The following is a 72,089-nucleotide window of genomic DNA, read 5'->3' as shown; positions in this document are numbered from 1 at the left end:
TTGTGTAATCAACATTGTATAAAGTCTTTCTGCTGAAAGCATGAATAATGTCAAAAGCCTCTCTTGCTCTATGGTTATTTTTGTAGTTTTCTCTATGTTTAAAGCCAGATGGGTCACCCTGAAGTTTTAATTTACAACTTGTCTTCTGTCGAATGCAGACTGAAGGGTTTTCACAATAACTGAACATTGAATTCATGTTGAAAATGTATTGAGTTACTATCGAGTTTAAGTAATCAGCACTAACAGCAACACTACTCACCATTGTCACAAAGGTTGCAAGCCAACTGCCACTAGAATTCACAATACAGAGCATAATGGTTTCAGCTATGAAAGAAATAGGTTAGATGCACGTGTGCAAGAAGTGAGTTAAAGTTCTGGTCATCTACTCGGTGGCAGAGCAACTACCACACCTTGCTGGAATGAATGCAAACGAAGTTGTGTTGCTGTTGATTGTAAAGTGCTTTCAACAAATCACTGCTAAGAAGGGATTAAATGAAATGTTTTTGGGAGTGGAAACAATTCAATCTCGATTCAATTTTAAAAGAATGTAATAAAGGTAGTGGTAAAAGTGGTGATTGCACAAACCTACAACCAGGCCAGAAACCGCCACTGCTATTTTTGTTAATGTTCTGACAATATGTTAATAACTGCGGATTTTTTTTTATAGGTATAGTGCTCATAAAAAGAAAATGTGCTGATACACCACAGTTGACAGAGACAATAATGCAGACAATAAAAGTCCACATAAATACTCTCTTCGACTTGTCTTTGCCATTCAATTATAAGGAAACTTTTGTTCATCATTCATATTCAAGTGTATAATTTATAATCAGGGGAAAGAAACTCATGATTTAGGTACTTTCTCATGTCTGTAGAGAAGCTGAATTGTCCACTTCAAACTGATCTGATGCAATCTAACATCGTCCCATAAATACATAATAAAAATTGTGAAGAATTATATCTCATTTATCCTAATATATAACAAATTATTTTATTTAGTAATAATGCTGGTGTATGTTATGGAATAATAATATATAAAATAATTTACAACATTTTACCCACACTTCAACTTATTCCTGAAGTCATATTGTGTAAAGAAAGTTCATGTGAACATGGGTTCAGTTGCTAATAAATACTATTACAACAATTTGAATCTTAAAAGAAGAAATACAGTAAAACTTCTCTTTGAGGATACCTGTTTAAGGCGGGCAGATCTAGTAAGACAAAATTATAAAGTCACTGGCCAAACAGACACAGAATATTATAATGAATTACCTCTCTAAAATGTACAGGCCATTCATTCTCTCTTGAAAGCAACTTGTGCATGAGAAGAAAACCATGGACTGGGAAACTTCCCTCCCTCGCTATGCTTCCACTTGCAGCTAGCTAGCAAACTAACCCTCACAATAATATTCTTACTATAAGCTGTGGGATATTTTCTTCGGGACACGAATTTGAAATCCAATTGGCTAGAAGATTTAAAGAACAAGGTGAGGTCTAAGATGGTTATGGGAGGAAATTGGAGTAATGAATTTAAATGTAATTTGTAAAATCGTAAAAGAGAGGTGTAATGGGACAGGAATTATATCAAAATCTCAACGAATTAAGAACATTAAGTAACTATAAGGACATTAAAACGTCATGGGAACAAGAAGAATATGTCAGAATAAATAATAGGAAAGTAAGGATGGGCTTAGCTTGGTGCAGACTAGGAATATGGAAATTGAAAAACAGGAGGGTTACCATAGAGAAGGATATGTGCCCCCTTTGTGGCATGAGAAAAGATGTGTTCCATATATTATTAGAATGTCAAGAAACAGACAATACAAGGAATAGGTGGATAAGTAATAAATTTTTGAATATGAATAGTTATGTAGCATATAAGAAAATATGTAATATAACTAATATAAGAGAGATAAATAAATTGGGCAAATTTTTAATGATAGTGAAGATGAAATGGAAAGAGAAAGTTAAAAGTAATGGTGTATTAAATTGATCTTTTTTTAGTTGTGAGACTTGGCATTGGTGATTAAAATTGTAAAGTAAGGCAGATCTAGGGTAATATAGAATTGTAACAGGTCTGTCTTACAGATATATGAATAAATATATCATATCATAAGCTGTGGGATATGCACACATTTGGTTTCACGAGGTAACAAATGGCCTACACATTCTGCAAGACAGACTTGGACAGATTTGTTTTTATTTCCCCTGGATATAATATACCTCTCATATATATGGATACTTAATTCAGATAGAGTACGCATAAAGACGAAAATTGAATAGTGTGAAGATAAAATTAGCAAGTATATTCTGTTTGTGTTTTAACTCTTCGAAAAATTTTAGGAAGAGAAAATACTCACTCTTTCACTCTCATATTGCAAGGCTATTTGGGGCTTTGAAGTTCAAGAGGATTTTGTATTGATCCAGTAGGGATGTAGCTGTTGTCCAGGTCATAGCTTCAACTTATATGTGAAAGCCTTGGTCTGTAATTGTTTTCCCCTGTCCCCTTGTACTACTAACATTCTTTAACCCTGACTGGGCATGAAAGAGGGAAGCTTTAGCATCTTCTTTTCACATACAACCTGTCCACCACCAGTAGAGTTCGACTAAATCGATAGTGCGGTAGAGTACAGTAGTGAATGTGTGTAAGCCTTCTGTAAACATTCCCCTCTACAAAACAAACTCCTCCCTATTATGTCAAATTGAGGGAAAGAAGACAGAGGACGGGCACTGGAAAGTTTTCTTTTCTCAATCGTACTATCAGGGACTGGAATGCTTTACCTGCAGACTTACTGAAGGCTTTAACAACAACCAAAAATGTATTTAAAAATAGGCTTAAGGACTATACTAATAGACGGTAATTATACACAGTATTTAAAGGGTGTAAATGATATTTTGTTATTGAAGTGTTGTATCAGTGAAGAATTATGTTGTGTCAGTGAAGTGTGTTGTGTAAGTGAAACGTGTTCCTGTCAGTGAAGCTTTATAGTTTATAGTGGCAGTGCAAAGTATTTGAACAGTGAAATGTTTTTGAAGTGTTAGTGAAATCAGGATAGAATCAGTGAAATGTGTCGTAGTTCCAGTGCAGTGAGTGAGTTGACAGCGAAATGAGTGTAATGTTGAAAGGTACTTGTGCAGATATGAACATATCATACTCGTGGGTTTTAGTTCGAACTTAGGTTTAAGATACAAATTAGATTTATTTTAAATGTTATTTTAAGTGATCGTGCTTCATTTAATTTAGGATATTCCCTGTTATTATTATTATTATTATTATTATTATTCTAAATTATTGTTTGTATTAATTATTAGTATTATTATTAATTGTATTTTTAATTAATAAGTTTATTATTGTCATTTTTGAGTGTAATTAGTTACCACTGCCACCGGGTATATACCCAGTGCAGTGTGAATAAATACATACATACAAATAAAGAATAATTCCCATCAAATCTCCACTTATGAGAAGCTTCACTGTATCAATTTTAGCATTAAAAATATAAAATACAATAGTCTCTTCCAAGATTTTTATTCCATTAATACTAATATGGAACCATTCAGTAGAAATTTGGAGCTTTACTGTTCTGTAAAAGTTGCACAATATTTTAGTGTAATTTGGTCTGAGGAAATAATTTGTATCATTTTTCTTCCACTGAGCATAAAAAAATAATAGTAAAGACACCGGGTAATTTGGGTATAAGTTACAATTTATTGAATAAAACTTGACCTAATCTTCAAACACATGCCAATTTAATATACAGGGTGATTCACGAGGAAAGCTAAAAAATTTAGGATACGATATCTTAGGCCATTTTGAGCAAAAAGGTTCATAAGAACATAGGTCTGTTTTCGAACGATGGTGAAGCTAGATGCATTTGTTTGGTAAAAGTCTCGCCCCAATGTGAATCAGACATTACCATATACTGCTGACGTGAGATGTGCGACAAGGTCACTGATCGCAATGAATGACGTAACATTGGAATCTGCATTGTGAGCGATATAGATAAGAGTTCATTCACCTCACAAACAGAGTGGTGGGGCATTACAGATGTCCAATCACCTGCCCTTGTCTGGTGTAATGACAAGAACCTGCACATAACATAAATACATTATCACTTATCAGTACACAGCAGTTCAGTCAGCTACCTACATTACAGTAGTTATACAGGTACAGTTATCGGAAGTGTTTTTTAAGATGCCTTATAAATTTTCGACTGCAGAATATGCCAATATTGTGTATGTGATGGAAGTTCCTTGCGTGCCATCGCTGAATATGAACTATGCTTTCCGAACAGAAGGGTACCAAATCAAAAAGTATTTACTGTCTTTGGGGTTGGATGAAAGTCTTGGTATACCAAAGGAAGGTGGAAATGAGAGAGGCGCTAATCGACCGTATTTTGGATGCTGCACACTGCATAAAGAACAGTCACGAGCAACTCTCCCGAGCGACGAGCGTGATTCACGCCCAATCGCAACAATGCATTGAAGCAGAATGAGGTACCTTTGAAAATGTGCGCAAACATCGACCCCGACATCTAGAATATTAGGTATGTATGCATATGTGAATATAAACATTAAATTTGTCCGTTATCTCTCTCCAAATGCGAGTTAGTACAATGGAATCCCAGAAGTTTTTGTGATATTATTCGAAAACTGACCCATATTCATATGAATTTTTTGATTCAGAATGACTTCAGAATTCACATCCTAAATTTTTTACCTTTCCTCGTGAATCACCCTGTATATTGTTTATTTCACAATTGCTTATCATGAAGTGTTAAACATTTGTGTTGATCACACTGATACTGCCTGGGTAAAAAAAAAAACTGCTTCTTGTTTATCAGTTTAGGAAATGACATATCACATTCAAAGCAATATTGTTATGAAACCAGCTGAGATACAGTACCGGTACCTAACCAAATTCATGTATGTGTACCATACATTACATATGTTTAAAACATGTTTTTAATATATTTAGCAATATACTATTAATAGACTGTTAGTAAGTTATAATGTACAAACATGGGGTAATTCTAGATAATTGGTAACTAACCTAATTTTCGTTCAAGATCACAAATTATAGATTGGTGAAAGACAAATATCCGAATTTTTTTCTGTTCCTGATTTTAATGGGAGACATTTTAAATTTAGAAACCAAGTCTCAACAAGAACTTTTGGCTGAAATTTGTTTATCTTGTTAGGTCTAATTAGGATTTTTAAGTGTCTACCTAAGCTCTACAATGTTGTAGGTTACACACACTAACCTATGGTTGGGATAATTTGATTTTATATGGACTTTAAAGCATTGGGGTAAATTTAGTATAGTTAAACTTAGGGTTATTATTATGATAAGAAGAGGCCAACATACTTGAAAATGCAACAATCATTCTAGAAGGTCACATTGCTAACATATAAAAAATTGACTGGAAAATTTTATCATGGGAACAGGTTATGGATCTCTGAACTTAAAAAGGCTGTTTTTTATACCCAAATTACCCCAACCCACCCTATGTTCTGAATGGTATGTTTCTAAAAAAAATGGTATGTTTTATTTAACGACGCTCACAACTGCAGAGGTTATATCAGCGTCGCCGGATGTGCTGGAATTTTGTCTCGCAGGAGTTCTTTTACATGCCAGTAAATCTACTGACATGAGCCTGTCGCATTTAAGCACACTTAAATGCCATCGACCTGGCCCGGGATCGAACCCGCAACCTTGGGCATAGAAGGCCAGCGCTATACCAACTCCCCAACCAGGTCGACGGTATGTTTCTATCTAGTAATGTATGTTATCTCAGTCTAAAATGATGTGCACAGCAGATCTGCAAAAATTTCATGCAGCTGACCACAAAAGTGTGAAACAGACCCAAAAGCTGATCAAAGAGCACCTCCATGCATAGTTAGTCTATGATTCATAGGACAATGATGTATGCAATGTGAGTTTTTGATTGAGTTATATAAGGACATTAATATCCGTATTCCAATGGTAACAAACTTTGGTCAATCTACAGAGGTCTGTCTCAAAGTGATTTGATCTTCAAAACAAAGAAAAATTATTTTTATTCACCATTGCACGTACACCAACACTGAGCACAGTTTCATTCCTTTGAATGCATACAGGGTGACCAGACATCCTCGTTTTTTACCACGACAGTCCCAGCATTTGGTACTTTCAGTGTCCCAAAAAGTTTTCTTGGGATGCAAAAATAGCCTGGTTTCTTTGCACAGATTGAAACATGTCCCAGTTCCCTTGCAATGGTGAAAAAGTTTTGACAGCAGTTTTATTTTCCAGCGAAATGCAATGTGATTCACTGGAATATGTTGGCAGCCCTGTTTAGGTTCCACAATACATAGCAACTACCAGAGCATGGTCGACTTGATTTGAAACTAGAGTTCGGTTTGAGAAGCGATATGGTGCGGTTGGAATATTCCAGTAACCGGATAGTTTGGTCTCTAGCGAATTAGTGGTGTTTGTATAAGTGCTTTCATCTTTTGCATACTTTCATTTGAGTGCTTAAGTACTGTAAGTGTTCATACCCAATAGATTTTCGAAGGCTTTGGGGATATGCCCGCGGAGATACCCCTCCGTCGGGAGATAGGGGACAAGGAAAATGGAGATAGATGTTTTCGACCAGGAAGTGAATCATGATCATGTTAAGATTCCACGGGAGTTCATACCAATGCCTAAGAATTCAAACAGTAGGGCAGCGGAAGGAGATAAAGTAGATTGTATGACGATTAATGTACCAGCTGAAATTATATCAAGTCAGGTATTTCTGACAACATCGGAATTAAGAGAAAATCAGCTTTCTGGAAATAGTACTAGGTCAGACGAGTCAGTGCAACAACCAGAAGTGATGACCATGACCCAGGAAACGAGTGAAATGGCTGTATCGACAACCATAAACCCTCAGAAAGAATTATATTCATACAGAGATTCCAGCCCCTATTTGGTGATACTTAGGGCAAAAGAGGGACAAATCAGTCAAATACATCCACTCAAATTAGGCAAATTACTGTTCGACGATAATATACCAAACATTCATGTAGTTAAACCTGCGGGGAAAGCAAAATTTGAAATACATTTCAAGACATACTTGGACGAAAATAAATTTTTGCTGTCAGATTTCGACAGCAAATATAGATGTAACACTTTCATACCGTCATACCACATACACGTGAAGGGTATAATTAAGAATGTTGCAGTAGAGGTTACCGAAGAAGAAATTAAGCAGTACAGTCAGTGCTCAGAGAACTATCATATTAAATCAGTAACAAGATTTAATAAAAAATGTCAAAATGAAAAAGGGGAAATAGAATGGCGTCCATCCACCACGGTAATGATCACATTTAGGTCGCAACGACTACCAAAAGAAATTAAACTATTTTACATGGTATACCCAGTCATTAAATATAATAGCTCCGTGCTTCAATGTCGCTAATGCTGGAAATATGGACATACAAAAAAGTTCTGTCGTAATGAAGTGAAGTGTCTAAAATGCTCAGGAAGTCACACAATTCAGGAATGTAAAGAGGAATCCGCGACATGTGGAAATTGTTCATTAGCCCATAAGGCTAACAGTGCTGAATGTCCCAATTACAAATTAGAATTAGCGATATTAAAGAAAATAGATGAACTCAAGATATCAAGATATGATGCGTTTGCAATACATAAAGGTAAAAAAACATTTGCAGATATCCTGGCGCAGCAAAATCTGGCAACAGCATCAGCAGGAGAGGCATTCCCACAATTAATACCAGAACGAGATACCAACATGGAGCAGTTCCAGGCTGTCCACCACTCTAGTCAGCAAATTACGGCAACACAGAGTTCGGGAGGCAGTCAACTGAAGAGAAGATACGAAGTTCAACAGTCGACGCCAACAAAGGTAAAAATTAAAAAAGATCAACCAAATTTATCCAATGAATTTCGCAAGCAATATGCGGCAACTTTGATCCCAAATCAACAAAACCCTACTGTGGTTCCGGCAAGGTACGGGGAAACCACTGTCACGCAGAAAGCCCAGCAGACCAACAACCAGAATAATAGACCGTTAGAAATTTCGGTTTTTAAGATGATGAAAGATAGCATCCTAAAAAAGACACTGGCGTCATTGGAAGCAATTATGAATGCTTGTGCGGAAACTGAAAAATCTCAAATTAGACAAGTTATCCAAAACCTAACTGCACCATTCAACCCCTAATGTATAGATTCCTGCAATGGAATTGTCGTAGCCTTTCTAACAAAATTGACGAAACAAAAAAATTCATACAGGACTACAAGTTTGATTTCGTCTTTTTATGTGAGACCTGGCTCACACAGAATAAAAAAAACTAAATTTCCCCCCTTTAAGCAGATCTGGATGGATCGCCCGGAAAAAGGAGGTGGAATAATAGTGCTTATATCCCCTAAAATAACTGTGGATAGCTATAGGACAATCACAAATTATAATTACAAATTCCAAGCCACTGAAATTACCTTAAGGCTAATTCACACGGGGATAGTTTACAGGAGTCAAATGCTTGGAGCAAGTCGACTTTCCTTCAACTTTTCCCGTGTGATATGGTCGAGACAGTCAAGTTGTGACTTGGCAGTCAAGCAAAGTTTGAGTTGGCGACTCGTCAACTTTTGTGTCCACTTTCCCGTCACGTGACCAACTTGACTCCACCACTTTCCGCGTGTGAATGCGAACTTGTAGCAACTTGGCAAGTAGAAAGTTTGTAGTTTTAGGCCTATTGTCGAAGTAAATTAATAATTATTAATAATGAGCGCCCCTAAGTGGAATTCAAACGATATAATAAAGTTTTTGGAAGTGTATGAGAAGTATGAACTTGTATGGAATATACGTGACGAAGAATACCTCAATAAAAACAAGCGGGAATTATTATTCCAGAAACTAGCCAGTGAACTTATGGAACAAGGTTTCGAAAACATAGACGTAGAAGTGGTTCGAAAAAAGTTAAAAACCCTTAAAACAGGACTCATTCTGAGATCTTTCCTGTATTCTGCAGGATCTTCTTCAGCTAATTCTTTCAACAAGGTATTAGATGCACCGTGCATAATTCTTGTACGAATCCATTTCTTAACCCATGTTCCCTTTTCCTTTTTTTCAAGAATATTTTGTAATTCATACAATAACAAGGCGCCAATTAGTTGCACACATGATTGAATATGTGCTGGTGGCATCTTCAGTTTCACCAAACTAAAAATGCCAGTTCACTATTGATTTTTATTAACTATAACAGAATACAAGAATTCAAACACCACTACGAATACAACATTCAGCGCGCGCTTTTTTTTCAAGCATGGTTTCAAGTTTAATATCTCCGTGTGATCACAAATATAGCATCAAGTTTAGAGGCTTCACGCACTTGACTCCTGTAAACTATCCCCGTGTGACTCGGGTTTTAGAGAAACAGGGACTAAATATAATTTTCGTGTATAACGCTCCACAAAATTATATATCGGAGATGTTCTGGACATCACATTTCCCGCAAGACCCAATCAAACAATACATAATCTGTGGAGACTTCAATCTAGGTTTTCTGCCAAGTCATTTAAACACCAATCCTGGTGGATTTCCTTTCCTGGCTTCATTATATAGAAAAGAGATGTGTATTATAAACACGACGAGTCCAACACGACTTGGGTCATGTAACCAACAAAACTCTGAACTGGACTTAACAATGGTGTCAAGAAAGTTAGTACCTCGAACTAATTGGAGAACACACATGGATACGCTAGGAAGTGATCACTTTCCTATTATTTTCACCATAAACGTACAACAAGAATATGTCAATTGTCCACAGGGATTAACCCAGAAGAGGAACGTGGATTGGAACAGGGCGGCAGCGGATCTACAAGAAGAGTTAGTAGACTGTGCCTCCGTAGAAGACTTACAAAAAGTTATCTATCAATACCTAGAAGAAAATTACCCGACGACAGAGAAGAAGAAACTGGCCATGAAACTTAAGGTACGATCACACGTCGCTACTTTTGCAGCGCTGCAGTACAAAAAACTGCGCAACTCTTGTACTGCGACGTGTGAACAACGGTGCAACCCGAAAAGTAGCGGCTGCCGAACCTGCTGCCCGCTACTTTTCCATGCTGCGCGCAACTTAAAAGTAGCGACGTGTGAACAGGGTTCTCAGGGTTGCAGCCGCAGCATTTTTGATATCGGTTTTGTTGAAACTTTTGCTGCGGTTGCAACCAGTGTTACCACCCAAACGTGTCAATGATACTTTTATTGTTTGGATATATTTTAATATTAAATGTGATGAAAATAAATTATTTGTAACAGTTATTAAATACACAACACAGTCTGAGCATAATTGGTGACGATATAATTCATTTTTTAAATTTTCCGTAGCGTAGTTCCAAACGGAGGATTGCCAACATTGATTACGTGAATATACTGTTGGCTATCATTTAAGTATATAGGCGTTTTTAAAAGCTTTATAGTAAAAATAATGTCAATTTCTGAATACTAGATACGACAGAAAAGCAAATAATAGATAAGGAAGGTTTCACATGAGTTTATTAATAATGCGAACATAACCACAAAATGTATATTGAGAAGTCAACACGGAGATGGGAACTGCAGCATGACTGCGGCTGCAAAAGTAGCGCCTTGCGTGTGAACAGACTCGTAACCTCCAGTTGCAACTTTTGCAGCACTCGGGTTGCGCAGCACGAAAAGTAGCGTGCAGCGCGCTACTTTTGGCTTACGTGTGAACACGACACGCAACTTTTGCAGCTGCAGTATAAAAATAGCGCTGCAGAAGTAGCGACGTGTGACCGTACCTTTAAACCTAAATGGTGGAACGGGAATATACAAAAAGAAATTGCTATAAGAAGGCGGTGCTTAAATACTTTCCGAAGACAGCCATCACTTCTCACCTTTGTTGCAGTTAAACAACAATATGCCAAGGTGAGAAGATTGATAAACAAATATAAACGGTCGGCCTGGAGAGCCTATATGACTCAAATTACGGTGCATACGTCATCAACCGATATTTGGAAAGCCATCAAATGGTTCACGGTTACAAAGTAAGGAACACATCACCTATCTCGCTCACTACAGATTTACAACACGATTTTCTAAAATTAGTAACACCAGATGATATAGCACAGGTTTACAGTAGCGTGCAAATTAATCTGAACACGACATATTTTTACATTTTCTGTCACTGTTGGCCTCACAGCTGCTCATACCGCTTTAATTGACATCTGTAGTACGTGTAATTCCATTGTTGAAGGTCTGTCATTATTTTTTTTATAATATGTGACATTTTGCCTATCGTTTTGTACTTATAAGCATTTCAGTTGTGTTGACTTAATACTGCAATCCTGTGTACATTCTGTCGTCTTCACAAATGGATACAGCTCCACGAAGACGGTCTAAAATTATAACATTAGCAGAGCATTCTTCTATGACACAGAGGCAAATTGCTGCAGAATGTCACATCGGTTTGGCTACTCTTAATTCGATCATAAAACGATACATCACACCCCAGAAAAAAGGAAACTGTGGCCGTAAAAGGAAGACTTCACCTGCAGATGATCGTTTAATTGTCAGGAAAAGTAAATTAAATCCTAGACTAACTGCTGTCGACTTAACCCGCGAGTTAATCGCTACCACTGGGGCGAATATTCACGTCACAACAGTGCGGCGTAGGCTTTTGGAAGCTGGACGAAGGGCTCGTAAGCCTATTAAGAAGCAACTGCTAACCCGTTATGTGCAAAAAAAGCTTAATGTGGGTACATCAACACTGGACAGTGAATGACTGGAAGAATGTACTTTTTTCCGATGAGTCTCATTTCGAGGTCCATGGCCACCGTGTTTCTTACGTACGGAAAGGATCCGAAAAAGTAACAGCAGCTCAGCTCCAACAAGCACCCAAATACCCCCCCGCCCCCCCTGAAGTAATGTTTTGGGGTTGTTTTACACATGAAGGGCCTGGAGCATTAATACCTATCAAGGGAATGATGAATTCTGACAAATACTGTATATTCACTTATTGGAAACCAGAATCGTACCCCAGCTGCAAAAATCATTTCCGGATGGCAGAGGTGTGTTCCAACAAGACCTGACACCATGCCATACATCTCGAAAAACTACAGAATTCTTCAACAAGAATATTCAGGTACTCCCCTGGCCAGGCAACTCACCCGACATCAACCCCATTGAGAACTTGTGGTGAATTTACAAAAGAAGAATGCAAAAAATGGATTGTTCTACAAAGGAGAAGATGATTTCTGCCCTCAATGGTGTATGGTTTCGCGATGAAGAATATTTGTGGGAAATAGTGGAATCCATGCCAAATCGTCTGAGAGCTGTTATTAGGAACAAGGGAGGCCACATAGATTACTGAGGTATGTCTTAGATCCTTTTTTTTTTTTATCCCGTTTGAGTGTTTTTGCATAAGTAATTACGTTGTTCGGATTAATTTGCACGCTACTGTATAGGTATCCCAATAACAGCATTCCATCAGAACTACTCCATCCTATTACCAGCCAAGAAATCTCCAATATACTCAGATCCCATCGAAATCAGTCCGCCCCAGGTCCAGATAGTATCACTTATAGCAGTCTAGTGCCCGTGTGCACCATTCTCGATTAAAATTTGACCATGGTTAAGCCGGCACTTGACCATCTTCAACGTCAATTTGCGGAGTATCAATCTCGATCAAAGTTAAACAAGCGAGTTGATGATGATCAAATTTGATCACGGGTGTGGGACCGATTATCTTGAATTGAACATGGTCAAGTCGAGAAAACCAAAATGGCGGCACGATTTGACGTACTTGATGGAATTGAAGATGAAATGATGTATCTTGAACACGCAAATCACTGCGGAAATAACAGAATTGGTGTTATTGTAGAAAGAGTAAGTTTGTAGATGAATAATAAAAATGTTATTTTTTCTCAAACTAGACTAATGTTTTATATATGTTTCTGCTTTGGAAGATCGGGACTTTACTTGAGGACAAAATATTTAGGCCTAATTGTCCAATTTTAACATAATAAAGTAGTTATTCTATGCCGGTAATATTATAGCAAAACTAAATGACCATGTTGTAGAATGCGAGATTATCACTTATTAGCTATAGATTTGCCGTTTGAAACTATTAAGACCTACATGACGTTTTGGACAATTAGGCTATTTACGCTTGAATTAAGAGAAATTACACGGATACCTTCCTTTCCCTCTTACTCCAAAATTCCAACCTTGTGAACACAAAATAAATGGATAAATTTCAGAACAAGGATACTTTCCTATCCCTTTTACTCCAAAATTCCAACCTTGTGCACACAAAATAAATTGGCACTAAAAACTTTCTTTTCGTATGCATGATGATGCGTATTCGACATACACAGACGAATTTCTTTTTTTTTTCTTTTTTGTAATTTTAAAATAATTGTTAGCGAGGTATCCGTATACTGAAATTTTCCCAAATAAATTATTGGCACTGAAATGTGTCTTTTCGTAAGCAAGATGATGAGCATTCGACAAACACATACATATCTGCTCTTTTTAGTAGCCTATTTCAAGATAATTGTCAGTGAGGTATCCGTATACTGAAATTTTCCCAAATAAATTATTGACACTGAAATGTGTCTTTTCGTAAGCAAGATGATGAGCATTCGACAAACACATACAAATCTGCTCTTTTTAGTAGCTATTTCAAGATAATTGTCAGTGAGGTATCCGTATACTGAAATTTTCCCAATTATCAATAATATGAAATAACCACCGTATAAATTACGTTACAAATTATGTGGAATTATGTAAACACGTATAACTCATGTGAATTGTGAGGTTAAATCCAACCAGGTAGCCTGCTTTTCTCTTAGAGAACTTCCGTCAGTACTTTTATTCTGTAATATGGATGCATAATTGCTGACGAGTTCTAAAGGAATTACCACTGCGAAATGTGAGAAGTTCAGCGCTCTTTTCTTTTTTTCTTCCATGATTATTGAAACGTGTTATTTGAAGTCAGCGAGGATGTTTGAAACAGTCCGACAAACAAAAACGATAATTGACAGAGTGCGTTCATTTGCTGTTTTATACGCGGTAACCTAGCGCTCAGATGATTCTTCTCAAGCGAGCGTACCGTCAGCTGATGGTACTGAGTTGATCGAGGGAAAATGTCGGTGCAACGCATCTGTAACTTGATCACTGTCAAGAATTAACCATGTTTCCGTGATTGCTAATAAACGGGGTAGATGATCGAGAATGGTGCACACGGCTATAGAGGCTTTTCCGGATCCAGTAGTACAACACCTGGCACAACTCTTCTCGAACTTACTCTGTCATCCGCGTATACTGGATAGTTGGAAAGAATTCTATGTAATACCGATCCAAAAACCTAATACGGTAGGGGACCTAGCAACACACTATAGACCGATAGCACTGGGAAATGTAATAAGAAAAGTTTTTGAGAAAATCCTGGCGACCAGACTATCCTTTCACTTGGAATGATACGGGCTATGGCCCCAAAACCAATACGGGTTCCGCAAAGGATATAAAACAATATGGAATGTTATAACTATAACCACGGAAGCAAAAATAGCCAAACTCCAAAAGAAGAGGATGTCGGTCATATTCCTCGATCTGTCAAGAGCATATGACTTGGTACACATTGGATTGTTAATAAATATACTCCAAAAAATGCAACTCCCACCAGTGCTTCTCCATCTTATAAACTATTAATGACAGATAGAAAGATTAGACTGCACCCAGGTTTCTCGATCACAGAAATGAGGACTTCCTCCACTGGTTTACCTCAAGGGTCAGCCTTAAGCCTCATTCTATTCAATATATACCTGTCATCTTTGAATACACTACCGCTACAAGTCACAAAAATGCTACTATATGCAGACGACATAGCATTATACTACACATACACTAAAAATGATTTTCAGGTTACCTCAAGACAACACTAAAGTGAATTAATATGGTTATCAAAGAATTAGAGAGATTAGGTATGGAAGTCAACCCCAGAAAGAGCTAACATTTACATCTTGCTTCGGCTAAGCCTCGGCTGGAAGAATGCCAATATATCAAGATTGGGGAACATACCCTGCAAACGCTACTCAAATGTAAATTTCTTGGGGTGATCCTGGATGCTAGCCAGACGGGGTCCGACCATTATAACTACATCATACAAAAAATCCAGGCACGGAAGAGGATTTTTCAACATATCACGGTCAGGAGATGGGGAAACCACCCCAAAACACTGAAGTTGTTATACAATAATATGATACAAGCGGTATTGGAGTATGGCATTGGGGTACTCCCTCACCCAAATAAGACACTTCAGCAGAAATTATCGTCAACGATATAGGGTATAGCAAAACAAATACTCGGTGTAAGAGGAAAACCTAAGAAAACAAGAGTTTTTCAAGAACTTCAATTGGCAAAATTCTATACACAACAAGTAGGAGCATGTCATCAGATCATGGGAACGTTATTTGCCAATACGGAGTCCTACTTATATAAAAAGCTAAAATGGTTGTTTCTGCTATACGCACGAGGAGGGGAGAGACACGGATAGGTAGTTGCCCGCAATTTATAAAGATTTTTGGGAAATACTTTAATACCTCTGCAGTATGTACATCTCCACGATTCCCGGTCTAATGCACCAATTATCAAGTTGTTACAAACAACATATCAGCAGAGATGGAAATGTTTACTAATCGTCATTTCAGTAGTGCCGATTTCTGCGAGTATATACAACAAATGAAGAGGACTCACCCAAATCTCTGGGAAATCTATACTGATGGATCTAAAATGGAAGAAGGTACTTGTGCGGCCTATTTCAACAAAACCAATGGGGATAAAAAAGTTATTAGCTTACACAAAACTACATCTATATTCACGGCACAAATTCGGGCAGTGGAAGAGGCATTGATCTCCATACATCACACACAAGATGCATGTATAAGGATATTCACAGACTCGAGGAGTGCCTTACAAGCTATCATAGATACCACAGTCAATACATCAAGGTCTATGGCGGTGGTACACTGTAAACAGAGGATCTCAGAACTGCAAACAGCAAACAACGATATACAACTGGTATGGATCCCTAGTCACTCAGGAATACCAGGAAATGAATACATGGACAAGATGGCAAAATCTGCAGCGAACGATTCACCAACTCCCAATGAACTGATAACTCTTCAGGACTTTCAAATCCAACATGTCCAGTCAGTCCAAAGACGGGACGGACACAAACCGAGACCCATATACCAATTGAAAACCTTAACCAGACAAGAGATAACAACAATTATGAACATATAGCACAAGGTAGCAATGACCCCCGCATACCAATATAAGATAAGACTAACGGACTCAGCCAGGTGTATATGTGGACAGTAGGGGGACATAAACCATGTCTTGCTAGGGTGTAATCATATCTCTTCACAAGTACAGAGATTTATATCAGAAGTGTGTTCGATACAGGGGCAAGGTCCCTACTCGATAATAAATTTAATTGCTTCTTCAAATGTTTCCATATTGAAAGCACTTATACGCCACATTCGTAGATGTAAAATGAAGCTCTAAAGATTAGATCATAAAAAAAGTTAAGAAAATGACTTAACAAAGGAAAATAATATAGGTTAATAGGGACGTTGACATCGCAGGAAAGGAGAAAAGGCGATAGGACATCCATAAAGAAGTCAAAACAACAACATTTGAAACTACATTAGAAAAGAAAGTGGCTGTTCTGTCTGACATGGTATTATGCTTGATTATAAAGTAAGAAAAACATAAAGAGTTGGACCCAATATGAGTTCAAATTATTTGAAATGTATCATTCTCCAGAAGAAATTAATGTGTGATGTAGTAGAAAACAGTATAAATATTTTACTGACAAAGTATAACGCAATATTACAAAATTTCGATGAAAATTTATATGATGAATTCACTCAATTAAAAGAAACTATAGGTACTAAACTGAGAGGGGGGAGGGGGGGAATATTGGACTAGTAAGTAGAATTGTCTTTTACAAGAGTGTAAAGAAATCTTCGTTACTTTGGAAATTTTATTAGTTGCTGAGTTTTAGTTCTTTGTGCCAAGAAATAATGCAAATCTGGAACATGTTTCAGTCCTATGAACATGTATTAGACTGGTGAAAAAACCTTGCTTCCCTAAATTTAGTTAAAGCAACAAGTTTTAAAACTCATTTCAATCTTTCTTGTGTTGACTTCTACACTTGTGTACGAACTCAACAGAAAATAATGTTACAAATCCTTAGTTCTGAGAAGTACATGCAAAATACATTATAAAAGAGTTAACATCTTATGTTCTTAAGGTATGGTAAGTTATATTAAAGCCCCAGATTTTTAGGTTTTAAAAAACTAAAATTAGGTTCTTTACCCCATGTTTTAGGATTTAATCTTCTATTTAGGAATTTATACGTTTTTAAGAAATAAATTAAAAAAATAAGCAGCATACTTACATTAAAATATCCGTTATTGCAAATCTAAAAGCAGCCTGATGATTCAAGTGGTGATTTTGAAATGTTTTATGAAACTATTTACCAATACTGAAATATATTAGTCTATTATGTTTGCAATACTGTATCTTTGTTAAATTATTGTACCCACAAACCACTCATTTAATTAGTGCTCTTAATATGACATTGAATGATGAAATATTTTAACAGATTTGCAGGGGTAAAATTTCTCCATATAAATCCTCAAGAAGTGATCTTCTGAGACAGAGAGAAACGCTATTCGTACAATAATTCTATTTGCTCAATTAAAAGGATCATGCCTGATAAAAAGTCCATTTAATTCAGCAAACTGAATTATATTGTACAAATAACAATGTTGAAGTCTAACACCTTAGGTGGATAGAATACTGGGTGTTATATCTCTTTGCCCATTGCCCATGTAATGACCATATGATGTGCCACATTTGACATGTGCCTTTCCTTTTAAAATTTGTTCGACGTTTCTACAGACAGTACACTCTTGTTCAATGTATACATTGTCACTGTATTGAAGAGCTTTCCTTTCAAAGAACGCTGCCTATAATGAACAGCAATACTACTTCAGAGTTTTCCACAGTTATCTTAAAATAAATGAAATAAGGTACTGTATGTAGTTTAAATACAACGAATTAGTTCTTTTCAGTTTGTAACAAGCACAATAGGTCTTTTAGATCCTATAAAATGTAAGTATGTTATTTGCTGGTACATAAAACGAAAAAGAAAAGTGATATTTCGAGACTAATGAGATAGCAATAGAATAGGTTCGAACCTAAGAATTAGGGTTTGAGGTATCGTTGTTCTTGCATTAACATTAAAATTACGAGCAAATTTAATATTTATTCTTATTTCTCCTATCATAGGTCTAACAGCCTAAATTTGCAGTTTTAATTGCCTGAATTATAGTTTGTAATATTTTTGTGTGATATCTCACATCCAAAAAGTTTCCTGGGCTTTTACTTTCAAAATCTGGTCACCCGCATGTATACAATTCCATTCACAGTTTATGTTGTTGCATCGGATCAGATAAGTGAGCATAGCTTCATTTCATTACATGTATACAACACACAATCTGGATTTTATTTTGTTGTATTTGGATGGACAATATAGGTTATGAGAGCACAGCTTCTCTTCTTTCATCGAACTGTATCAGACCAAAACAGATAAGTAACCCACATACGAGTTAAACTGGTAAGTTTAGCTAATCATTTTACCTGCTCTACTAGAAATAGGGCATGTCCTCGATTCATCTCGTTTTTGGACGTCTGCATTTGAGTTACAGAATTCAGCATATATTAAAACATAACCCTTTCAGTATAGATTACAACGTAAAATTCTGTCTAATGCGAGAAGAAATTTTTCTACCTTACAAAGGAGGAGGTCCAAACTGTAGTTTTTGGCTGCTTTTCTCCAAAAGGAAAGAGATCTAATCTAGAATATTCTCTGAGGTTTGTGGCAAAGCAGTTATCTGAAAGATTTATCTACATTATTTGATTTCCTTTGTTGGTATCACTCCATCACTGGAAGGAAGGAAGGAAGGATGGAAAAAAATGGAAGAAAGAAGTTGCAATTACATAATTATATTTGATGACTTTGCCTTCTACAAAATAATGAAATTTTGTTTCAATATGAACTTCTAAAATGGAATGAGAGATGGGTTTATGGCACACTAGTCAGTGAATTTCCTTCACTTACACATTATATCACCTCTGACTGCATAATCATCTCCATCACTGTAGAAGAAAGCAGATCTTTATAATGATCAACATGCCCAAGTCCTGTGGGGTGACAGGGTGGATAGGTAGGTATTTAAGTGAAGGCACAAGGAAAAAAAAAAGTGAACCATTTAATAAATATAAATTAATTCAATTCAAGATCACATTCTCACATCTTTAAGCAGAAAATTGTGTTGCTACTATTTGAATACAGCTTATGCATCAATATTTACGTACTATGATACAACGTGAACTGGATGGCAGCACCTAATGGTGGTGGGTTAGGAAAACTGTAAGAGAGCATGGAAAAATTATCCACTGCTAGCATTACAATGTGACCCAAATGACGTATTCACTGTGAGACCTTTACATACTTAAAACTTTTATTTCCCAAATGCTTTGCGCTTATATAGGGTTCTGAAACGTGAACATAAAAGTAGCAACAGCAGAAAATAATAACGTGAACATATTACCTGCACTGTACGAAAGTAATAAATTATGCTTTTGTACTTTCTGATTTCCACTTGCAGTTATATGCCCAATTGAATTAACTTTAACGAAGCAAACTTACATCACACCCGTAGCACAGGTATCATTGTCACAATAGACAGGCATATATATTCATTTACGTTTAAGACACTGAGTTCCCCAAGTACAGTCTTTACAGGATGAGCCATGAAACGTATATTCATCTCATACTCCAAATTTCATAGAAAATGTAGTAAATACATTTTATAATTATGTTATTTCTCGTTATAAGATGCAGTGTGGAACTTATTATTCTATAATTATTCACATTTCCACTGGAACATTAGCAATGTTCCAGCAATATATATATGAAATTGTAGACATTTGGTAATAAGGTAAAGTAATACACGTTACGTGTGCACAAATAGTCAACTCACAGATAAAAACTTAAACAGTCTTAATATGGCCTGCAATAATGACTATAATTAAGTCGCAAATTGCCTCCAGAAATAAACTACTTCCTCGTTCCTGGTTTACGGGCAGAACAGTACTCTTTAAACTCTTTCTGTATATACTTTGCTCCACCTTGGTATTTGTACACTAAACCAAATTTTCACTGGGTTCTACGTTTCGATTATTTGCTCATCTGCTCACCGTCATTGTGTAAAGTATCAGACAGAAAGTAAAACAATTATTTTCTCTTACACATTTTTGACGTTTTCAGTATTGTACCATATGAGGCAGAAAGAATGAATGAAATGTGACAAGATACATCATTAAGCATTATCTTTGCATATGATACCTGGAAGTCATGACATGTATCCTTTGAGCATACAAAATTTCTCAATGAATAGGAACCATAGCCTTGTATAATGTTACATTTTAGTAATGTATAACTAATACACATAGAAACTGAACTGCTTTAGAATTTAGAAAATTACAGAAAATATAAACAGGTATTTGAAGAATAAAGATCAAATTGAATAAGAATTTCACAACACCTGTTGTTATTATTTCCCCCTAATGGTAACAATGCACACCACATTGGTCTAAATCAGAAATTAAAATCTGAGTGATTGCTGGTATTAAATTGTGTTAATCACTTCAAGTTTGTACATATCAACTAATGGATCTATCTACCGGATTTTTATATCTATCGCATAAATTTTTAAACCAGAAAGCATTTTAATTGAAAACTTATTGTTTGTTAGTAGTGCTGTAATTTTCGTATTTCATAAACAGATCATTTTCTTTCAAACTTCAACAAAAAATGTACTATAAATATTCTATTTCCTGTCTGTAGCCTCATTTGAACATAGACATATCACAGCTCATCCTGAAATAATTGTCACATATAGTAACTGTAGAACCTGGAGCCAGTGCAGTCCCAACTTCACTTTCCAGTAACATTGCTTAATATTTATACATATTACGGGGAAAAAAGAACTTCAAAATTTAAATTTCAAAACATAACAAACTGCAATATTAACAAACATGTTCTGTTCAGCTTACAAATTGAAGTCCATATAAAACTACATAATACACCATTCGGGCTTAACGTATATCAACATATGTATAAATATTAACTCAAATTACAAAAATATTAATTCAGAAAGTGAGGAGGGTGGAAGATTACAGTAATTAATATCTGCATTGCATGAAAAAATTCCTCAGAACAATTAAAATTAATTTGAGACTGGGGAAAATACGTATAAAAAACTTAATTTTTGACAGAACATTCTTGATGTCGTACAATGATAATAAAAAAAAATCTTCAAAGTTTCAGTGAAACAAAAAAAAATGCTACATTTGAATTACGTCTTTCAACGTTTCCAGTATCATAAATAATAAGAACTAACAATATTAACAACATTTCTCTGTAAGGTAAGAACCTATTTGACTTCACAACCTCCCAACACATTTAACCTCACAACACTTAGTCTATTACAACGTAAGGCAATATATGTAGAAATTCTCCCTGATAGGACTTCTTTGAAACCATTTCATGCCACTCCTTGAAGTTATCACCACTGTCACTAGTCACACCATCACTTATATTTCCATTGAGTCCTTCTATGTGCTGGTTGTGTAACTTGGTAAGAAGTTCATCATTGACTTCCTTTGCAATGGGGGTATCAGACTCATCACACTCATTCCAACATATTGCATCCACATCCAATGGAGGAAGCTGGGCAAGAATATCCTCCACAGTCCTGTCTTCTACCACACTGGCACTTTGCGAGTCCTTAGAAGACAAGGATTGCTGGAGGATATCCTTAGACAATGAAGACACTTCAGCTGGCGAGGAGTTGTAATTGTCCCCAGGAAGACCCTCCAAATGTTTCCGCAATCTAAAATCTTCCATTGCCGCAAGATACATACTAGAAGCTTCTTCCTGGATGGCGTGAAGCAGAGATTGTGATTGAAGGAACTTGGCAATGTGTTCAGTTTTGTTCCTCGATATTTCTAAGGCATCCGTGGAGGTTCCCCGACTCATAAGAATGCACTTTGCAAGACTAGGATTGTTCTCATCACTAGCACCACCAGTTTTGGCCTGCACGCTGGCCACTAGCTCCTGCGTCGTCTTCACTTTGGGAGTCCGAACTTTTGACGCTATTTTCTCCTTCAGAATATCGCCCACGGGGGCAGAGTGCGTCACCGATGCACTGGCAGACACACGCCTCAGCTTCAGACTCTTTTTTCGACCACGAGGAGTTTTAGGGGAAGGAGTGGTAGTCCCAGAACTGGTGCCGGCTTCACTAGTGGAGCACACAGTTGTCGTCACACAGGTTGTCACCGTGTCAGCAGTCTCGAGAAGTGGCACCGTTGTGGAGGTGCAAGTAGTCGATAGTGAACAAGTTGTCGTGGTAGCAGTAGTGGTACCTGTTGTCACAACAGCAGCAGAAGCAGCAGTAGTAGCAGCAATCTCGATAGGCACTTTGTTGTGGGGCAAGACCACCTCGCAGCCGCTGGAGGCCTGGCTCAGCCCGCTTGTGCTGTCCCTGCTGCCATCACCATGAATCTCTGGCTGCGAGGACATACACGCTTTTACAAACTCGAATCCCTTTGTCACCTGACCATTTGGGCGACTCATTTTCTTAGATGGCAGGTCCTCCGGAGATGGTGATTCTTTCCGCAGTCTCTTGTTTGAAGCATGTGTCTTGGGTACAGATTCAATATCCACTAATACACTAGGATGATACTGGTGACCGAGAAGATCAGAGTTTGATGAACCACTTCGAAGTTTGACTTGAGTTGTCAGTGGAAGTAATTTCGGACTGGCATTTAAATTTGACACGGAGGAAGACTGAGTACAGTGGACACTGGGGCTCACACACTTCTCACTCATTGAATTAGAGTTCATCGGTGAAATGGAAAAATTTGGTACAAAACGGTTTGTTATATCTGCACTTGTAACACCCAATGAAGGTGAGTAACAACGGTTTGAAGAGAGAATGGGACTCGCATTTGAACGGAGAGCTGGACTTACTTGATGCAGTAAGAGATTAGTCCCATTTGTCTGGTGGACTGCTGGAGTGTGCGAACATATTGCAACACCCCCAGCTGTGTTGTTGTTTTCCTGAATCATGACACGCCATCTTCGTACCAAATCCTTAGCCCGTCTCGCAAGCAATTCGTTAGTGGTCTTGCGACGAAGTTCGTTGACATATTTCCCCAGACGAGTAGTCTAAGAACAATAATATCAAACAGATATTACTACACGACAAACAATATTAAAGTAGTATCATGCAACAATCGACCATGTCATTAAGGATTTGTAGCAATCCACAACACTGTCAAAAGAGGAATAAAAACAGTATTGCAAGTGACTGACTTTGAAGATGGAGACCTTTTAAATGGACCTCCCAAAAGAACTGCAGTTTCATATGGCAAACTGCCTCCAAAATAACACAATTTCACTTTGTTACACATAGGCTGAAATAGAATGATTTCCTTTGGGGGGGGGGCACAATAAGATGGTAAAATTAGCTAATTCACAAATATTTACACTTATCATGAGCACACAAATGCGTCCACATGCATAAAAAGCAAATACATACATACGAGAGCTGTTCAATAAGGAGTGATCGTAAATTTTTACGATCATAATTTATCACTCTAAAATTTAACTTTACGATATTTTATAGCTTAATGCATACTGGATACCAGTTTCAAGGTCGTCCCTCGCAGTTGCCGTCTCTGAGAGGCATGCAAGTTGAGACATGTTCAGTATTGCCTACGGCAATATGGAGGTGACACATGACGAACAATATGCTACTTTGAAATTCTGCTTTCGTCTCAACATATCTTCAGTGGAGGCCTATGGAGAATTTCTTCCCTGTTTACTTTAAAGAGAAATTCTCCCGATCGCTGTGATGCATGCATACTGTACATCACTCACTGTCAGTGGACTGGTTGATTCTGTAGTAGGATAGCAAACTTTGAAGATGCACCTGCCTGAGGAGCTGTATGTCACATGAAAGCCTAAATTATATTTTGAGACTGAACATGGCTAATTCATTTGTTCCAAACACTGAAGGACTTCTTCAAATGAAACGACTTCATAAGTCTCGGAAAACAACCAGATAGATAGTTTGGTTATTGTTTTTCAAAGAGTTTTGTTTGTATAGAAAATATTTATTGATTTCAGACTGACAGAAGTACGATTTTGTTACAGTAGTTTATTAATGCAAAAGAAAAGTGTAAGAGAGTGTTTATTATTAATTTCCTTTTTGTGTTTCTGATTGTAATCCTTTATTACAATGTTTATATTATTAATATCATTATGTAATTGTTAAAGCACTGTGCATACAGATTATGTAAATAAGTCTAATGATTTGTATGTGTGTGTGTGTGTGTGTATATGCATAGAGCGAAGTTTATTTCATTAAATTAATAAGAGTGTTATAAAGTCTATACTGTACAATGGATTGATGTAATATCCTTATAAACTATTATGTACAAACAGATTGAATGAATAGAACAATCGTGGCTCTTGTTATATTAATGCAGGGAAGGTAGCTGTAATGTGAGTCGACCACTGCATGAGCATTCTGGACCAGTTTGGAATTGAAGTGCTTTCCAAAGCGAGACAGCTCTGGCAGGCTAACAGAGTCGCTCTCATGCCCAACGCTGATTTAAGACATTTGTTATCACTTGTATGGTCACTAGTTGTAGGGTGAATGTTATCACCCACAATAATAACAGATGCACCAACACGAACTATTATCCATAGTACTAGCAAGTTCATCAATTAATTATATTCAAGTGTTAAAAGTGGTGTACGCAAGATTCAAAAATGAAATACATTTACTTCCACTTTGTTCTATATTTTTAAAAAAGAAATGGATATCTCGCGAACTCATTGTCATATGAAGTGAACTGAATTAAATCAATAGAATATGTTCCTAGCTTGCCCCAACTCTTTCTTACCCATACTATAAAAACGATAAATCCCATAATGAATACCTATAATTAGAAACATAATAGTTACATAAACCTTGATTTGTACATTAATTTGGAAGTAAATCTGTTATAACTCCTCAGAAATATGCTTTCTTTATATCTACTGCTAGAGAAAGACAACAACCTATCTAACCTTGACATGGGGGGGGGGGACAATACCCTAGCCCCATATTTCTGCCCACAACAGTTTGAATGTATGTGAAAATATTTATAAACTTCAAATTGCGAAGTAGTCATGGTGATTCAAAATATGGCTCTTGCCATGAAACGATATTAACAATACCATCCCATCACACCTCCTCATACTCATCCACTTTCACAATAATGCTGCCAAGACTCTGGAATTCGCTACCTGCTAGCCTCAGGGACTGTCGAAATAAAATTGAATTCAAATGCAAACTTATTAGGCACTTCGTCAGTAATTGAGACTTGTTCAGACATGGTTTCTTGTAAATAGTTCTCTTAATCTATCACAAAATATTTCAACATCTGGTAATTTCATCACTATACAATTTTGATATTCTATAATCTTTTCGCTGTAAGAAAAATCCTAATGTAAACAATAGCACGTGACCGAAGTGAGGCTTCATTGGCCGCTGTTTGGCGCCATAGTCAGTACCTACGTGTTCCCGCCTACTGTTGTACATTCCGTGTCATGTTAAACATTTCCCGTTACTCATCAAGTAGGCCTAACCTCACTACTGTGCATTCGTTTGCTTAGGAAACATTTACTTTATAATTACTGTAATTAAATTGTTTTTAAGTGTTATGTCTTCACAATGGACAGTTGCGGATGCAGAAGCCATACTTCAGTACCACGTGCTTACGTGAACAATTACGGGCTGAAGTGACGCCAGCTTGTTACAAGAACAGACTACCTCGGTATTACTGTTGGTATTCATCCGCATTCATAGTACATAAAATGTGAAAGTAGCTTTTCTTTTACACAGCGTTTTGCATGTGTTAAATGTTTCATCGTATTTAACAACTAGAATTCGTTCTTTTTTCCAAATAATACAAGATTGTGGTTTCCAAATACGAACTATTTTTTCCTGCGTCTTGTGAGTGTTTCGACTGGGAGCCAATCACGGGTATGACAGCAACGTGCTTATGTTTACATTAGGATTTTTCTTACAGCGAAAACAGTATAGGTTTAATTTGTAATTCAGTAAATACAAAAACATTCTTTGTTCTTAACTTCCATGATAAATTGTCTAGCTTTCATTAATCAGGTAATCTTTTCGTACTTTGATTTTTATTGTAATTGTAAATTTAATATTAATTGTAATTTTATTCTTTATATTGTAGTTGTAATCCCCTGGCAGAGGGGCAGAGAAGGCCTGACAGCCTTATCTCTATCAGGTTAAATAAATAAATACTAATATATATCTTGTCCAAAAAAGCTTTCTACCTACATAGGTAGATTTGTTTTTACATTTTAAACACACATACTCATTTTTAAGTTTTAAAAATTTATTTTACACTTCTTTTAACTTATTTTTCTCATTCACTTTCCCAAATCATGTTCCTAAGAAATTTTTGTCTGTTCATTTGTAATTCCTGATATTTTGGCTAATACAATTTCATTACTGAATGCAACAATTCTGTCTTAACATATGTGAACAATATGTTTAGATCTTCTATTTCGCCACATAACATATATATGATTTTCTATATTACATTTCAATTTCCACACTCCCAAACTAAACCATGCAAAACTAATATAACATTCCTATTGCATGTAATTCTTGGCTCCATTATTTTAACTTCCCTGTAATTTTATAGTGATGTTTTGTTATGTAGCTAAACATTTGTTGTTTTTCTATATCATTACAACTTTTTATCTTAACAGTTGTTTCAGTCCAATTTTATCCATTTAATACTTCAAAGAGCTACCCAAATTGATTTTATTACTATTCGTTACCAAATATCTATAACAAATCTGATCTCGTTATTTTCCATTTTCAAAATTCTAAACCAGAATTCTGCTACCCTTGCCATAATTTGTCTTTTACTGTTACATTACAACATTTCTACATTGTTCTCCTTGGTGCCGCATTAGGGAATTGTAAAATTTGTTTGCAATATTTATCCTGTATTACTTCAATTTTCTCCCAACTATTACTAAAATGCTACCACATTTAAAAGCCATAAAACATTCTGGATTATACCAGTGAACTATAAATGTTATTAAAAGTTTTTATACTGATATTTGCTATTTTAGCTAGGTATATATTTACAGCTTACAATGCATTCCCACCATTCAAACTTGCTTTTCAGAGTGGTTTATTAAATCACCTTAGGATGTTATTGCGCTCGTGATATCCTCCATGTTGACCAAAGACAAGCCACCCAACGAGTGAAGTCCTGTTGCTCACAAGCAAACGTTCTGATGGGGGCAGATAAAAAAGTTAAATTTTTTTCTTCCACCATGTTAATGATGTCAAAAGAAGTGCTTATACAAATTTTGGCCACTCGACTGCAATTACGAGGGTGGTAAAAAAATTAATTCGCCAGGAGCAGTTAACAGAAAGAAAAAACACAATTTCATTGGACAAATTTATTAGAACGGACACAGCTTGTTGAGCTATTTTTCAACATATTTGCCATCAGAATTGAGACATTTCTCATATCATAGGATCGACAGAGAGAGGTGCAGATGCGGTCAAACGCTGGTTCCGGACTGAGGCGGCTGACTTCTACGACACAAAAATTGATCCCATGGTATGAAAAAGCCTCAATTCCAGTGGGGAATATGTTGACAAATAGCGCAACAATTGCCGTATCTGTTTCAATAAATATTTAAATGAAATTGTGCTTTTTTCTATAAACGACCAAGGAAAATCACTTTCTGGACGACCTCGTAATTGCAGTCGAGTGGCCAAAATTTGTATAAGCACTTCTTTTGACATTATTTTCATGGTGGAAGAAAAAATTTAACTTTTTTATCTGCCCCCCCATCAGAACGTTTGCTTGTCAGTTCATAGATAATCTAGTCATCCAGTAGTAGAAATTATACAGTAAAACCTCCATTAAGCAAAAGCAAAGTTTAATCGAAACATGTAAGTTGTGTAACTAAATTTTTGTAAAGAAATTAAAAAGTTACACTATTTATTGTATTTGTGAAATACAAAGTTACACACGATTAAGTTACACTTATATTTATTTTTAATTTCAACACTTTATGGGCAAAATGTAATAAAGTAGAAGCAATTATGAAGCCAAAAAGCTGTAACTAGGTAGGTCACGGAAATGCATGCAAGGTTAACAACACACATTGTTTATGCGAGCTGGCAAAGTCACCCCTAGCATTAAGCCAGAGTGACATTGCTGCCAAAAAAAGATGGGAACAAAAAACCCCAAAAGTAAATTTCGGACTTTTTTTTTAAAGAAACAGTGAAGAATGAATATTTATATTTGGTAACACTACCTACGTACTGTATGCATTGTATAAACTTTTCTTTTAATACATGTGATGCTTTCATGTACACAAGTTATGAGCTAGTTTCTAAATTTTTAACTCTAAAATAACATGGCTTCAACTACGGCTTAAAACTTTACAACAAATTAATTTCTCAGTACCTTGTTTTAGCTAACATAAGCATGATTAAATTTAAACTAAAAATTTAAAAAAATTATTCAAGTTCAAGTTCAGCCCATAATGTCCCCTTGGGCCACGGGCTTCTTCCTAGGAAGGCGGCTGATTAGGGAGATCCCGGGAAGGTTCCTCCTTTAAGTTGTAACATTTTGTTTCTCCCTTGCTGCTCTCTGATCCTCAGTGATGCACTCTTCTATGTGTTGTCTCAATGAGGGTTGGTCCGCGATGCTATGCTGATACTTTGCTTCCACACTGTCCTCTCTCTGGTGGTTGTGTCCATCGGTTCCCAAAGATCTTCCTGAGATCGTCGACCCAACGTGTCCTTTGATGCCACACACTCCTTTGCCCGCACCTGGGGTCCCAGACTGTCGCCTTCTGAGTCCATCTGCTGGGGTTTAGCCTCATGATGTGACCCGCCTAACTCCATTTCAGGTTTCTGCTGGTAGTTACTGCATCATTTATTTTTGTTTTTATTCCTAGTCTCATTTCGCATTCTGTCCCTCCATGTGACGCCTAGTATCTTTCTCTCCATTCTGCTTTGGCATACTTGTAACATGGTTCTCTCTCTCTTTGTGGTGCTCCATGTTTGTGAGCCGTACACTAGTGCTGGTAATATGCACATATTCATGACATGTCTCTTAATCTCTAGGCTGTATGACTTTTCTAACAATATAAATTTCAGTGTCCAAAATTTTGCCCATGCTGCCGCTATGCGTCTCACTACTTCTTTGCTTGTGCTTCTCGAGAACGATACGGTCTGGCCCAGGTATACAATTTCCTGCACATATTCTATTGGGTTGTTGGGGTGCTAGTTCTACGATTTCTTCCACATGATGTCATGATCTTAGTCTTCTGTAAATTCATTTTTAGGCCTGCTTTTTCACTAACTTCACTTAATTCCCATATGTACTCTTGTAGTTCTTCTTTGGTGTTGAAGAGCACGATATCATCTGCGAATCATAGATTTGATAGTTTTGTCCCATCTATGTTGATACCGTAGTCTCCTGTAATATTTCTAAATAACTCTTCTAGAAGGCATATAAAGAGTCTTGGTGAAATTATATCTCCCTGCCTTACTCCTCTTTGTATCTGGAATTCCCCACCCTGCCTGTCCAATTGTATGTTTGCAGTGGTGTTTCTGTACATTTTCGCTAGTATTCTAATGTACTTCTCCTCTGCTCCTTGGATATGTAGTGTTGTTAGCAATGGTACATGCTTCACTGTGTCGAATGCCTTCTGGAAGTCGAATGCCAGGTAGATCCTTTGGCTGAACTCCTCCGATTTTTCCATAATTTGTGTTAGTACCTGCAAATGGTCGATTGTTGAGTAGCCCGTTCGAAATCCCGCTTGTTCCACAGGTTGATTCTCCTCTATGTTGTGATTCATTCTTCTTATGATTTTTGAGAATATCTTGTAGACGTTCGACATCAGGGATATTGGACGGTAGTTGCTGATGTCCTCTCTGGAGCCCTTCTTGTGTAAGAGAATGATGATACTTTTGAGCCATTGCTGGGGTATGATCTCTGTCATTAGAATATCATTATAGATGTGCGTTAAGGGTTTTTTCCAGCTCCTCACCTCCCATTTTCAAAAACTCATTTGTTATCCTGTCTCTTCCTGGGGCTTTCCCATTTTTCATCTCTGCAATTGCTTTTCTTGTTTTGCTCCTTAGTATTGGGGGGACCTGTGCGACTTCCTTTAAGGGTTTGTCCACGAACTGTCTTAGGTCACTATTGTCGTTCTCCAGGGTGCTCCGGTAGAGTTCTTCATAGAATGTTGTGGCAACCTCTACTATGCCTTCTCTGGATGTCTTGCACTATTGCACAACTGTTTCACTAGTGGTGATCCTTGCTTTATTTCTTTCTTTATTTTCCTGATGGATTTCGTCTCGTTCATTTCGGCCATCACCACTTCCATCTTGTATTTCTTTAAATCTTTTCTTATTGTCAGCCTCGTTTCTTTGTTTAATTCTATATATAGCTTCAGGTTGTCCTCGCTCTCCTCACTCTTGATCTATGCTTCACTTCTCCTCTTTATTAATTGGTGGGTACTTTCACTGAGCCTTTCTGCCTTGATTCTGGCTCTGTTTGGTATCACTGTTTTCTCTGTGGCTTTTAGTATGCTTTCCTCAATAGCCGAATATGTCTTTTTTACATCCCTGATAGTTGCAGTAGTGGTGGATGCTAGGTTTTCTTTTAGCTTTTTCTGGAATGTGTTTTGATTTAATACTTCGTCTTGAGTCGTGTGTTCTGGAATTTTTTTCTCCTCATTTCCTTTTTTCTTATCTGTATTGAGGCTCTTACCATTCTATGATCAGTGTCGAACTTAGGCCCTTCACAGTTCCTACATCCTTCATCACGTGCATTCTTTCACTTAGTATGTAGTCAATCTCATTCTTTACTTTTCCATTTGGGCTCCTCCATATCCATCGGTCTTGTTGTTTTTTCTTGAAGAAGCTGTTCATTATTTTCATATTTTGCCTTGCGGCGAATTGGATTAGCCTTGTACCTCTCTGGTTTCTTTCCCCCAAACCATATGGGCCCACTTGTGCTTCACTTCTGTCCTGCTTTTTTCCGATTTTTGCGTTAAAATCTCCAATAATGAAGTTGCAGGTCGACCTATGTGTGTTTAGTGCATCTTCTAGTTCCTTGTAGAACCTCTCCATGTTTTCGTTGGGGTAGTTTGATGTTGGCACATATACTTGTATTATTGTGATTACACTTTGATGTTCATTTTTGCTACTGTTATTCTTTCTGAAAGTCCTGACACTTCTGTGATGTGGCGCTTTATACGGTCCGATATCAGAAAGCTGACCCCTTTCTGACCTCCCGCTGTTCCTGTGTAACTCAACTGTTGTCCACTTCTTAACTCTATGAGGGCATTTCCTTCACTCTCACTTCACTCAGGCCTATTATGTCGAACTCTGTTTTTTACAGCTTCTTCTAGTTCTACTATTCTTTCCTCTCCCATGAGTGAGCAGATATTTAGTGTGGCAATTCTTATGTATTGTTCTTGTGACTGTTTTCTGGTCTGCCTTCCCTGTGTTGTGTTTGGACTGTTACTTCTCGATTCTAATTCCTCGTCGCGTTTTCCATCCCCTCTGGGCTCTGGCGGATTTTTGGCTGCTTTTCTGGACGTTTCCCCATTGTCCATTGATACAAATTTTCTGAAAGCCTATTTTTATTTCATTTTCTTTGTCACGTACCTCTCTTGCTTTCTTGCATATGGCTACTTGTATTTCTCTTTCTTTCTTTGTCATGTCGTCTTCTATGTAATGCTCTTCATCTATTAGATTTCTTTTGTTTCTCACGACACTGGCTTTGTCCTCTATGCTCTTCATCCTCATTCTTACTAGCCCTCTTTATGTAATTCATCTCTGTGAAATCAGTGGTGATTTCCATTTTGTTAAATATGTTTTCTATTGCCTCTCTTGTTTTCTCTTTATTGTCCTCGATGTCTTTACTTTTAATTATGATATTGCTCCTTCCTTCCCTTTCATGCCATCTCTCTTCTTTGTTCTCTAATTCCATCATGCGCTCTTCCATTTCTCTTATTTTTTGATCTGTGTCATTTCCCACATCCATTATTTTTGCTTCTATTTTCTCCTTATCTTGGTTCCATGTTTCGTCTCTCTGCTTCATTTCACTTCTTAATGCCTCTAGTTCTTTCTTTGTGTCCTCTCTAAATTCCGTGTTTTGGTGTTTGATATCTCTGATCTCCTCTAGAATTCTTGTTAGTATTTTTTTTCGTTTCATCTTTTTCTCTATTCTGTGGTCTAGTTTTTCCGTCCATTTCGCTTTTTTTTTTTGTGGGCTATTTTTACCCTTAAATGATCTTGTACTTGTAGTGCTGTAAACTTTTGCATATGGTGTGCTTGACATTGTTGCTTGCGTTGCGCACCAAACTTAACATAGAATTAGGTAATAAAAACTGTATGTAATCAGACACTGACTACTTTCAAATGCCATTGATTAGAATATGATCTTTCTTAACACACAGAATACTTAATAAATTTTACAGAAGAAAGAGTTTGTCCAAAGGGCTGGATTCGGGGAGAGTACCTAAAACGCTCATTGCATTTCCGCATTGAATAGCAATACTTATACGTTGACGCAAATAAGTAGTGCAACGGCGATCATCAGTAAAGGAGATCAAAATTTGGCCGATTTGAGATACCAAAACTTTAGCGTCATGATTCCAAGGAACGAAGGTCTCCACAGCAAAGGGAATAAATATATAATTGTCTAAAAGATGATCATATTTATTGACTTTTTTCTTCATGGCTAATTCCGCAGCAGATGCTGCACATTTGGAGGTATTCGGCAAGAGAGAGATGGAGCTAGAGTGTCAATGGAAATGGAGTACCAAATTAAAGATTTTTCTCTAGACCATGGAATTAAGGTGAGACCATCGGGTCATTTACCATCCGTGCGACTAATACCTGGTGGTTCCAAAAGAGACAGGATGCCACAAGAAGTCCGAGATCTTTTAATGATATCATTGAGTGATGTATGTCTGGAAATGCGACCCTTGCTTCTCACACAACTGAGTGCATGATGGCCGTAAATATCAGCAATTCCTCTGCAAATACATCGGTGTGGCTGGTAGGGTTTACAACCAAGGCATAAACCCATTGCGATTTTAAAGGATGTACTATCTATTAAGAGTGCTGATGTGAAGAGATGGTAATGCATATAACCAAGCTCCAGACTCACTCTCTTGAAGAGCTAGGAGATTGTAATGTCTTGTTTAGATTTGAAAGAAGAAATGAGTTTATCTAAAATTTTTGGGGGAAAAAAATAACGTCCCACTGCTTTTGAAATTCAGGATGGGCAGGAGGATGAGTGGTTTGTGAGGAAGTATACCAACTAGTCAGAGCATCACGCACATGGCATATTTCAGCTGCATCACTGAATAAAGGAAAAAGCGATTTGATGCAACGGAAAACCCCAAAGGCAGAAGAAAGAAAAGCAGGTATACAAACATCAGAAAGTTTCCAAAGGCCCACACCACCAAGTTTAATTGGGAGAGAGGCTTGGTAAAACATAAACTTAGGATCATTTCCAAACTGAATCAAAAAAGAGCATCAGCTTTATGTAGGTAAGATGGAAGCCATAAAGGAGTAGTACGCATAAAGTAAGTCATCTTAGGGATTAGAAAACAGTTTTTAAGAAGAAAATAAGAAATATGAGGATGTATTAGTTTCAAATGATCGATGAAATATTGCAAAGAAATTATTTTGTTCAGCGATGTGATTGGCAGCTTCCAAAAAGACGGGAGATCTAAGAATTGTTAAATTTGATTTTGACATTAGTAAAATACCCGGAGCAAGTTTTTGAAAAGAGAAAACAGATTGAGTAAATTTAGAACAAAAATAAATTTCACATTTATCAGGATTAAGTTCTAACCCAATAGTTGAATCAAATTGAACGATTTTATTAAGATCTTGCAAAACATCTGAAGGGGTCCCATTTAAGCAACCATCATCTAAGTAAAAAAGGTTAAGTTCACTAATAAATTCCTTAATAAGGGGATGAATTGTTAGACTAAAAAGTAAATGGCCAGCCAGATCCCCTTGTTGGCAACCTGACTGAGACATAATTAATTGTATCAGAACCAAAAAATAAAATATAAATAAGTATAAATGGGGTATAAATTTATTACCCAAAATGGAGTCAGTTCCATTTTATTTAGGTTAACAGAAGTTTTACTATAATTAGATCGTGACTAAAGTATTGGCCTTAGGTGTACAAGCACGCTAGCTCTCTCTCTCTCTCTCTCTCTCTCTCTCTCTCTCTCTCTCTCTCTCTCTCTCTCTCTCTCTTTCCACTAAAATGTGAAACTTAATATTCCTGACATATATTATTCAATTGCCTTTCAGAATAATATCTTGCATTTAGAACAATAAAAAATCGTTATGTAACGAATGTTTCTCATTCTAAGCAAGATTCTGATTGTACATCTTTTGTCAGCACCACACTGTGCACCTACATAATCTAGATAAGTTTACCTCGAGTGCCTCCTTTGTGATGACAGTTCTTTCCAAGATGGCAATGATCTCGACCACTGTAGCCATGTCCACAACCTGAAACACACATACTCTATCAACATTGAACAAACTTATGCTCCTGATACACCCGACGTCTATTTTTCTTTATCCAATCGACTGTAAGAAGCAACGTAAGATTATTATAAACATAATCACAAAGCAATGATATAGTTTACATTACTTTTGAGAGCATTTCCCACTTAAATTAAGGCTGGCCTAATGACAAGAATTGAACCACTATAAAGCTTTTATTAGGATAAATTTTATCTAACAAGTCACTACCAGTACTGCTTCGTGGTGCTAGTTTTTGCAGAACCTTGGTCTTCTTTTCACTCTTTAGTAACTTTAGACAGCCCAGTAAACACAGTTTGACTTGCTGTATTTCTGCGACTTAATACATATACATATATAACTCAATTTGTATGCATTCTCCATACTCCCATTAACAAAACTGCCCCCTATACTTTTAAGAGGAGAGCATATTTCAACATTTTTTTCTCAAAATCTATATGACCTTTGGAAATAAAAATTGGCATGATAAATACCTGTACATATAAGCAATTTTAATGTTTTAGAAAACTTTTTTTTAAATATGAAAATTTGCGATGTATCAACTGGACAGACATTACATGATAATCCCAAAAGTACTTACAGTAAGATATTTTAATAAAACTTTACATGCATATATAGTTCTCTCATGTGAACAACATTCTCTACAATCCTTAATGTAGAATGTATAGTTTATTTTTAGAAAGTAATATTTTCATACCGAATTAAAAAAAAAATCAATATTATTTTTTAGATGAACTGTACATTCTACATTAAAGATTTTAGAGTATGTTCGCGTGGAAGAAATATGCATGTATGCAAAGTCTCATTAAAATATCTCAAGTACTTTTTGAGTTATGTAAACTCTGTCTAGACGAACAAAATACTCAATAAAATTTCATAACTAAAAAAAAAAAATAACTATTAGGCTTTCAAAAACGTTATATTGCTTAGTAATGTACAAATAATTTATAGTAAGCATGCCAATTTTTGTTAGTACAGATTCTGAGGAAAAAATGTTGAATTAGCAGTAAAGTTAAAACTAGCAGAAGGTGTACCTCTCCTCTTAATGATTATTTCTTCCTACATGCCCCAGTAATTTTCATCTACAGTTGTAAACACCCAAAATTTATTAAATGTATATCAAGTAAAGTTTTAGCTACCGTAAAACAGGGTGACTTGAACTGAAACATCAATCTACAAAATGTATAAAGTCCCCTCAGCATATGTAATCACCCTGTTTTATATGCTGGGGGACTTGATACGTTTTGTAGGTTGATGTTTCGAAGGAAACATCAACCTACAAAACGTATCAAGTCTCCCCCCCTCCCCCAGCATATCAAGTCACCCCATTTTACAGTACTGATTTCATATGATCTTAAGCTGTCTCTTTCATGTTGAATTCCACAGTATTTAAATATATCAACTTTTTAAAATTGGCACTGGTTCATTTGAATGAAATGCCTATTTGCATATCTGCTACTTTTACTCATACAAATCAGATGGCTTTCTTCTCACTCAGTCACCTCTACTCTTCATGCTGTTGCTTCCAGCTTAGTCAGCTTTTGTGCTATTAATATCTATAAAATACCATTATCTTCATAAGCAAGGACTTGCAATCTTCGATTATAGCTAGTTCCCCCCTGGATTTATTTATATGGACCTTGACTCTAGGCTCTAGCTCTAGTATAATTAAACCATCTTTATTAGCTGAACAATTTTCTTGGTATCCCAAATTATTTCATAGCAGTCTATCTCCAGTGACACTAACACATGCCTGATTGAAGGCTATAGCAGTGCTCCATTTTTTCATCTCATTTTCCTGCCATACCATCTTTAATAAAACATGCATTTTTGTTCGAAAACTTTGCAAGTTCCACAGTTAGGTATTGTACCTTTCCCAGACGAGTTCCCCTGTTTGTATATTTTGCTATTCTGTCTCCTATATCTCTGTGCAATTCCGACTCTCTGTCACATCTTCTCTTCATGAAATTAACAACTATTCACTGCAGTGGCGTATATTCCATAGAAGCAAGGTAAGCAGTGCATACCCTAAATTTATGAGAAAGAAAATGGTGAGATGAACGTATTATTTTGTACAGAATATCCAGTGAATTGATATAAAATATGAAAGAAGTCATTTTTGCTATCCAGTTTGCAGCGAGTGTCCTCCATTGGGCCAAAGTCCATGCCATATCTTAGAACCTACGGTATTCCTTAGTATTATCACCACCATCCAGGACTGTGTGTCTCGCCGAAAAATCCCTACCGCAACCGAGTCTCATTCACCCCGCTTTCCCCTTCCAAGCTCCCATGCTGTTTCGTTGGTTGGAAGCAGGAAGCAAAGCTTTGAACTGCTTTTCTTTTGCACGCAAAGAAGGTCTTGTTCGGTTTAATGAGATTGAATCTACACCCTATCAGAAATGAATGTTTTCTTTTACAAAAATATTTATGGTTAACATCATATATTGTGTTTCGTGAGTGTTTGTAACAGTTTTTTTTATCTTATTTAGTGATAAACTGAACTAGTGTTACAGTGAACTACGGTGCTGTAGTAGGGCATTGAGGAATGCAATTGCATGAACTGATTTTTGTAGTGGCAGCATTGATTGTTCGAAATGGGGATGGATACCGGACCTCCAGCTAAATGTGACTGTGTAATATTATGTGATCTTCCTCGGTGTAATTTTTCTTCTCAGTTGTTTGAAAACAAAACATTAATTTTGCAGAAAGATCGTCCAACTCCTCAATTAAATATTTGCAACGAAGTTAAAACTTGCTTCAGACATTTTAATTCTAATTTATATGACAATGACTGGTTTTCTTAAATTAAAAAATTATACTGCTGACCTTGCCTTCCTTTTTTCGAAGGATATAATATGAACAATGTGCGCAATGCTATAAAAAGTAGTCTTCCTCAGAATCACCTGCATAAAAAAAAAAAAACTTTTGGTACATTTAGGATAGATAAATGACTGATAACCAAAAATAAGTGAGTGACCAAAAGCATAATGGACTTGTTAGTGGAAACAGAGGCATCATGAAATGTTTTATCGATGTTGTTTGTTTTTGGGAAACAAGAACAAGCTTTCAGGTCACAATGAGGACAGATATTCTTCAAATAGGGGAAATTATGTTGAATTCCATACTATAACGTCTTTGAACTGAACTTAATGTTGTCACAGTCGGCTTCTATTATCAAAGACTGCAGAGTATTCCTCTTAACTTTGAATGGACTGGCAATTATTATTATTATTTTTTACAATTAGTAGGAACAGTTTTGGAATGTCGCGACCAGCTAATATTATTTAAGTAAATGATCCTGATGAAAAGTGGGATCACAAGGCATTGATTTTAGCCCATGAATTTTTAGTTTAATTGAAGGACTTCAACTTCTATTTTATGTTGACAGTATTTAGAAGTATTTTCCCTCTTACTGACGTTTTGTTCTCTATATTGCAAAAAAATGTCTCGTCATATTGATTATGTGTAAATAAAGTCAAAGAGCTGAAAATTGAACTTGAAACAAAATGTGAGAACTTTGAAGAAATATGGGGCGCAATAGAATTAAGAGGGGATGTAAATGAACCAGACAGAAAAAGATCAAGTGTAAATAAAGTACTTGATAACTTATTAAGACATCCTATAAATACCTGTTTTGTTAAATTATTGATACAATTTTATTTTGCAACAGCTCAACAACACGTTCAATAATCTTGATTCTGTATGCTTCTTGGAACTCATTAATCCCATTAATTTAGATCAGAATAAAAAATGTTCCCTGTCCCCAAGATCAGTTTCGATTCCTTAAAACCAGTTACCCCAACATGTTTGATTTCCCAGCTCTTCGATCTCAATTAACTGTCACATATATTTCCGACGACCTGCGTAAAAAAAAATGTTAGTGAACTATTAGTTTTCATCAAATCAAACCAACTGAATGCATTATCAGGAGAGGTAGTAAAACTCTGTGAACTCATTCTATTAATTCCTGTTACGAGTGCCTCCATAGAAAGAAATGTTTCTTTATTATTATTATTATTATTATTATTATTATTATTATTATTATTATCATCATTTATCATTCATTAAGGATTAGGTAAGCTACATTCAATTTTGTGCTATAAAAAACTTGCATTTATTTATTACTGTACTCTTCTTTGTACCGTAATGTTTTAATTTTTCATTGCTTACTGCTCACCCAGTATAAAATACTATCAGACGCCACTGCTATTCAGGAAACTCCTTATCCTCAGTTTCTTTTATTACTGATCATCTCTCCATTTTCCTTTTAACAAATTTTATGATTTGTTGAAAACTTAGGTTTTATTAAGATACTCAAACATTAAAAAGTTATACATCACATATTCAACATATGAGGTCTCGCCACCCTCATTGAATATTATCACGACTACCAAGAGTCAGGAAGTGATAGGGAAGAAAGTAGTGCAAAGAATAAGGGTGCAAGTGTAAGTGGAAATCTAATATGTGAAAGTGAAAGCATAAGGGGAGGGGGGAAATAAAAGAGGAATAGAAGAAGAAATAAATAGAAAGAAAGACAGAGATAGAAATAAGGCAGAGACGAACAGTAAAGAAAGGTCAGAACCTGCGACAGCTGAGGATATGGCAGAGATATTAGATATGATTAAGAAATGTGGGGATGTGATCAAAAAGTGCAAGTAAAGTGGATCTGTAAAAGATCGAGAAGTATAGGAGAGAGAGAGAATGTGTATAAGCAGACGTGTAGAATATAAGCATTTATAGGAAGTGAGAATAGTGTCAATGGATTAAGTGTAAGCAGAATAGTGAGAAAGTGAAAGTGAGCGCAAATAGGAATGAGAGAAAATAGTGAGAAAGGGTTAAGAGAAGTGAACAAGTGACAGCATAAAATTAGTACTAACATTTGAACGTTGGGACAGTAAATGAATATAAGAGAAAGATAGGAGAAAAGGTCAAAGAACAAATAGAACAAATAATTCAATATGATAATTTATAGAGAAAAATTGAAATTGAGATTTTAGTGAATAGTAGTTAGAGGATAAAGGGGGTGTGAAAGTAGTATGGAATATTAGATATATTAGGATTAATGAACAAATAGAGAATAGCAAATGAAATGTAGGAGAAATATTGAAGGAGAGTTTGACCAAATAACAAAAAAAGGTACATAGTGTAATTGTATTTGTGTAGACGTGTACTCAAATAATGTGTTACTGTAAAAATATGTTAATGGTGACACCGGATACAGAAATGTGAGGTACACCATTACATGTAAAGAAGTGCTGTGACGAAATATATCATATATCATATTATCACGACTACTATGAAGTGGTCAATGTGTATTATCACCTTTAATTCGAGAAAAATTCGTTCCGGCACTGGGAACCAAACCCGGGACCTCTCAGCTCTGCGCACTGAGCGCTCTTTCCAACTGAGCTATGCCGGGACACGATCCATGGTCCAGTTGAACTCATGAACATTACATTGAGAAAAGTTCAACCGGCACCGTGAATCATGTCCCGACATAGCTCAGTTGAAAAGAGCGCTCAGTGCGCAGAGCTGAGAGGTCCCAGGTTCGATTCCCGGTGCCAGAACGAATTTTTCTCGAATTAAAGGTGATAATTAAAAAGTTAACTTGAAATTCACGATATACAGAGTGGTTCAGTAAAAGCGAACATAAAATATACAAGAAAAGAGAGATGCCCTACAGCACATTTTGAGGGAACTTGGAATCTGAAAAATCAGAATAACGAGATAAGAGCTTAAACATGTGTATTAAATTATCATTTACTATTTTCCGTATTACCTTCATTTACGACTCACATTTATTTTACACTTATGTACTGTACTTGCTGAGAATGGCATCAAAGGATCTGTTGTTGACTCATATCATGTTTTGTAATGTGACAATGTAAATGTTAAATTAAATAATAAATATAAATTTAATTAATGTTAATAACAAATTCAAACACCAAATGTTGGTGGCAGTCTTTTCGAGCACACATCATGAGGCAAAAAAAAAAAATGACCCGTTTTTAACTCAGATTTGTAATTGATGTATGTTGACTGATTAGAACCTCATAAGTGACACCAATAAAGCACCACTAGTGAGGCATCTAAGCCAAGAGATAATAGAATAGGGTGGTCAGTTCCTATCCCCCTCCATTGCATACATTGTCGACTAATAACATATCACTAATCAGACTTAGATGTAGGCCTACACAACAACTGTTTTTCCTCTGATACATATAAAGTGAGATATACTGCCTGATAACAGAAGTATCAGCCAGAACTTCTATCATAGGTACTGTAAACTGTACAAAAATAATTTAAAATATAAATGTAAATAATGTAGAGAGTATGGAAAATGGTAAGTTACAGTAATAGACATGTTTAAGTTTTTAGCTCCTTAACCTTCATAAGATATGTCCAGCTAGCACATTGTGCCTAAGATCACAGGTTTGCATCACAGCCACTGCAGTCAATTGAGTCTGTGGTAAAGGATGGGGAGGACCCATGTAAACAGTCGATTTAAGGGTACACATGAAAGTGACAGGATTTCCTTTGGTAGCAGTTGAAATGATTTTTCTCAGTTAAAAAAAAAAGATTACAATATAAACGAATTTAAAATTAATTTAAGTTAGTTTAATTAAGAATACCAACATACTTGATAAATAATACATACGAGGCACGTCCATAAAGTAACTTTCCCACTCGTCCCACAGCTAGCAAACCATATGTTGCGCGAAGCGACTGTGTGTATGTGATAGAGTAATGTCCTGGCATGCCACAGGCACTAGTGGAACTTTCCGAGTGCTCTCAGTAGCTTCGTTGTATTGGTTGAAGATGGACGCTATTCCAGCTCCCGCCACGAATGAAGTGCAGTCAGTAATAAAGTTTTTGAATGCACAGGGCATAGAACATACATATTAATCCTTGTAGTAACTTCTCTGCAGAATAGGTTAAAGCATTCGATTTGAGAAGGTATTATATTCAACATCTCAATCTACAAAATGGATCACTGGTGTGAATTTTTTAAGATATTCACCAGCACTTGAAAATACAACTCCCTATACTTGTGGAAAAGGCAACTTTTAGTACCTCCGCGACATTGACACACGAGATTCCATTATTTGGTACTTTTTAATTCTGTCCTATCTTGCCCATAGCTGAGGGGTTAGGCTCTCTGCCTTCTACTATGGTAATACATGTTCGATTTTTATCTGGCTTAGGATGGAATTTGTGTTCAACAAATATGGTGTTGAAGGAATTTTCTGAGTTCTCCTGTTTCCCCTCACCATTACCATCAGCATTACACCAAAACTTCACATTCACCTTGAGATGTAACCTCCACAACAAATGCAGGTTAGCTTAGCACAAGCTTCGGTTTAAATAACCGAAATAATTGCATCTAATTGAAATGTTATGTTTTATTTAACGACGCTTGCAACTGCCGAGGTTATATGAGCATCGCTGGTATGCCGGAGTTTTGTCCCGCACGAGTTATAAATCTACTAACATAAGCCTGTCGCATTTAAGCACACTTAAATGCCATCGACCTGGCCCAGGATTGAACTTGCAACCTCGAGCATAGAAGGCCAGCACTATACCAACTGCGCCAACCAGATCGACCAATTGCATCTAAATAATTTTAATAATAATATCTTATTTTTGTTTCCTGCCACTCGAAATCGTCCATCATTTCATTGCTTCTGATCACAGTGGTGCTATTGTTCTTTATGTTCACCATATGAATAATGAGGGAAGAAATTAGCAGGTACAGATATAAAATAGAAACATCTCGTGCAACTCAAGATTTGATACAGAATACATTACAGTGATTACATACATAACATAACTTAATTAAGTATTTACCTGAGACCTAAAGCTATTCCTCACTTATTCTAATCAGCTTCCTCCAATTTAATTTCGGCTTTGCAATGTGAGAAATGATGAGATTGTGAAGATAAATTGTTCTTCATTCAACCGAAATAATTTTTTTGTTTTCCAGTCAGGCGTCTCAACAATATATGACTGTAAAGACAAAGGTATCCCCTTTACATGCCTTGATGGCATACAGGGGTACAAAGATACAGCTCTATTTTTTCATGGCCTCGACACTAGAATCAGTTGGTGTGGTCAGTACCACACTCTGACCAACTTTTATCCCCACGAAAGAACTAGTACTCAATTTAACAAGAAGCTGAGTGGAATCCGAGAATGCTCTGAGAGTTTTGGCAGCACTCCTCCACTGTTCCACATATGGACTTAACCCGAGTGTCATTTATATTTGTTACTGTTGCTGCAGGATATTTGAATTTTTCCACCTCTTCGAAGAATAAATTTTCAATTTTTATATTTCCATTTCATACTATATTCTAGTCACGAGACATAATCATATACTTTGTCTTTTCGGGATTTACTTCCAAACCTATCTCTTTACTTGCTCCAAGTAAAATTCCCTAAACGTTGGTGAATTTTCTCCTAACATAATCACGTCATCCGCACAGACAAGTAGCTGCTGTAACCCATTCAATTCCAAACCCCCTCTGTTATCCTGAACCTTCCTAATAGCATATTCTAGAGTAAAGTTTAAAAGTAAAGGTAACAGTGCATCTCCTTGCTTTAGCCCACAGTGAATTGGAAAAACATCATACAGAAACTGACCTATATGGACTCTCCTGTATGTTTCACTGACACATTTTAATTAAACGAAATAGTTTCTTGGGGATACCAAATTCAATAAGAATATTATATAAAATTTCTCTCTTAATCGAGTCATAATGGGAATAAGTACCTTAAGTTTTTTCCTTTGGGAGTAAAGGCGTCGGGTACATGGGACTGATATGTCATGGCCTATAATGATGATGCTATCTTATATACATAAAACATTTATATCAATGTACTGAGCACAGTGGTGTCGTGGTTAGAAAGCACCCATCTTGTATTTGAAAGGACATAAGTTCTATTACTAATGTCAGCTGTCCTGACTTGGTTTTTTCGTGGTTTCACAATTATAATGATTATTATGAACATCAGGCAAAAGCTGAGATACCACCAATTATTACAAAGGGTCATAACCTGCTTCTTACACAGTCCTTTAACTCTTAATTACCACACGCCATATATCAACTATCTTCCACAACAGATCGCCATTTCTCTGGTAAGCAGCTCAACTGACTCAAGTTACTACCCTCTGTTGGAAGACAAGAGAGACAAGTGTAGGTATCTGTAAGAAATATGTGGAAACACCCAGGAAAAAACTTTAAATTTCAATTTCTGTAAACAGAAAAATGTCAGGAGATATGTAAAATATATGTGCAATATTTAATGTAAACTAGCGCAATATTACATGAATGTATTCAAGCCACACAATTCATAAAGTAATTTCACTTAATTGCGGATTATAAAGAATACACGTTCATGTAATCCAGAAAATTGTAGTTTGTCTTATTTGGGAGCATATAAAATAAAAAAAAATATTATGATGCACATTATATGACTTCAGTTATGGATGTTTTAGAATAATATCGCAAGATAAAGTAGTAGTAGTAGTACAAAATAATAACACTGAATTGTTGCACAAATGTGTAAAAAGTGTGAGAAAACATGTGCCATCTTCATAAAAATCATTTTGTGTTATGTTCAATTGAGTCTGACACAATCGATATCACATGAAATTCTGCTGAAATTTACATATAATTGTGAAGATACTGAGACATTAGGAAACTTTTATCAAATACATTATTCAAAACATAAATTTAGTCACTTCTTTAGATATTCATAGTTTTATTGGGTAATACAGACTGAAATTCAAGCGCTCGCGTGGTGTGTGTGTATTTACTGGGTTGTTATATTGCTGATGGAGCCCTTCAGCTTGAATCCACTTATATACATTCTGATGCAGATGAAAGAAACATACTCTACAGTGCATGAGGGTTAAGTTGGCGAGATTTCTACTGTCCTTGTCTACCGACTGTCATCAGATGTAACAGACAACAGGTTTCCTTTTGTAGAATTCATGGAATTCCTTTTCTCCTCCCTTCTCCACTTTTGCAAACCCAATTAGTGGATCACTCAGTTGCGTCTCGGGGTTGTTTGAATTCATTAATAGTATTTTGTGAATAGCGAAGTGAGTTTGTGTCTTGTTGCACCAATTTAATATAATTCACAATTTAAACAAAATGTTTTCGAAGATGCACGGTTTCACTGTTACCTTAAATATTGTAATGACAATGAGTGTTATGCTCTTGTTTTTAATAATAATGGTACGCAATATGGGAAAACTCGGGAAAGCCTTGAAGTTGGACAGTATGAACACGGTTATTAATGCACACAAATTCTTTACTGAAGAATATGAGACACTGAAATGCGGAAAGCAAACAATATCTGTGTCGAATGTTATCGAAAAAACTGCTGCAGTGACAGGTATATCATCACTTAATGTTAACATGACTAAAAAAAAAGGAAGCGCTAGAAAGTAGAAGTGCGCTGCAAACTCCAGAAAGAAACACCCGAATAAGACCCCTAAAAAATTGCAATTGGCGTTATAAGACGAGAATTTATTCTTTATATCGGACTGATTTCTTTTTTGCTTAGTTTGAAAAATATAAACGACGCATTAAGGAAAACTTATTCACTGGTAGCATATGGAGTCTGAAAGGTATTCTAAAAGAAAATTAAATTTAGGTGTGTCAAAAATACTCAAAGCAGAAAATGTTTAATGGAAAGGTCATATTATTTTGAAAAGATTTCAATTCTTAAGAAAAATGAAGAAATTATGCACCACTGGATGCATCAATATTTGTCTAGATGAAACTTGGGTCAATGTGAACCATACAAAAAGCAAAGTTTGGAAAAGCGATCACGAAATCGACTTCCCCAATAGGAAAAGATCAGCGGTTTATTATTTTACATGCTGGATGTTCAACAGTTTTTGTTCTCATTGTGCTTCTAACTTTCAAATCTAAATCAACAAAGGACGATCATGAAGAGATGGACAGTACTGTATTTAAGAACTGATTCATTAATCAATTATTACCAAACATTCCTCCCAATAGTATTATTATGGACAATGCCCCCTATCATTCAACAGAACTCAATAAGGCAACGATTTCATCAACACCAAAATCTGAAATGCAGTCTTGGCTCTGTAACAATAATGTTGAATTTGATTTACGATCCACAAAACCTGTATTCTATGAACTTAAAAAACGAAAAAAGACAATTTCAAAACACATGAAATCGATCAAATCGCGACAATGCACCCCCCCCTACTATAGTGAGACAGCCACCATACTATTTTTTTTTTGCTGTCATTTACACTCGCTTTAACATCTTTAGTCATATCGCGAGTTAATCTCTGGTTGAAATCCGAAGGCCTGTGTATTATTGTTGTGAACTAGATGGCGACTGTATATGTATTACTGATCTGTTATGAATAATATGATTTCGGTGATGAATGATACCGATGATATTCAGGGATATTGTGGCCTGAATTTCCTGCCATTTGCCTTATGGTTGAGGAAAAACCTCAACTAGGAAATTCAACCCAACTGGGAATCGAGCCCGGACCCTCTGCGTAAGAGACCAGCATGTTGACCCCTACACCACAGAGGTGGTCACCATACTACTGTGAATTAAGCGTGATCGAATTATTATGGGAACAGGTTAAAAATAAGCGCTCTTGCAAAAGTGATGGAAGAAAATTGGAGAAAGGCCTGTGAACATGTAGAAAAAGTTGAAAAATTTTATTTGGAGAAGAAAGAACTAGTAGATGGAAATTTATGATTGGTTCGTAATGAATTTGGACATGGACATGGAAGATGAAATTTCTGGCAGAGTGGAGTCAGAATTTGAAGAGGAAGAGAATGCCGCCACTGATAACTCGTGGTCGTTGGAAGGAGTGTTGACCTTACCGACGTCACCATAAATGAAGGTAGAGAGAGATGGTGATTATTCTTTCTCTTTCTAAAAGGGACTAGACAAGTAAATCCGCATGGACTCTAATATGGTTCCTAACAGTGCTTCAAACAGCGTTTATAATTCCCATCTCAAAGTCGCATATAATGGCTCAGGGCAAGGTCATTTGGAAACCAAACTTTCTTGCCACATCCAATACAACTTTCAAAACCTTTGTGTATGCAGCTTCTTCTTTTGATTATAGCAGAGCAAACACAAATGGTAATGTCAAGATTTAATCACTACCCTGTCTCCTAGCTTGAATAACAGGACCTAACATTGTAAATATCTTAAAAATATATATTTGCACTACTTTTAAAAGTACCATCAACATACCAATTTGCACTTCTCATCAATCTTCGTATGTTATCTCTTGTTCCGAAGATGACAATCCTCCCACGAGGTAGATCATACTGCTCATCTTCATATGAATTGTATAAAATAAAATTGTTTCTTGTTGAAGTTGTACAAAATCTGTCTGGAATGTTCTGAACTTCTTTGATTGTTTGAGGACTGACTGGAATATTCCTAACCCGCTCTAGTGCGACAGTTTTCCTTAGATTTTGCTGGTCGGGTAGAACTGCTAAGACCCCTGAAGGCACAGCTCTTAATTCATTGTGGAGAATTCGGGCTGGTGGCATTTCAGGATATCTGCAGAGATTCTTTTCAGACTACTAACAATTTTAACAGACTGTACCTCTTCCAGATCAGGCACATGACTGTGTTCAGACTCTGTAGGACCCTTCAAAGACACAATTTCTGCTCCATTAGTTATAGCATGAGCTGAACATTCACTTGTCCTTTTATATTTCCAATATGTTTTGTCTTTTCTCTGTAAGTGTCTATAATATAGGAAACCATCTATGTACAGAAAGCTTCTACAACAAGAATTTATAATTTCGGCCATGATTAGATGTTATGTCATGGAAATGGGCAACAATGGTACTCCTGGCAATTGTAAAAAAATGCTGTTGAAAGAAAAAGGGTTCTATGAAGTTTATGTCAATTGGAAGAAGAGGTTTGAAAAAAAGTCCCCCCAACATTTGCAAATAATGGAGTGGCTATCCAGAAATCCAGACTTTATACTGATCATTAAAGTTTGGGACCAACTGAAATGACGTGTTCGAAAGAGATCTAACTTCCCAAACACCTTCTTCAGGAAGGCCCTTGTAGATGAATGGAGACATCTGCCTTAAGTGAATGTGTGGCGTGTTTTTAGAAGCATGAACAGGTATTGCAATACTGTGATACTGTAATCAGTGCCAGGGGAGGCAATAATCCATAACCTGCTTCCATTAACAAGTAACCATTTTTGTTTGCACAAATGAGCATTTTGTTTTATGACACGTTAAATTAATTGAGCTGTCTAGGGGAAGGTTCATTTCGTAATTTTCACGAAGATAAAGTGTATTATTATTATTATTATTATTATTATTATTATTATTATTACAACAGTTAGTTTTCAGTTCAATTTGTAGTTATACCAATCAGTAAAGTTATGACTGAGTGACTAAATTTATTTTCTGAATAGCTTATAAAGAGGGATATAGCCGTATATTTACATAATATTTAACCCGCCAGGACATGCACATTATTTTATAGTGGTAGCACAAGCGTTGGGCATTTTTTACCCCAAAATAATAAAGTGTTACTAACAACAAAATATAATTACAGTAGCGTGCAAATTAATCCGAATACAACATATTTTTACATTTTCTGTCATTGTTGGCCTCACAGCTGCTCATACCGCTTTAATTGACATCTGTAGTACGTGTAATTCCATTGTTGAAGGTCTGTCATTATTTTTTTTATAATATGTGACATTTTGCCTGTCGTTTTGTACTTATAAGCATTTCAGTTGTGTTGAAGACTTAACACTGCAATCCTGTGTACATTGTCCTCTTCACAAATGGATACAACTCCACGAAAACGGTCTAAAATTATAACATTAGCAGAGCATTCTTCTATGACACAGAGGCAAATTGCTGCAGAATGTCACATCGGTTTGGCTACTGTTAATTCGATCATAAAACGATACAGGGAGACTGGATCCATCACACCCCAGAAAAAAGGAAACTGTGGCCGGAAAAGGAAGACTTCACCTGCAGATGATTGTTTAATTGTCAGGAAAAGTAAATTAAATCCTAGACTAACTGCTGTCGACTTAACCCGCGAGTTAATGGCTACCACTGGGGCGAATATTCACGTCACAACAGTGCGGCGTAGGCTTTTGGAAGCTGGACGAAGGGCTCGTAAGCCTATTAAGAAGCAACTGCTAACCTGTTATGTGCAAAAAACGCTTAATGTGGGTACATCAACACTGGACAGTGAATGACTGGAAGAATGTACTTTTTTCCGATGAGTCTCATTTCGAGGCCCACGGCCATCGTGTTTCTTACGTACGGAAAGAATCCGAAAAAGTAACAGCAGCTCATCTCCAACAAGCGCCCAAATACCCCCCTGAAGTAATGTTTTGGGGTTGTTTTACACATGAAGGGCCTGGAGCATTAATACCTATCAAGGGAATGATGAATTCTGACAAATATATTCACTTATTGGAAACCAGAATCATACCCCAGCTGCAAAAATCATTTCCGGATGGCAGAGGTGTGTTCCAACAAGACCTGGCACCATGCCATACACCTCGAAAAACTACAGAATTCTTCAACAAGAAGAATATTCAGGTACTCCCCTGGCCAGGCAACTCACCCGACATCAACCCCATTGAGAACTTGTGGTCAATTTGCAAAAGAAGAATGCAAAAAATGGATTGTTCTACAAAGGAGAAGATGATTTCTGCCCTCATTGGTGTATGGTTTCGCGATGAAGAATATTTGTGGGAAATTAGTGGAATCCATGCCAAATCGTCTCAGAGCTGTTATTAGGAACAAGGGAGGCCACATAGATTACCGAGGTATGTCTTAGATCCTTTTTTTATCCCATTTGAGTGTTTTTGCATAAGTAATTACGTTGTTAGGATTAATTTGCACGCTACTGTAATACTGAAATGCTATAGTTTTATAATTGTTAGGAATATTTTTAAGTAATTTAAACACGTTTGTTTAATTTAACAATTAATACATATGAATACTAGCTTTGAGTGATAATTTTTCCACAGAAAAACACCACAATATTATGTTTTTATCTCAGTGTCAACACAATGGAAAAATAAAAGAAAAAGTATTTATGGGCGTCACTTGTCCACTAACTCACTATCACCACTTCCAGTATCAACACACTCCTCACAAAAAGGCATAGAATGTTCTTTACAAGTCATCTTGTTACACCTATGGCATGAAGTAGTAGTTTTACGATCCTTATTCCTAGGACATACCTCACATTGACTTGAGGACACCTTCATTTGTTTCTGTGTTGGTTGGGTTAGTTCCTCCACACCATTCATTCTTCGAATAGTGGATCTGATTTCCAAAGGCAAATTCTTCAATGTCAGCCAATGAGCCAAATATTTTTTCACCAATCCAAGAGCCAGTTCCTTCAGAAATGATCGGCAGATGATTGGTCCTTGTGAAGTAGCATTGTTAGTTTCATAAATAACTAAAGAATTGCTGTAATATTGAGAAGACCAAAAATCACGGTAAGTGGCCAACGTCAGGATTTCCTGGACATGCTGTGTGTACTGCATAGTTCATCCACTACATCAATTCCTCCTTTAGTAGTATTGTAAAATGTTATTTCCGGTTTCTTTTCGTCTCTGGTGTCTGGATCAATTGCATCATCATAATGGATAGTGGAAGCTACTAGAACAACTTTTCCTGGTTTTGGAACATAGGAAGTGATAGTCTATCCTGGAATCAAAAAATACTGGAAAATTTTTCACGCATTTTCTCCACAAATTCAGGAGGAATTTCACGTTTATTTAATCTTACAGTTCCAACACATGTTAAGTTGTGATCACTGAGAAGTTCTTTGGCAAGTGGCACACTCATGAACCAGTTATCAAACGTAATATTTCTTCCAGGTCCACTAATAGGAGTAATCAGCCGTTTGACCACATCAGATGAACTTGATTGATATTGGCCTTCTGGTTGCATATCACAGTATATTTCCAAGTTCAACACATAGAAAGTGCGGGAATCAGCTAGTCCAAATATTTTTATGCCATATTTGGCTGGTTTGCTTTTGATATACTGTCTAAATAATCAGTGTCCTTGGAAGGGCTCTAATTTTTCATCGATAGTGCAATATTCAGCAACTTTATAACTTTTCTTGAAGTTCTTTATGATAGAGCCAAAAACACTTCTTATTGGAGCGAGTCTATCAATTGCTTTTCTAATTTCTCTTGTAGTAATGTCGTCGAAACGAAGGCACCACAAAAGAAAGAAGAATCTGTTTATTCCCATTGTTGCTGAAAACAAAGGAATTCCTGTTCCATCAGTTGACCACAAATCTTTAGCGTTGAGTTTAGCTGACCTCAATGCACCAGCAAAATATAACAGACCAAAAAATGCTTTTATCTCAGTCGGATCAGTTGTCGAAGCATCACGTTCGCGAACGAAGTTGTTCTGGAAAGACCTGATGTAAATATTTGTGTACTTGACAATATTATCTATGGTTTTATCTATTAGACATGACCAGGTTTCTAGTGGCAATTTTGCTTGGTGAGCTTGTCCCTTACAGCCCAGAAGGTGAGTAACTATATTGCATGCTCTGGTCCTAACATTTCAAGGTGGTACACTCTTCCTCCAAGAAGTCCCATATTTACCTTTGCAAGTATTAAACTGAGATAGTGGAGCGCTGTCATCACAGTAGTCATCGTTACTCTCTGTTTCTTGTTCCTGTTCTGTATCGGTGTTATGTTCACTTTCCGAAATATGATCATCTTCATATTCCGATTCACCTTGAATAATTTCTTGTTCGTCTTCTTCATTCAGCCAGCCTACTATCTGACGACTTTGTCTAGACTCTAAGTCCATTTTGAAATGGAAAATACAAAAGGAACACTATAAAAATTATTCACTACTATTGCTTCGCTACTATTGCTTCTTAAGCACACGCGCGGGGTATTTCTTACCCGGTCTTGATATATACATGTGTAAACTTCTGCAGCCACAAGAAAACTAACTCAATCATACGTACAACAATGCACAAAGATCTGAAAGAAAGATACTGAAAACGCGGGATTAATTTAAACTGATGGACAGTGTTGCTAACAAATAAAAAAAATGCCTGGGTATTTTTTACCCCAGCATGTGTGCTTACGGGTTAATATATAATTTTGCTTAAATGAACAGAATTGGATAAGCATTTACAAAATGTCAAAATAATATGTACATTGAGGTTACTGTTTTTCATGTCAGAGAAAAATATTATTATAGGAGGCTGAAATTTCTGAAAAGAAACATGTATCTGGTAGTGCTTGCGCACAATTCATTTGACACAAAGTTATGTAAAAAGGACTTTTATTTTTACTGCATAAAATGTAATATAAGTATTTGTAATTTACATGACAATCCAATTTCTTGTACTATTTTTCGGAGCATAACTCACCAGAATTAGGGTTGACTCGAATGTATCAAGTTTCCATAATACCATGTTATTTCACTTATAAAACTCACCCTTCAATGTCTATTGTGGTTAATCTTACAAGTTTCCATGCAAGCATCACAGTCAGGTATAATTAATGCATGGCTGGAAGATTTGTCAGTGTGTCACTGAGACTGACTTTTTTAAAACACGCAGAAATAGATTATGCACGTAAATGATGAGAAATATTACATTACTTATTCACAAGTTAAAACATGTTCTTTTCATATGTTTTTGTAAAGTTATCTCACAATAGTACATGCAACATAATCTCAATTTCCTTGTATAACTTCTTGAAATGAAACAGAAACTTGTAACAACACAGTAACACACATCTTCCTTTATTTCAGTGCACAGGTATCGCAAATTCATGGGCCAGTTTTCATGGGAAGAACTTTCAAGAACACCCACAAAATAATTTTTCAAACATTGCTGGAATTGCAAGTCTGTGTAGCAATATTTTTGTATATACAGCCATTTACATTATGAATGGAACCCTTCCATAACATTTATTTTTATTGTCCACTTGAAACATGTTCATAAACAAGCCAAGTCTCTAGAGGAAAACACAGAGGCACTGCTCTTATTGTCTACCTAGCTGCATGTCCATTAATATATTGCATCATTGACATATGCGAATTGCAATAATCCTGCTTTAAAGTTGCCATTTAACATATTCCAGATCACTCTTATGTCTTGCAATAGGATAAAAGGCAAGGTCATTATCGCCTGTAATTGATTACGAATTACTATACTGTATTGTTAAGGTCCAGATATGCAGTCCTATGTCCCATATTGACAACATACTTCCATAAGGACTGGAGAGAAACTGAACAGACATCCAGTTATATTGGCTAGGGATAATGCAGATCTACACGCATTATTATTATTATTATTATTATTATTATTAGCTGCGAAATGTTTTAATTCATATTGTACAGAGTGGAAGGGAACTTATATTAATTCACAGAGGTAATAGATCAAGTCAATGTGAACAAGTTTTGTCAAATAAGTTTTTTGATGCATCCAATAGTTTTGAGAACACAAAATGCAATGTGTCGTAATGCTGCAAAGAGTATAGTGAGGATCACATAAGAGCAGTTCCTAAAAGGCTAATTCGGCCGTCTCTTCAGTATTGCCAACTAATACCAGATATCACCAAAGAGGGCAAAATCACAATGCTACGTACTGGAATAATAATAATAATAATAATAATAATAAAGTGTTAACAATAACAATGTCTTGCTTATTGACCACATCTCATCTCTATGTTGCGAGGTGTTTCCTAAATGATTCAATAATTTTTTTATGAAATAGTATATTTTCTTCCTGGACTTCTCGCATAATATGTTGGTAATTAGGATTAGTATGATCTAATATTACAATTTATTTTGTCAGGCAACATGAAAACATGAGTTTACGATTCAAGAGACCTAACCTAAAAAATGTATTTACCTACTTGCATTTTCATCAGTATGCTTTACTGTAAACCGAAATCATTGCTGCCAAAATAACAGTTAGAAAATAACTGGCAGTTGTAGTATTTGTCAGTACCCGAAATTTGAAACGAAGTTGGTAAAAGAAAATTCAACCTGAGAGCTAAAAAATCACTATAATACACTAGCATATTTAGTAATAGTGGAAAACTGGTTATGTTTCACCCTTAGGGTATTAAGTAACAAGTAAGCTGATCCGGAATACAGCTGTGCTCCTTGAGGTCATTGCTCCACAGTGGGGGAGTAACTTCAATCATCCACTCCGCAAGACTTACGAGAGGAGAATGCAAACATAACGTCTCATCAGATACATTTCGATCAAATTACTATACATGCGTACCACATAACACATTACTGTAAACTTGATGTTAAATAGGTTTCATGGTAGTAACTTAAGTTTAAAGTTAAAGAGGTTATAGAGTAATAAAAACGTTAGAAACCAAACAATTTGCGTAATTAATTCACTGAATACTTTATGTTATAATCTACAGTAATTTGATTGAAATGCATCTGATGAGATGTTCTTGTTTAAATTCTCCTCTTGCAAGTCATGTGGAGTGGATGATTGGAGTTACACTCACACCCACTGTGGACCAATGACCTCAAGGAGCACAGTTCTCGTTGCAACATGTTGCGTTTCGTATTCTCAAAACACATCAAAGAAACTTATTTGACAGAAGTTGTTCGCACTGACTTGACCTATTACCTCTGTGAATGAATGTAATAGGTTCCCTTCCACTATGTATAATAGTACAGTTTTCCTCACTCTTGTACACTTTTATATAAAATACCAACAGGAGTACAATAGTTCGAATTCTATGATGCAATGTAAGTAGCTGAGAGAACTGGTTCGAAACTATCTGCTGTCACTAAATATGGTATCACTTGCAGATAATAGCTGTATATTTCTAATGTAATCCAGTCTGGATCACGTTCACCACTTAGGTAATAAAATTTTCTCCTGCTAATGTCTTTTACATTTCCACAGTAAATGTCTTCAAGCGATCCTGGTACTGTTGGAGAGACTATACTCTGCTGGTATGAAATCATTGTCACTATTGAATTCCTTAGTGGAAGAGAGATCAGCACTTTTTTTTTACAACTGGGGCTAATTCATGTTGGACTACAGAGCCAGGTGGTTTCTCATGGCTTACTCAGGCTCTTATCCTGTTTGACACATGCCTGACACTTATCTCGAGAACATGAGGATTGAGGTGGTCATTAGTGCTATCCCTTCTTATTACAATGTTGTCTATGAATTGGAGCATTTCATGTGTGCCTATTGAAGCATCTCCCAATACTTTTGTAGTGTGGTTTCAGTTTTCGAAATTAAAATGGTACAAATTTTGATGATATAGCAACATGGGTTTGATTTTTTCTCAAAATACTCTTTCTGTCATTATTAACCCAGATAAACCTACTGACCTATATGTAGGACGGCATACATTTTCTCAATTTAAATCTATCTCTTTGACTTCCTACAAGTTGGCAGTCCTGTTGCTAATGTTACAGACATCTATTTAGTTGTTGATGAGACAGCCGATGTTGCAAGTGTTCATATCCTAGTATACTTGTGTTTGAAAGTTGTCTGTGTCTTACCATGACAAACACTTTGTAAGTGTAATTTATTTTATTTACTTTTAAGTGGAACTAAAACTTTGTAATTTTATTTGTACACTGATAAGACATGGATACAACGTAATATTAAGTAAGATTGCGATTTACTGTGATTACTTCGGGTTTATAATAGACTAAACTGAAGCGACCTATATGTAGGACGGTAGGATGATCCGCGTACATTTCTGTTAAAATAATTTTGTCTTTTTAATATTTAAAATTCTGTAATCCAGCAATATGTATGTTACATAGTGAATAAAAGAGCAGATTTTCAAGAGCACAATGGCTGCAAACAATTTATCAAGAATAAACCCATCAGGTATGGCTTCAAATTTTGGCTTGGCGCTACAGACAATGGATTCGTCATTTGGTTTGAGCCATATCAAGGGGCTTCGACCCCAGTAAAAGAAGATTATCAACAATACGGCTTGGGAGGTAGCATCGTATTACAGTATTCTGACGTGTTAAGGTTTGAGCACCCTGATGCAGCCTATCACTTTTTCTTCAACAAATTTTTCACCAGTATTCCTCTATTTGTGGAGCTAGGAAAGCGAAAAATCAGAGCTACTGTTACAATTCGACACAACAGGAAGTCAAACTGCCCCTTGGTGACTACTCTTGAGGTGAAGAAAAGTTAGAGAGGATCTTATGCCTTCCAAACAGCTGAAGCAAAAGTTGTCGTTTGCAAGTGGAACGATAACAGTGTCATTACTGTAGCATAAAATGCCATGCCTGTGAACCCACTGCGAAATGTCTCTAGATATTCAAGACTTGAGAGAAAGAAAATTCAAATTTCTCAGCCCAGAAATATATCTATCTACAACAAACACATGGGTGGAGTTGATCATGCAAATCAGAATATATCATTGTATAGAACTGTCATTCGTGGTAAATAATGGTACTTCCCCATAATCATGCAGTGTATTGACATGGCTGAGCAAAATGCGTGGCTTCTCCACAAAAATAATGACGGAAACCTAGATCATCTGGCATTCAGACGAAAAATAAGCGCTCAACAAAAAGAGACCCAAGCAAGGTATCGCAAATGGAACATGCAGAGTCGAGATATGATAGGCTCGAACATTTGGTGATCTAACAGAACTGTCAAACCAGGTGTAGAGTGTGTCATCAGAAGACTTCCTGTGGAAAGGAAGTGTGGCATTGGCTTACATGTCAAGTGTTTTCTTGTATATCACACTAATGTGTAGTAAATATTCAGAACTTCCCACGTTTGTGACAGTTTATGTTATCACTGTGATTAACTTAGTTAATTTTCATTTTCAAGTTACAATATTGCACAATTTACCACTGAATTATATTTGTGGATTTATTTTGTTGCAATTCACGGTAATGAACACTAAATGTTCATATTATTACTTTGCTCACTTCAGGAGTATACCTATAAGAGAAAACAATGTGTGTTTACAATTTATAACATATCACAAGAATGAGTTAAAATTTTCAGTCTAAAATTACATTGTTGCACTATATTATTGTAGTTTTGATTCACATTGGGATCACAACTAGTTTTATCTGCATTCGCTCCTACATTTCGGACAACTAACGCATATTGCACATATGTTCTCCCTATATCCTACCGACCTATATGTAGGACGCCACTTATTTAAAAAACCAATGCCATGATTACACAGTGGTTGTTAAAAAACTATATAAACGAATATTTTAAGTACATTTTATAAGGGTATGTTGAAATTTCTAGTAAAAAAATTTTCAGGCTTATCTCGGTTAAAAATACATTGTTAGATATTTTTAAATTTGAAATGAGTTTTACCGACTAATGAAAGGTTTAGTGTTTTTTTCATGGAAACATCTTAATGAATACTAATTTGTTTTTTTTTTTATTGAAGAATTTTATCATCTGGGTCAAATATTTCATGGACGATTTCATCCTTAGGATTATAGTCAACTCTGGATATAGTGAACTCTGTTATAGTGAACCTAAGTCATTGGTCCTGACCTGCATACATTAAAAAGTACATTAATATTTCTGTTTATAGCAAACCCTCACTTCAGTTATAGTGAACCTTGTATCCTGACAAATTCTTATTTGAAGTCACACCTTCTTGTATAAAATTCAAAGAATGTGTTGAGAACAACATTCTAAGTTTCTTATTCCTATAGTCAGGGGACAAAGGTAGGATTAGTGATTCCTAGACAATGAGCTGTACTGTAAATACAGGCAATGCGTGGCGACCTTGCCTCACTCCACTGTTGAAGGGCTGACATTCTGTTCTCAGGCACACTACTCTATTGTATTTCTAATCCTCCACTGTCAAAGAGTTGCCTTTTGTTCTCACAAACATTTCCATTATGACGGATTGCATTGAAACAATGGAAAATAAAATTGCCTTCTTTTATTAAAAGGGGATGGACATTATGTCCAGAGCATAAATGAAGATAAGACTCCGATGGCTTTCAAACTCCATCAACCCCCTCCCAGTTCCCATAAGTGACCTGGGAAATTCCAAGGCTGAGTATGTAGTCACTCTATAACAGCGTTTGTCATTTGTACGTGATCAGTCTGTTTCTAGTGTTCCAACTGCGAATGTACTGTATAAAAATATCGAAGGGTAAAGTGTTTTCTTTGTAAGATAAGGCAAATATTATAAGTGGTCTTTTGCAAGCGGACGTGGGTTGACAGCATAGTTTAAGTAAATCAACTGTGAGTAACAGTATAGAATATACAGTGTAATCCATTCCACAAAAATGAAACATTTTATTTTCTTGTTAACAATTTCATTCATTTCTGTCATTTCAGGTTAGGGAAGAGATACTTCGGATTTAGTGAACCTCGGATATAGTGAACGAAATTTGAAAGTCTGCAGAGGTTCACTATATCCGGAGTTGACTGCATTTTGAAATGCACGATATTTTTTCGACCTTTCAGCCTGTGGATCTTTTCTCTTAGACCTTATCATTGCTTGGACATTTCCATTTGGACCTTCTCTGGGAATGAAAATTGTCCCTTTGCAAATTTGCTGGGGGAAAGTACCAGATGTCCCCAATAACAATCAACACAATGTCATGTAAAATCATACACATAACACTGGTTAACAGCCACTTTGCATCTGGTGTGTGATAAATTAGTTCATATCAATGTTTGGTTGTAGAATCCGAAACGACCTTCAGAATTGCTGTATCACGTAAGGGTTTTTCAGGCTTATCTCGGTTAAAAATACATTGTTAGATATTTTTAAATTTGAAATGAGTTTTACCGACTAATGAAAGGTTTAGTGTTTTTTTCATGGAAACATCTTAATGAATACTAATTTGTTTTTTTTTTTATTGAAGAATTTTATCATCTGGGTCAAATATTTCATGGACGATTTCATCCTTAGGATTATAGTCAACTCTGGATATAGTGAACTCTGTTATAGTGAACCTAAGTCATTGGTCCTGACCTGCATACATTAAAAAGTACATTAATATTTCTGTTTATAGCGAACCCTCACTTCAGTTATAGTGAACCTTGTATCCTGACAAATTCTTATTTGAAGTCACACCTTCTTGTATAAAATTCAAAGAATGTGTTGAGAACAACATTCTAAGTTTCTTATTCCTATAGTCAGGGGACAAAGGTAGGATTAGTGATTCCTAGACAATGAGCTGTACTGTAAATACAGGCAATGCGTGGCGACCTTGCCTCACTCCACTGTTGAAGGGCTGACATTCTGTTCTCAGGCACACTACTCTATTGTATTTCTAATCCTCCACTGTCAAAGAGTTGCCTTTTGTTCTCACAAACATTTCCATTATGACGGATTGCATTGAAACAATGGAAAATAAAATTGCCTTCTTTTATTAAAAGGGGATGGACATTATGTCCAGAGCATAAATGAAGATAAGACTCCGATGGCTTTCAAACTCCATCAACCCCCTCCCAGTTCCCATAAGTGACCTGGGAAATTCCAAGGCTGAGTATGTAGTCACTCTATAACAGCGTTTGTCATTTGTACGTGATCAGTCTGTTTCTAGTGTTCCAACTGCGAATGTACTGTATAAAAATATCGAAGGGTAAAGTGTTTTCTTTGTAAGATAAGGCAAATATTATAAGTGGTCTTTTGCAAGCGGACGTGGGTTGACAGCATAGTTTAAGTAAATCAACTGTGAGTAACAGTATAGAATATACAGTGTAATCCATTCCACAAAAATGAAACATTTTATTTTCTTGTTAACAATTTCATTCATTTCTGTCATTTCAGGTTAGGGAAGAGATACTTCGGATTTAGTGAACCTCGGATATAGTGAACGAAATTTGAAAGTCTGCAGAGGTTCACTATATCCGGAGTTGACTGTATTTTGAAATGCACGATATTTTTTCGACCTTTCAGCCTGTGGATCTTTTCTCTTAGACCTTATCATTGCTTGGACATTTCCATTTGGACCTTCTCTGGGAATGAAAATTGTCCCTTTGCAAATTTGCTGGGGGAAAGTACCAGATGTCCCCAATAACAATCAACACAATGTCATGTAAAATCATACACATAACACTGGTTAACAGCCACTTTGCATCTGGTGTGTGATAAATTAGTTCATATCAATGTTTGGTTGTAGAATCCGAAACGACCTTCAGAATTGCTGTATCACGTAAGGGTTTTGAGATATTTTAAGAGTAGATTTTATATGGATTTTTTTAATACCCTTACATCGTTAATGTTGTAATTTTTCAACGATAGTGAATAATAAATCAGAATTATGATGGTTAAACTCTGTATTTGGATGTATATGGTGGAAGAAGTTTTCAAAAGAGTCACTATATGACAGAGGTATTTAGTTGTGCGAAAATTGTACTGGCTTTGCCTGGTAGAGGCAACTCAGCTAGCGACATCAGCCCTGTAGTCTAGTGCATGCTGAAACTTGATTTTGTTGGTTTATAAGAGTTTCCTATGTTGCCAAGAAAACATCAGTGGGGTTCTAAGTGTTTCGTTATGCTTGAATGTAAAATGGTCCAGATTTACCAATATCATATTACTGTCTTTGTGTTAGTGCTTTGTATCTAGAAAATGTAACATGATAGAAAGAAACTCATTTTTCTATTCAATTCAGCAACCCAAAAATTACGTAAATCCACCCATTTACACACCAGATACACGAAAAAGTTTCAAATTGTCGACTAGTGTAATTCACCAAATCATGTGTAAACTATATTAGCTCCAGACGAGGACAAGTTTTGTACTAGCACCCCTATGAAAGAACCAGAAATTTGCTATTTCGATAGCGTAAAATTCTGTGATTCATTGCAGAAATTTTAAGCCACTATACTTTATGCAAACATTTGCATAGAATGAGTTTAGCTGACAACCCTTCTGCCATAGGTTAAGTTGGAAAGTGTAACAGCAGAACGTAATCTATACCATGCCATGTTCTTGTAAAACTAAGAATGCTGGAAAAATTTTGGTGTGACATGGTCAATATCAGCAGCACTCCAATTCTGACCACCTCAACTGAGTGAGTAGCTAAGAATGTAGCACAATGGGACCATATGAATAGTGGAAGTGCACACAGGCTTCTCTCACCATCCGCTTTCTGCAATTCAATCCAATCCAAGTAAAAATAGCTCAAACGAAAAGGGATAAAGAATTCAAAATTTGGCTACCATTCCGACTTGGCCTTGCAAAAAAATTAAAAATAAAATCAAAATAATTAACAGAATGGCCAGAAAAGCTAACCTCAAGTGAAGAGAAAGAAGTATGTCAAATCGAGGTCCAAAGACAGGGAAAAAACTGAGCGATTCAGTTGTGCAGAAAGTGGAACCCCTTTTCTGGTATTGATGTTCTGAGTTATGCCAGATAAAGATTTTATTTTACTGAAAATATAAGATAACCTAAATCACAATGTTTAGAAGAGGGCTGATTCTTGGAATGAAACCAACATGTGAATTCAAAAGTAAATACCCAACACAAAATTTTGGCTTTCCAAATTTGCTGAACTATGTTCTACATAATGTGTCTTAGCCCATGTTTACATATCTACCACTCTTCACAACTAAATTAATAATAAATGGAGCACGGACAAAAAGAGATAATACTGAAAAATGGGTTAAAAGATGATTACAAAGTAATGCCTCCCAACTCCAGAAACATTTAAATGAATGCAAAGACTAACAACATGGGAAGGGGATGCATAAATAATGAGTATCAGATGGCAAGTAGGCTACTATTTTGAAAAATTTACAGGAATTACTTAAGACTTTTGACACACACTATAAATCTGTTACAAAACTGGGAGGAAGGAGGGCACATGCCAAGTCGAGGGCTGACAATACCTTGGTGTATAGAAGAACTGACAATTTTAAGAAAAGAAAAAGGTGAATTGATTATGTCGGAGTTATCAATGAGTACAAAATTACAAAATCTGATAACAGAAAGAAACAATATTTAGAGGAAAAGCGCAGTACTCACACTCAAAATACAGACTATGTGACCCTACATGAATCACTAAGCTGAACACAGTCATGTTCAAGTATTAATACCTGAGCATGACAACCCATAGAGGGCCAAGAAAGACCAGTTGACTGTTGGCCTCACATCCACATACCTCAGCTGATGGTGGGCTTATGTGAGGGAGGGCAATGAACCTCCGGGTTCCTTAAAAGCCGTAAGTAACACACCTCACTGATTTACTCAAAACTGAATAGAATTACAACTTATTTTCTTACTAAAGATCGTGTGATGTATGAAATGCCTAGACAATATGCTTCCAAAATAGTTTGTCTGAAAAATATCTTCTATAATTATTAGAACTCCAATCAGGAACAACAACATGTTAAGAGCTGAAAGAATATCTTCAAGTACAACTCAGCAACAAAGTGGACTTATTCTTAACCATTACGGAAATAGAGGAGAAAAAGGGGGCTACTTTTCTATAAATAATTATGGACTGAATTGAAACTCGATCTAAAAACTTCTGACAAAAATTTAAGATATTTACAATGCTTTCTAAAATTAACATAATACTAGTAATTCTGAAAACAAACGAAACAAGACTATTTTTATGTGAAAAGCTTACTTTTCCATACATGCAATGTAAATATACTTTCAGAAAACTTCTAGTCTCAAATAATTCAAAGTTCAGGCAGGACAGCAGAAGTGCAGTTTCTTCACTTTGTTAATATATCAGACAAAATCTTTCTTGTTTTGTTCAGGAATGTTCCTTCACCAGTTGTAGTTTAAGAAAAATTACAAACAGGATTCATTTGTAACGATATAAAAACTAAAATTTGCAAAATATATAAAACGTATAAGAATTCTGTCATCTTCATGACATATACCAATTATTTGAGATCATTTTCTCTATGCCATTATCTAGAGATATGTTTAATGAAAAAAAAAATGATAAGGTAATTTATATTTAATACTCTATCCATCAGCAGGTCAGAGATTGCAAGACCCAATGTGACATTCTGACATATCAGTCCTGCCAGATAGAGTTCACAATTCACCTCACAACAATTCAAATATACAACTAAAACCTAGATATGACCAATTTAGGAAACATAATCTCCACAACGACCCAGTCTGCTAAATTAACGAAGTAGGCAAAGAAACCAAGAAACCCACTGTCCTAAGGAAGTAAAAAACCTAGCGAGTACTCTAGTCAAGGTTATAAAGTGGTATACAACATATACATGTCCATTATTTAAGATCACTAAATCTACATCTACACAGTTCAATTTTCCATGAGCGTATGCATGCAATCTGGAAAGAATATTGAAATAATCAAGTTTAAAATGCGCATTCAATTAAGGTGTGAGAAGATTGTGTGTCCACGTGGTGCGCCGTTTTGATCGTAATCTTCACTACGTATATATATATATATATATTAGGCCTAATTAATATTAAATATCAATCTTGGATGTATTGCTTGAATTTTTGAATTTGAAATAAAAGTTGAACCATGTAGATGCACCTTTAGACTTTCAGAAACATGGAAATACTGCCCTTTTTTAAATTGTTAAAGGAGAAAATCTATTCCTGATTTATAACTTCAAAAATGAGTCATAAAAATTGACAATTCCGGTCATACAACTTTAAAAATCACAGATGAACTATGGAAATAAATGTTACAAGGTAGTCTATGTGCTAATATCTCTGACTAAAACTAGAATTAACAAGAATAGGCCTAGACATACAGAATATTTTCTGAAATACTTTTGCATTCTTGTACGACATTTGGTAGTAGGCCTGTATGTTACAATCTACAAAGAACTTTCAAACACATCATAGTCGTTTTTTTAATCTCGATACAAATTGTTTTACGAATAACTTTGACATATTGCTTCTTTTTACATTGGGGAATTTAATTGAAATTAATTTTATTATGGCGGGCAGAGTAACTATCTCATGCCCCCATGTTATATTGCTACCTATGCACTTTATTAGAACCAGAGTGGGAGCAATAAAATGGTGCTATAGTAGTAAGTAGTGAGTTTAACGAGTAGTGTCTGTTTCAAAACATCCATTCACGCGAATATTGCTAAACTTAATGATTTTTTTTTCTTTTTAGAAGTTACAAAACTCGAAAATGTTTGACTTGGGTTAGTGTTGGTTATGGAATGGAACAAAAGTTTCATGTAACGAAATTACATACACAATCTACCAGAAAGTAAATAAATTGATATGAGCTGGATTTCATAAATTACTTACATTGACATATTTTAAGATATAAACAACTGTAGGCTGGTTTTTACAAATATGCGATTTGACAATATTTTAAGATATAAACAATTGTAGGCTGGTTTTTACAAATATACGATTTGACAATATTTTTGTTTGTAACTGAGGTATTATTTTACACTTGTGTTATCACAGGAAGGCTGATATCTATCCATGTACTACTACTACTGAACATGTAAGGTATAGCAAAAGCCTGAAATAAACAAATCTAACCCGTCACTGATACTCGAACTTACGAAAACTCGCTTTCTATGTACCTACCAAAAAGTTTAAATGTAAGGCATTGAACCAGTTCAGCCAGTCGCTACTTTCACAGCAACTTTGACCCTCATTTCGGTGTAAATTGGCAATTCCGCTCAATTTGTCTTTCATTTGCAGCATGTACGACTGGACTAAGAACCCAAGTATTTAAATGCATCTTACATTTCATTGATAACGCAAGTGTTAAGAAATGCCATAATGGGAAGTGAACACAACTAGTACAGTTGGCATTACAATTTTACTTCAATATATATATAATTTAATAAGCAACCAAGGATAGAAATCCAAGTAACTATAAAGGCCTAAAAATGTCCATACACAAAGCTGACCACAGCGACAACAACCAATTAGAAAATAATTAGGCTACTCAAATTCTTAAATTGCATCACACATGCTTAAGAAATTAGGGAGAGTATCAAGACCAGTCAATGAATCAGATAGGTTATAATCGTACATTCACACAAAATTTCTCAGCATATCTTCACCTGGTTTACCATTACAATTGATCATATTCAGTAGAAGTTATTACGAAGTCAATTAACTAACAACAAGCATGCTCCAACTATCTTTTATTTGATGAACAAAAAAACAATTAATGTAAACTACTAATAAGTAACAGTTAAAACGTCATATACTCATCCAAACTGAAAAAGGAGATTTTGAAAACGTGTGCCTCTTTAGTCCAATTAGCAGCAGAAATTTGTGGCCTCTTCTACCTGAACTAACCTTCAGTAGCTTTGATCACTGAGAAAATTATTAAATATATGTTGAAATAACTCACATAACCTAGAAGAACTGAAAAAAGGTAATTCAATAGAAGAACTACACTAATAGAGGCACATCTCCCTTCCCCCTCTAATTACCCATCCCACTTCACACTGCAACAAACCTCATAATATACCACCAGTGTGTGTAAGGTAAAGGACAGCACACAGCTGCTAGTTACGGTGACTGACCTGAACATTTAAAGCTCCAGAAAGCAACATTTTCATTTACATACGCCTATAAGAAAAAAAAATTGATGAAAATAAAAACACAAATCCTTCTTCAGCTGGTACTAACTTATACAATGTGAATTTTACATCGTTTCTAGTCTCGAAAATTTCATCTAATCAAAAATCCTATTCTGAAACAGCTCTAGGTGTAGATTCTCTCTTAATTCTGCTACATCCTGTTATTTCTGCACAATATCAAAATTTACAAGTGATTGAAAACAAAAAAATTAACAATATCTCTTAATAAAACAATACATATTTGCACATGGAGTTGTCAAGGAATTAGCAACAAAACTCACGAACTAATATTTTTTTCTTCATTTACATGACATTCACATGTTGCTTGCTGCGGAACCAAGCTAATGCCTCACATTCACTTTAAAATTCCTGGCTATATTGCATATCGAGCAGATCATCCCAATGGTATTAGAAAAGGAAGTTCTGCAATATTATTAAATTATACTTGAAACACAGTGAACTCTTATCTATAAATGAATCTGAAATTCAAGTTTATCGCATAAAAATCACCTCTGAATGTAATTAATTGCAAATTGCACAATTTATTACGCTCATGCAGAGTAACTATGGGACACTTTTGGGTGTTATTAATACCATGAAGACACATTTTCTCATGGGGGTGATTTTAACAGTAAACATCTTAGACAGGGAAGTAACCCAACCAATACTAGAGGTAAAATGCATCATGATGTAATTTACCAATTTACTCTGCAATTTATTTACCCTAATGAATCTACAGTAGTGGCAAAAAAACCGGACCGACCCTTGTAGCTGATTTCAGAGCCTCGTTCACTCCAGAGCACGATAGGCTGGTAACTAAGACTTTCGTGGTTCGAATCCTGCCTGGGAAGGAAACTTTTTTTTGTTCCTTATTCAAATTTATTCCCAATACTTTTCGATTGCAGCGATATTTTACTACTTAATTAACTTATTATTCCCAGAACATGAATTTTACCAGCAATTGCTAAAGATGGAACATTATGGAAAGAAAAGAAGTTTGCCATAAAATATGCTGACAATATGATTCCTCCACTTCAAATCGGCAACCAATGATTTTCAACCCCTGAACGAAAAGTAAAATTTTTCTCTGAACATCTGATATAACATCAGCAGTTCCAACCCAATCAGAGTCTTGATCCAGATTTCGCTCATCAAAATCATGGAAGTTTAACACAACTTCAATTACCTTACTTTGGAAAAATTTTTACATAAAAACAAGTCCAAAATCAAATTAGAAGACTTCCAAAGAAGAAAGCTCCTGCCCATGATCTTATTGTTTAAGCTCTACTTGAAGATTCATCTAGAAACCACTCATTCTTATACAAATCTATACTGGAGTTCTACAATTAATATATTTCCCTTGACAACGTGTCTTGCAAGCAAATATTCTCATTGGAGCAGATAAAAATGTTATTTTTTTCTTTCACCATGTTAATCATGTCAAAACAAATGCATATAGAAATTTTCGCCACTCAAGTGCGATTACAAGGGTCATCCCGAAAGTGAGTTTTCCTGGGGTCATTTACAGAAAGAAAATTTCATGGAAAAATATATTGGAACAAATATAGCAATTGTCGGGCTATTTTTTCAATATTTCCCAACGGAATTGAGACATTTATCATACCATGGGATCAAGAGAGTGGTGCAGACAGCCGTCACACACTGGTTCCGATCCCAAGTGGTAGACTTCTATGACACAGGGATACAAAAGTTGATTCCATGGTATGACAAATGTCTCAATTCTGGTGGGAAAACATTTAAAAATAGCTCAATTGCTATATTTGTTCCAATAAACCTTTCCATTAAATTGTGTTTTCTTTTTCTAAACAGCCCCAGGCAATCTTATTATCTGGATAGCCCTTGTAATTGCGCTCGAGTGGCCAAAATTTGTATAAACACTTGTTTTGATATTATTAACATGGTGGAAGATAAAAAAATAACTTTTTTGTCTGCCTCCTTGAGAATGTTTGTTAGCGGTAATGATCCACAGGGCTGATAAAGACAAAAGCAACTCTGAAAATTATCGCCCAATAAGTCTACTGCTTAAATTATAAAATTAAAAAAACACTAGTTTAAACTCATCTTTTGTAACAACTTCAAGGGATCATTCCTCCAATGGAGTTTGGATTTAAATGAAATTACTCTTGTTCACAACAGCTTGACCGGATCAATGATACAATTTTAGATGCACATGAGAAAATGGCAGTGTGCTTGAGTCTTCTCTTGGACATAGAAAAGGCATTTGATAAAGTATGTCATGGAGGCTTATCCTCTCAGCTGTAAAAACCATATATCAGGTACCTATTATTTGATAATTAAGTCATATTTCACAATGTAGGCTACAGTCTCTGCAAAATATGAATATTCTCAGTCAAAATCAAATACTGTTCAATCTGGAGCAGGCCTAATTACCTCAGGGCAGTATTTTGGGACTGCTGCTTTATATTACATATACACAGTCTAGTATACAGTCTACTATATACAGTCACGAAGCTTCAGTTTTGAGGGTGCTAGAAACAATAGACTGTGACGGTACTATTTTGCATTGCCTGTAATGAGGCGATATTAGCGATCCTAGTGGTGAGCAACTACATAATGTTTGCATATTTACTACGTATTGAGCTTCGCGACTGTATATACTAGACTGTGGTCTAGTATATACAGTCACGAAGCTCAATACGTAGTAAATATGCATCCATAGATAGTTGCGAACCACTAGAATCGCTAATATCGCCTCATTACAGACAATGCGAAATAGTATCGGACAGTCTATTGTTCCTAGCACCCTCACAACTCAAACTTCGTGACTGTATATACTAGACTGTGATATATACATTAGATTTTCCATCTCAAGATCACCTAACACTGGCCCATTTTGCTGATGATGTTGCTATCCTTAATATAAGTACAATTGAATCAGCAGAACAACTGAACGGTTTGTGGAAACATTTTCACATGGTATAAGCAATGGCGACTAATTTTGAATCCTCAAAAATCACATTTAGATTTACATAGAAGAAGAACATGGTAAATTATCCACTAACATTATGTGGCTCAGTAGTACCAACAGCTCAGTCTGTCAGATAGCCTATCTTGAATTACTCTTAGATAGCAGACTTACATAGGTACTTGACAAAACCACGTATCAGCTATTGTTAAAAGAATTAGAATCTATTTGCAAAAACACAGGCCTCCATTACCTCTACAAATATATATATATATATATATATATATATATATATATATATATATATCAATTGTGCATCTTCTATGACAATATGGATGTTCAATTTGTGGCTGTGCTTCTGCATCTCAAATAAGAATAAGAGTGGTCACACATAATCGCTGATTTGAGGCTCATATCTGGCGCACCTTGATATATTCCCAACAAAAATATTACACGACGACCTCTGGTATTCCTGAGGTGGTGGAGGTTTTAAGACAGAGCAACATCAGATTATATCACTCTTTCTAAACCACATGAATCCGTTGCTTTGAGTGACGGTCACCAATTCACCGCAAGATCAAACCCACAGAAAACTCAAAAGAAAACGGCATAGTGACATGATACTAGAGTTTTTTTGGTAGTAGACAATGCCCATAAACAAGTGTCTAGTTATTTTCCTCTTTTTGCTGTTAATTAACCAAAACTATAATGTACTTATTTCTGTACAATAAAGTCTACTTAATTTTAAAAAAAATCTTGCAAATTATATTCACGTTAACTTTCTTCCAATTAAACCACACACTGTACTACACAAATACTTGTAATGACTAAACCGCTTTAACAATGTTTCACAATACCGGAAATAGATCTTAACTCAAAATTGAAAAAAAAAAAATCAAATTAGTACTTACATAAAAAGCGGGTGTCACGAAGTAAAGCAGAAATAAAATGAACTTGCTTTCTACAGAACACTTAAAACAAAACACAAAATCCACTGGCCATTAAAGCACACCATTCAAACGTAACGTTACTTAATAAACCTATTCCATGCAATACACGAACCATGAGTTGGAGCAAAATTGTTAATATGGATTACAGCTTTTCAAATAAGTCACTAAAACTGCAATGATTTTTAAAACGCTAATATACACATTGGTTTTTGCACTCCATGTTCATAGGAAATTCTTCTTACACGGAGAAAAATGAATCACACTTTCACACGATTAAAAACAATAGATTGCCGATACTACGGATTGTTACTGCTAGCAGAAGTTAACTATATTAGACCTATCTCTTTTGCCCTTATTTACCAAGTAACAGCCTATAAGCCAAACACAAGTAAAACATCACACTCAGCGAATGTTACATTCGCCCCCTAACTAACGTCAAAAAATACAAGTTTTGCTTTTATGTTAATTTTCGTAACTATTTATGTAAAAATACAGCATACATTCAGTTTTTATAAGAATTCATTTCATTTTAAATTCCTCAACCAAAGACAGCAACGAGAATTTTCCAGTCTGTGACAACAATGCTGCCTGCTGTAGGCATTATAAAAACTAATTCAACATGAAACATTAAAATTATTTTACAAATTCCCCAAATTTGCTATGTAACGTAATACCGTGGTATATAAAAGATGAGACACTACATTTTGAAGAAAATACATTCGTAATAGTTTCAAAACTGAATAGGCCTAACCAAGATCGTAAGATTTCACAAGAAAAAAAAATGAAAGTCTCTCCACGCCAAGAACCAGTTCTACTCCAACACTGAATTAGGCCTATATATTATTTTATGTATATAAGTAACGAGAAATTTAAATTTATTATATTCTTTATACTTATAACGAAGTTTACCAATTCCGATATCCTACATCTCAACATCCAATAGCTGCTCGCGTATTCTGCACGTAAGCATGAATTGAAATTAGCTTTAAAAATTTTAATCGAATTCTAATCGTTACAGCGATATAATTCTGCATTAAAATAGAACTATATGTCAAATATATCACACACCTGCGAAATTAAAATTAAGCTTGGAAATAGCGAGGGCATATATGCAAAATTACTTAAACATTTTCAAGTCAATGATACATTTACATGAAAAAACGAACAAATACCGATGAAACAAACTCGGAAGCAAATTTACTACATTATATTAATACAATTAGCTTGTGCAGATTTAATGAAATAACTTTACAAATAAAATTGAAGAGGTGGAAATTTCTCAAGATGTCTGTCCTAACCTCAAAGTTACGACATTAGAAACAACTAAAATTGGTTTCAGATTTTACTTTAGACAAAAGAAGAACCTTCCGTCTATTATAATTTTGTATTTTAAATATAGCATATAAGGGAAATGGAAATGCATACACTGTATACCTAGTACGAGGGCATATGGAACCTTTCACCTGATAAACACAATTCCATATAAAATGGATCAATTGAACAACTAATATTGAAACTAAAAAAAAGTTATGGTCATAATATTCGACTCTTTTAATATATTCTAACATTATAAACTATTCTACATTTTACCGGAAAGTAATACGTAAAAAAATGTCGCTATTTCCCCAAAACAATAATAATAGTAATAATTTAAAAGTATATTGCAAGAGTCTCCCGATAACCGGAACCTACTCAACAGGACACTGCGCGTGCGCTGTGCCGCGTAAGTGAGGTGGGCCAGGGGTAGGACGTCTTCTTCGAGCTCCGCGAGCCCAATTTTCACACACAAAATTATAGGTTTCTTCACTATTTCGGTGTCAATCCTTGTTTTCAGCGGAATCTGTGCACATTTTTGGTGTCCAGGGTCGGGATCTGCAGTCGGAAAAGGGTATACTTGTACTTTTATCGAGTGAAAAACTTGCACCTGAAGTTGGGATAGACACGCCACTTTCACAGTGCATTTCGACGATTCGTAACTTGCGTCCGGATTTTTACTTATTTCGGAGTCGGATTTGTTGCAAATCTTACTTAGAGCCTTACATTGTATTCCTTGTCGAGTGCCTTTAGTAACTTTTCCTTGATCTCCGAAGGAGAGTGCTGCATGAGGCCGTACTGGGTCTCGGACTGACCAGCTCCGCAACCAACGTACAGCCACCAGCACTTATGGCGGACATGTACTATTGAGGAATTCTGGGAGCGTAATATAAATTCACGACAACATCCGAGTCTCTCCGAACATGACGTCACTACACCCGACACGATGACTCCCAATTCAGTAAATCTCCAGCCTCCTGTAGTGTCGTGTTGGTATTTCAACATGCAAGTAATATTTCGGTACATGAGGGATTCATACACTTCCGTCTCTCTTTCATTTTATTGCAGAATTAAAATGATTCTAGGCGTAATCAGTTTGACGAAAGAATGTTTCGCAAAACATTAAAACACTTATATTGTAATAATAATAATTGTCTACTATGTCGCCAATCTTAACAAAAATACCAATTACGAAGACGACTTTTGCACCAAGAATTGCATTCAATTACACAGTACATGAAAATTCAGCTGCTATCAGATTTTTGGGTCGCATTATCGCAGATCGTAGGGAGAGGGATTCCTTATTAGTCTAGGCCCGGATTTTTATGTAATATCAAAGTACGAAATATGTACATTAAAATGTAATAAATATTGGTGAAATATGTAATCTAAATTCACTATTTATTAAGGCGTTAAATAATTCACAAAATTGTCGCTACAA

At 35.9% G+C, this 72,089-nt stretch overlaps 1 protein-coding gene across 6 annotated transcripts; it reads right to left on the bottom strand.

Annotated features, from left to right (window-relative positions):
- Window positions 1-19,069: 19,069 nt before the first annotated feature.
- Window positions 19,070-71,525, bottom strand: LOC138708069 (mediator of RNA polymerase II transcription subunit 26-like). Of its 6 annotated transcripts, none has more exons than XM_069838204.1 (3): window positions 71,375-71,525; window positions 34,766-34,840; window positions 19,070-23,379 (listed from the first exon to the last, which is right to left on the bottom strand). In XM_069838204.1, exons 1-3 carry the CDS (start codon window positions 71,435-71,437, stop codon window positions 21,628-21,630), a joined length of 1,890 nt encoding a protein of 629 aa, XP_069694305.1. In that variant the 5' UTR covers window positions 71,438-71,525; the 3' UTR covers window positions 19,070-21,627. The 6 variants fall into 6 exon arrangements, with proteins under 6 accessions (XP_069694305.1, XP_069694309.1, XP_069694306.1 ...); XM_069838208.1 differs by lacking the exon at window positions 71,375-71,525 and adding an exon at window positions 71,027-71,354; XM_069838205.1 differs by lacking the exon at window positions 71,375-71,525 and adding an exon at window positions 70,769-70,986.
- Between the last annotated feature and the right edge of the window lie 564 nt (window positions 71,526-72,089).

This window comes from Periplaneta americana, chromosome 10 (genome assembly GCF_040183065.1).
Source record: "Periplaneta americana isolate PAMFEO1 chromosome 10, P.americana_PAMFEO1_priV1, whole genome shotgun sequence".
In the NCBI taxonomy this organism is placed as follows: Eukaryota; Metazoa; Arthropoda; class Insecta; order Blattodea; family Blattidae; genus Periplaneta; species Periplaneta americana.
Note: the sequence above shows the minus strand (reverse complement) of the source record. Positions and strands in the feature narration are given on the sequence as shown.

What these genes read in the sequence shown, in the direction of transcription:
- LOC138708069 (XM_069838203.1), bottom strand. Translation starts at nt 50,453, where the DNA reads ATGCAGTACACACAGCATGTCCAGGAAATCCTGACGTTGGCCACTTAC. An exon ending in TGTCCTCAAGTCAATGTGAG is followed by an intron (nt 34,841 to 50,144) that starts GTATGTCCTAGG and finishes TGTGTGTTTCAG; the next exon opens with GTTGTGGACATGGCTACAGT. An exon ending in TCACAAAGGAGGCACTCGAG is followed by an intron (nt 23,380 to 34,765) that starts GTAAACTTATCT and finishes TATTGTTCTTAG; the next exon opens with ACTACTCGTCTGGGGAAATA.